The 72,089-nt window shown below is 37.4% G+C and overlaps 1 long non-coding RNA gene across 1 annotated transcript; it reads right to left on the bottom strand.

The window, feature by feature from the left end:
- Positions 1–19,388: 19,388 nt before the first annotated feature.
- Positions 19,389–23,557, bottom strand: LOC113881058. The gene is made up of 3 exons (XR_003507918.1): positions 23,369–23,557; positions 22,897–22,953; positions 19,389–19,611 (listed from the first exon to the last, which is right to left on the bottom strand). It is a non-coding gene; the product is annotated as an uncharacterized LOC113881058 (long non-coding RNA).
- Between the last annotated feature and the right edge of the window lie 48,532 nt (positions 23,558–72,089).

Below are 72,089 nucleotides of genomic sequence, written 5' to 3' on the forward strand. Positions count from 1 at the left end.
GTTTTAGGATATAGCCAAAGACTCTTTATAGAGACAGAGGTCATCCTTCAATGCCTGTAAGTGCCTCTAGAGTAGACTGTATTTCATTTATCCTGGTGGGAAAAATTTCCATTGCCACTGGCCTGGACTATATTCATTCTGCAAATAGTGTTGTTCATTTCTGTTTCTGTCATTCAAAATCTCTTTCATGAGTTCTCTTTTCCATTTTTAAAACATAGGGCACATGAAGGAAGCTATATAAAGTCAAATTCATTTTTATAATCTCTGATGGCAACTTCATCCTGTAACTGCTATTCTGGGATTTTGTAGCCATAACACAAAGGACAGCAATCAACAGCAGAGTGCAAGATGAGATTAGAATTGCTCTTCCTTGATCACCAAACACTACAGCTTCAGTGGAGCACATTTTTTGCCTTATGACCCTCCATTTGTAGAAACTGCAAATAACCTTTTAATGTCAGGGTGCAATCAGTAACTTCATTTTGCTTCTTTTCACTCTAGAGCTTAATCAGAACCCCCAAAAGCCAGTATTTTTGAGATGAAATAGACACTTTTTGCAAAAACTTAAAATGACAGACCTCTTTTTGTGGAGGAACGTTTCAGAATGATAATGCCGGTTCAGTTGTTTAGGAGTGTTTCACATCCGTACCAAATTTACAAATAAAGTCCACGTTTATAACTAATAAATGAAAATGATTTAAAAATAGCTAACCATAATTAACATTTCCATCAGAGTTTCCTTAAACCCTAAAAACTAGCTTTTTGGCACAATTTCCTACAGTATAAAATTACATAGGTGAAAAAGTGAAAGTGTTAGTTGTTCAGTCATGTCCAACTCTTTGCAACCCCATGAACTGTAACCCTCCAGGCTCTTCTGTCCTTGGGATTCTCCAGGCAGGAATACTGGGTGGGTAGCCATTCTCTTCTCCAGGAGATCTTCTCAACCCAGGGATCAAATTGAGTCTCCAACATTACACGTGAATTCTTTACCATCTGAGCCACTGAGGAAGCCCAAAACTACATGAAATGCCTATCAATTTCGTGTACTTTCCCTAGAGGGTTAGCCAGGATTAAGCGATTTTCAGCAGGTCACAAAACAGTATATCAGCACGTCAAAGCATGTAATTCAACACTCTTCATTTGTACAGTTTGATCACCATAATCAGTTCTATTACCTCCCTGAATTAGTTAAGGTTATATCTTTTGCAGTAGTCACATACCCCTTAAGGTCAAAAATATTCCTATTAGAATGGGTTAGGAATATTAAAAGAATTTTTTTATCTCAAATTTTTATCCACAACAATTTTATTCTCCAACTCATTGATTTATTAATTTATTCAGTGAACATTTATTAAAAGATAATATATACCAAACACTGTACATGACTCTATTCAGATTTATATATCTTTATTTCAAAATTCTTATAAATTCAAATTTATTTGTATAGTTCTTATTTGTACTTCTTATAAAAAGGAAAAATAGAATTTTGGTTAACAGTTTTTACATAAGCTCTTTTTGGCTCAAGAATTGGGAGACTTAGTATTCCCCCTCCTGCTTTGTCTTCTCTGTCTGTGAAATATCTCTCTTAGTGCCTAAAACTTCCTATTGCACATCTGAGGGCCATGAACAGACACCACAAATGAGCTATGAGACTTTCGTGCATTTGCTCTGAATGAAGTGATATTATGACTTATGGATGGGAAGGGGGAAGAGAAAGCAATTGTCTGGAAATGCCAGTGAATTATAATTAACTTTTAAAATTAACTAAGTAATAAACCTGCTTTTCTCACCACCTCCCCTTAAAAAATTAGTAACACAACTCATGATAATTTGACTCTGCTCAATGTTGCCATTTGAAGAAGTTAGAGAAATTTGAATGTCAAATGACGAAGTTCATTGCTGACCCTTCAACAGTCAAACAGAATTAATCTCTTCCATTATGCAATTTGGTGTTTCTTTGTTGCTGTTCTGCATAGTCCTACTGCTGTATTTATAATTGAATCATAAACATTTGTTTTGGAATATATGTTAATGTGTCTTTCTTTACTAGACTCGAGCTTTCTGAGAATTATGATTTTGTTTTATTCATCTTTATATTTCTAAGCCCTAGTACAATACCTGCCACATACCAATAACCAAATAAATAATTGTGAATTGAATAAAATGAGTTTATTTCAGCTCTCTTTAACATTTTCCTCTGAGGTAAGAAAACTTCTGATGTAAATAGCATCAGGTAAATTGTGGCAGTTTATCAATTCATCATAGTGCAAAAGCTTTAGAAACTAATTCTACCTTACTCTTGTACATTCTTTATTAATACTACAATGCTACTTATGTCCAGCTTCCCCTTCTCCAATAGATCTTTGGGAATAATAATGTAATGTCTAAGAACTTTGTTTTGAGATAAGTTGAAATCTGAGAGAAAGAACTTCTCTGGATATGGGGGGAATATTACAGATTGTATGGGCTCTTGATGTAAAGATTAGAATCTTCAGAGACTGCACTAGTTAAATTTCATTTTGTGGCTCATCTTTGCCACAGATTTGTGTTCAGCTCAGATTAGCAGAAGCGTATCAAGTAAGAAAACTCAGAATAATATCTTAGTATTTCATGAATCAGCCTTGTCTCTTGCAGCTGCTTTTACATCTGCTGTGACTTTAGTTCTCTTGAGCCCGTGCATGCTGTCACTGCAGTTGTGTCTGACTCTTTGAGACCCTATGGACTGTAGCCCACCAGGCTCCTCTGTCCAAAGGATTCTCCAGGCAAGGATACTGGAGTTGGTTGCCATTTCCTTCTCCAGGGGACCTTCCCAATCTAGGGATCAGACCTGCATCTCTTACGTCTCCTGCATTGGCAAGCTGGCTCTTTACTACTATAGCCACCTGGTTTTGCTTATTCTCTGGTGCTTAAAGCCACAGTTTTCCTTTCTATTTCCCCAGGAATGGGCTTCTAATCTATACTCACGTGCTCAGTTCAGTGGTTTGACTCGCTAATAATTGCCTCAGCTCCTCTGGTTCTTGGGTCTTTCTTATGCTCTTGCAAGGTCAAGTGTTCTTACAGGAATCTCATTTGTACTGATAGAGATCTTCTATTTGGACTAAAAACTCATAATCCTAAACTCTGCTCAGTTTACACTTTTTCTGCCATTACTTTCTGCTCATCTCAAATATGGCTGACTTCCACCTGACTACACCATTTTCTTTCCTAATAGCTGTCCTCCTAAATATATTGCTTCTGCTCTGTTGCTTCAGTTGTCTGCTCTCTGGGTGTCAGCCATTTCCCGAAAGGTTAGCTCTGCTATTGACCACACTTAATGAGGATGACCTGGTCCTGAAGTTGTTCCCGAAAGACAGCAGAGCTCGGTGTTCCCTGAGGGGTTTCAAGACACCTAGCTCCTCACCAGAGTTACCATGCATGCAACCTACAAGTAAAGATTTTAACACCAAAGCTCAGAACTCCATACAGGAAAAGCTCAAGCCCTTATTCTTTGACTTATTCTGACTGGAATTACGTGAACAATAACAATAAATCATAGTCTCTTGGAACTTAGAAATGCTAGATTCAGTGTTCAAAATCATGTTCTTCTAAAGTCTCAGAGAGAATTCATCTTCCAAAATTTCTTCAGAAAACCATTCTGTATTAAGCTGTTTCATTTATGATCCCATATATTTATGATTCGTTTGCCTTGTTGGTGTTTGTGCCTGTCAAGAAATCATAGTGGTTAGTATATACCTTTGCTTGGTTACTATTGGGCTTCATGTTTTAGTTTTACTACATCTATTTATTTTTCCCATAGAAATCTTTGATTATTATTTGTGCTTATCTCTCATTTTTTTTTCTCACTTACTTTGTATTTTCCTCAGAATGAACATCGTTTCCAGCAATGAGTTTATCAGAGTTTTAGAGAGTAGGGAAAAATTCTCTTTTAACCAATTTATTTCAACTGTTATTTACCCAGTTGCTTACTGGAAATCATATGTGTTTTATTTGTCTTGAAATCCATAAAGAGAACATATTAAAGTAGTGAATCATACCCCCCACTGACATTAATGTCCTTCTCTGAAAGCTTGTGAAGCCATTTTGATCATATGCATAAATTCAGATGTTGTGATATAATAGCTTGGGGAATTAGGTTTTTACTCAGTCCTGTAAATAACAAGAAAAAGATAAAATGATTTTTATCATTAAAAAGCACCCTCTGGCTCAAAACGCTTAAAAGAATAGTTCTTTCTCTTGAGTTATAAAGTATTCAATTGATTTCTTCTATAGCGCATTGGTTCCTTATTGAAATTTAGCATTTCAATAATAGTGTACTTTTTGAAATATGCAATCAAAAAAGTTGGAGCATAGAATATATTCTGATTTAATAAATCCTGGGAAACACAAGCAAAGTGAAGTCCTTATTTAACTTTTAAATTAAAATCTAATATTAAGTGTTACTGGACATGATTACATAATGGAAACACACCATTTCAAATCCAAGATCAGTCTATACATATTTTTTTTTCAATTGAGATAAAAATGAGAAGTTTTCTATATGCCAAACCCATATATTGTATCTTTCTTTAATAAGAAGGGAAGAAAGAGTCATTTCAATAATGTTACATAAATAAAAATTATTTCATATAGGATTAAGTCTGTGGTTACTGGGTTAAATCGTTCATTTAATAAAATTATGTTGGCATTCACACAGTAGCTTATGAATAAATGTTTTTATTTGTTAAAACTGATACATGACATCTGAAAACCTAGAAACCACTATTTTAGAGAATTATAGGAAAAGTGAGCAAAACATCATCCATTAGAAAGCAAGCTTACAGTTATTTATAGTGTTCTTATTTCTCCCAAGTAAAGCTCCAGCAAAATAGAGGTTTCCTAGCAAAAAATTTAAATTGAAAGCATGCTGGCAGATTACATTTGCATTTGAATGATTTTATTCCCTTTATACTCTCAAAAAGCATTACATTAAGTATTAATGCTACATTTTGCTCCTGTTATTGTTCACCTTCACTTCTGCTAAACATTAACTTCTCAGCTTATTCAAGAACAGATGTAGATGAGACATAGTGTTTGGTGATACAATGTAGCCAATCTCAAGTTATCACTTTAGTTCCAAAACACTGTTTATCCTATAATGCAAAGAACTGACACCATGCACATGAAGTTATCACCAAAAAGCTTCTCTGTTTACCATAGAATGTTTTTTTTCTATTATTTCTTTCAAAGATACAATTGCTGGAATGGATGTAATTGTAATACAAAATGGAAAACATCAGTAGAGAAGCACTATTTTATTTCTTCTTCTGGTGAAAACAAAAAGCATAATAGAAATAGGTTTTCTAATCAAGATTTACTTTCCCTTTCCCTACAGAACAGAGCATGAGTTATGTAAGCTATTTTAATAATAAGAGACTACTGTGCAAAGCTTAGCAGAATAGTAACAAGAGAAATAATTATGACAGCTAGGAGTTTTAGAATACTAAAATACAAATTTTCATTTGCCGGTCAGTTTTAAATGCAGTTCTTCACTTGACTCCCAGATTGGCTAAAAAATCAACACTGCATTTCACCAACCTACAGTAGGTAGAAGCTCCTTTGTGGTCTTGGCTCGTTTAATGAAAAGAATCTGTCAGATGATTTGTCTCTGTTATCAGCCCTTCATTAGCAGTATTACTTTCAAGATATTTGTGTTTTTATCAACCTCTTTTAAATATCAGTTCATCCATGGATGTGAAGCAGTAACATGACAGTTTCCCAACCCAGGGCACGGTAGTAGGATTTCTACTAATGGAAACTGAATATTAATCAATTCACGCCTGCCCCCCCATCATCTATTCTTTATCCAGGAATGAGATAATGTAGGAGTTGCCATTTCAAACTTCAGTAACAAATATCTATTGCCTATTTTGTGACAATCAGTGGTCTGGTCACTAAGTCAGATACATTCTCTTTGCTGTACACATGGAACTAACACAACATTATAAATCAGTTATATTTCAAAAAGTTTTTTCAGAAAACACATAAAATACAGTTCAGTTCAGTTGCTCAGTCGTGTCCGACTCTTTGCGACCCCATGAATCGCAGCACACCAGGCCTCCCTGTCCATCATCAACTCCCGGAGTTCACTCAGACTCAAATCCATTGAGTCAGTGATGCCATCCAGCCATCTCATCCTCTGTCCTGCCCCCAATCCCTCCCAGCATCAGAGTCTTTTCCAATGAGTCAATCTTACCATACTAAAATAATATGTATGGATTTTTATACTTTGAAATGAAAGAGAGTTCTTTGACTATAAGTACTGTATTTTACCTATAGAAAGAATTCTCTTTCATTTCAGAGTATAAAAATCCATACATATTATTTTAGTATGGTAAGATATCTCATGCATTTCCTAGAGCCTTCGTTTTAAAATATGCACGTGCTCAATGAAGAGAAAATAGCTTAGAATGTGATACTGGATACTTTTTTAATGATATACTGTAACACGTTTAAAAGGCTTATTTCCTTTAGCAGCATCTTGTCGGGAAGTTGACTCACCAGTCTTTTTTTCCGTGTGAAGAATTATCCCTGAAACAACTTGTTGCATTTGAAGACCTAATTAAAGACTTAATTAGTTGGCAAGCTTGTTAAATTAGACTTTGTAAAAGTGCATGATGCTCGAATGGAACTAACTTACAGCAGTTTTGGACAGTGCTACATTTATCTACCATATGCTATTCTCTGGGTAATTGACTTTGCTCTCCACTTGACCTGGAGTGCAAAGGGAAACTATAACAGACAGGTCTATAACCTCTGAAGAACTAGAAATGCTGACATAGCCAATCCACATATTTGCATTATACATACTAAACTAACAGATGATAGTATTTACAAGGCTTCACTAAATGCTTAAATCTATTTTGTGGACAAAAGGATTTTTAAGTTAATTCATTTTGTGGAGAGAATAATTTAACCAAGTTAGCATTTAGTTGACAGAATTATGATGAAATTCATTTTGTCTACCTAATTGATTGGACAGCTAGCAGAATGCATTTCTCCCTAGAATGAAGAATATGCAGAGCCTGTCAAATGGCATTTCCTCCTTGGTCTCAAATCATTCTGTCAACAAAATAAATACAACATCCTTTCGTCTACAGTATCGATGTGGGTGTTAATTATGGCGGAAGAGAATGCAAAGTCAAAATCTTCTCTGTTAAGTATTGATAAAAAATATTTATACCATCCATTAACCAGATATCCATCTTGTAAAAGGATTTTTCTGGGAAAAGCTTATATGTAAACTGTGTAACAGGGTAGGTGTGTGGTTGGTGTTCTTCACATTCAGTGTTATAGACATGAAATAAACACATTGGCTAAAAATGTAAATTCAGTGACTAGAGTGATAACATCAGGAAACCAATGAACAAAGCCAATCTACTAATAACTGGTTGTGGTGAAAAACGTGCATTGTTGATTGCAAGTTTCCCAATGGGGGCCAAGCAAAGAAAATGAAGAGATCATGCTCAAAAGACTAGAACTACCTGAAGGCTTTAAGAGAACTTTTTTAGAGAGGGATGAGGGAAAGTGTCACAGGGTATGTGATCTGCTCATGGACATTCTTTTGATTGGCTGGTGATAAGGTAACTATAGTATATGGAGAATCAACATCACTAACCTTCTGGTTCCAATGGATCTAGGATCTATGTGCTGGTGGTCAGCACATAATGTGTTCCATCTGGTAGAAGTTTGTGTGTGTGTGTGTGCGCTCAGTTGCTCAATTGTGTCTAGCTCTTTGCGATCCCATGAACTGTAACCCACCAGGCTCCTCTGTCCATGGAATTTTCTGGGCAAGAATACTGGAATGGGGTGCCATTTCCCTCTCCAGGGGATCTTCCTGCCACAGGGATTGAACTCACGTCTTTTGCGTCTCCTGCACTGGCAGGTGGATTCTGTACCATTAGCATCACCCGGGAAGCCTGGTGGAAGTTTTAGTACCTGTAAAACAACTCAAGGATGTATCTTAGGGGATTTATCTATGGCCCTTGAGGATGAGCTAAAGGTCCTTGACTTTGTCTTATGGCTAAACCATTTTTAATTTGTCTTGTTTTCCTTTGTTTCTGTATTTTCTCACTTCTCTAATTAAATTTTCTCTTGGGATATCAGAAAGGCCTAATATGCTAAAGTTTTCCTACAAACAAGATGTGGGGGACCCAAGGGTCGGTCCCTGGGAAGGCTCCACAGGGTCCTACTGGGTTTCAGTCTTAGAATTTTACATTTCTTGTATTCTTTCTCAAGACAAGCTCTGCTTAATAACGGAGTTCTGCTGTATGCTGTGCTGTGCTGCGCTTAGTTGTTCAGTCGTGTCTGACTTTGTGACCCCATGGCCTGTAGCCCACCAAGCTCCTCTGTCCATGGGATTCTCCAGCTAAGAATACTGGAGTGGATTGCCATGCCCTCCTCCAGGGGGTCTTCCCAACCCAGGGATTGAACCGAGGTCTCCTACATTCCAGGCAGATTCTTTAACATCTAAACCACAAGGGAAGCCCTAATAGTGGAGTGATTCAAGAAAAAATAAGTCGAGAGTTAGAGAAAGCATGAGACCTAAACCCAGGAATTTGGTGAAGGGGAATTTCTAACTGTATAATAGGAACAGGGGACAACCCATTCAGATTGAGGCAGGTCAGAAAATTCTGGGAGAGAAGCTTTCAGGAAGATGAATACCTGACACATTTGGATGTTTTGAAAGAATATGTCAAGTGACTGAAGGCTTGGAAGTAGAATTAAAAGTAAATATATAGCTGAAGTAATGAAAAAATAAGATAATTACTAGTCTCGCTCTCGGGAGAGAGAGCAAAAAAATTGTTCAGGGAAGAAAAAGTAATCATATCTTATCACCTTACCCAGTTGTGATTAGAAGTACCATAGGATAATGTAAACTCAGAAAATGATCCACACCAAGTGACAATGTTAGGATATTATATAAAAGGGAAGTATGGAAAGGAAGTTCAGGCCCTGGGGTTAAATAAGGGAAAGAAAGAATAGATTTCTCACTTCCATAATGGATATCAATTCCACTCTATTTGAAAACATTGATGTAACTACCAAAATTACCATCTATAAGAAATCAAAATGGTTGTTTGTTGAGGAATGGGTAATCATAGTGAGAAGTTAGGCACTATTATTTTTGGCTTAAAACAAACAAGCAAGCAAGCAAAAAAACACCTTTACAAGGTGTTAAAAAAAAAAAAATCTTCTATATCTTAAATTATGCACTGTCCTGTGTCAAGTCACTTCAGTCACATCTCATTCTTTGCAATCCTAGGGACCATGGCCTGCTGGGCTCCTCTGTCCATGGGGTTATTATATCTCTTAACTCGTTAAGCACTGAATATATTTATTTATCTATATCCACATACACATACACACATGCCATGCCGTGTTTAGTTGCTCAGTTGTGTCTGACTCTTTGTGACCTTGTGGACTATAGCCTGCCAGGCTCCTCTGTCCACTGGGATTCTCCAGGCAAGAGTACTAGACTGGGTTGCCATTTCCTTCTTCAGGGGATCTTCCCAACCCAGAAATTGAAACCAGATCTTCCACATCCAGGAAGATTCTTTACTGTCTGAGCCACCAGGGAAGCCCACACATACACACATATGCATTATAAAATCTATTGGAAAACTGAAAGCAATTAATGAATTTTTGTGTATTCTAAGTTTCTTTGAAATGTCCCACATCTTGTGAAATTCCTTATAAACTATATATTCCTATTTAAATATATTGCCCAAATAACTGCTTTCTGAATAGCAAAGTGAGATTACATTTAAAGATATGTCTTTATGGATGACCAAAATTAATAATATATGAATCTCATTTGGTGTTTATAAGTAGATGCATTTTTAGATCTCAAGAGTTTCGAAAAGTAGTAGTTTGGAACTCAGTAGTTCCAAATGCAAATACATACTTTTTGTGTTTATTTCATGCTAACATGCTGAAGTAATATGCTGGGCATGAAATGTTTGCCTGATGTCTAAACTTATTTAAATTTTCAATATTGTATATAGCTTATAATCACCAGGTGCTCCTTGGTTGGATTTTTTAACATGCTTAACCAAATAATAATAATTAGAAATGGAGTAGAAAATGTTTGAGGAATTTTATGCAAGATAGTAATTTAAAAGAGCAAAATACCTTTCATTTTTAAAACAAAATTAGGAAATAACCAGAAGGTTACAATTATAAAATGGATGTTGAGAATTTAGCTCCTTTATTGGATTTTATAATTGTTAGAAAAGTTTAGATACTATAGAGAATGTCTGCAGGTATTATTTCTGATAGACTTTCTTGTCACAAAGCTTAAGAAGTGACACAGACAGGAGTAGATTCAACACAAAGAAGTTTGTTTCTTTTAAAGATGCTCCTCAGTTACAAGTACACCATTGTCTCTAAAGACAAAGGCACAAACTTTTAGTATCTGTACCTATGAAGAATATTGCATTTCAAAAAACCCTACAGAAATGACCCTGAAAAAATGTCTAACGTGGAAACTGACCAATGCAAGCCACTTGTTTAAGTAAAGACAGTTCCATCCTAAAGTGGACAAATGAGAAAGAATGAACAAAAACAAAGTCCTCATTAATCCCCATGACATAACAGATACAGCTTACAAAATAAGTGCTGAATAGATTTTCTATTAAATGTATTGTTTTTAGCAGAAGAAATGTATTGTATATTAGATTTACCCTTTGTTTCTAATCTAAAGAATACTGCCATCCTCATCTTTTCTGTCATAATTACTCTCCTTGTTAACACTCCACAATGAGGAAAAGGCAAATCAGTTGTGTCATTATACCTTGCTGCTAAACAGAAGCAGCACAGCCATTAATGACTTTAACATATGTTCATGTTTTCCTGGCCACTGGGAACTTCATTCATCTGGTTCTCCTTGATGAGGCAAGACACGTCTGTTAACATCATGATGCTGAATTTTTTTTCTCTGGGAGCTGATATTCAGAACAAAAATTTCAGGTTCAATATTAGAGGTGAGAGAGAAAGTGTGCGTGAGGGATAAATGTTCTAGAAGCATCTGCTCTCACCTTTTCCTCCCTAAACCCTATGCTGGACTTCATTACAAATCTGTCCACTAGGTGGTGATATCAATATGTAACTTCAAAAAGAGTCAAAATCTTTAAATACATAGGGCTCATAATTTCAATAAACCTATAGCATTAAGCAATACACTGAGTATTTTAACATTGACTTGAGGAGCATGAGTTTTAATCTTAGAACAGAGAGTTAAAGTGATTATCAGATAATTTGCTTAATAATTTAAACTCCTCCCATCCTTTCCTTCCAAAGATGTGCTTTTAATTTTACTAGAACCATTTAGCTAATTGTATCAGCCTCAATATTTTCTTGTCAGTTCAGTTTAGTCTTGGTCAAGTTACTTAACCTCTTCATGTCTCATTTTTTTTTTTTTTTTTTTTTGCCTGGTGATCTAATGTGAAGAAGCACTAATAAAAATGATTATAAAACACTTTGCAAATTTTAGTGCCAAAGACAACTACACTGCTTTGAAGTCACCAGAAGTGTGACAAGTGTTCAGACAAGTACATAATTAAACTGTCCAAACTGCATTAGCTATTGATGGCATTTAACTAGGGCTGACTGTTCCTATCAAGCTATGAGTTTAAATTATAGTGGCCTCTGTAACTCTCCCAGACTTCAGCAGACTAGAACTGGCAATGGGCACTGAAGTCTGAAAGTTTATATGTATTTTAATGACAGTGATGGAAACATGAACAGATTGAAATCTCTTCAGTTTCCTCTTTTGTTACCCATAGAAGAAATGGTAACTCTGTTAATTGGTTTTTTAGGGAAAATGTTGAATATCGTTAGTGTAAAGACAGATAATGAAAGATCAATAGTGTTACAGTTCAGAATGGTTACTTTTTGTAACCTAAGTGTCCCAGCTTTCACCACGCCTTGAGTACAGTTGAAGTCACATTCATTTCTGTGCCTGTGTCTGATACCAAGCTCCCATCTACTCACGAGAAAGTAATTACTCCTCAAGTGTTTCTGAGAATCCTTGTGATGTGACATAAATGCATCCTTTACTAAACCAGGTTATTGATCATTATCCCTGATAACTGAGTTGAATCTTTGGAGCTGCTAGCAGCCCACATAACACCTCAAAGGGGCCCCTAATCAGAACAGCTTTGTTTCCTCTTGTATGACCCTTCTCTACTAGAAAAGAAGAAATCACTTCAATTACTTAAAACAGAGGGGACTGAAGGCAGAAGGGTAGTTTCTCAAGTGACATTAGAGCTTAGAATCCAAATAAGGGATCAAAAGCCACTCCATGATTAACAACAGGAAGTCAGGTTATCCCTAATATGAAGGGACAAGAAAGAAGTGTGGTGCCAAGAAGGTAAGAGGTGGAAGCTACAACCACAGAAGGAGAATCTGTCATGAACAGGATCCATAGAAGAGGCACACTGCTCATTTAAGACACTGCCAGAAGCCAAATGGCAATAGGCCAATACCCAGGCTTTTCCCCTTCTTCCCAGTCTCTCCATAGTACCTTTTATTGTCCTAACTCAGGCAGAAGGCAGCTGACATGGAAGACAGCAGAAGGAAACACACAATGCTGAAATACAGAGCACAGCAGATCAAGGGTGAAAAGGGGGCAGGAAGGCAGCTAGGTACTGGATCAGCACAAGATTGGCTGGATTTTATTTTATTGGAAGGTAATTGCTTTAAAATGTTGGGTTAGTTTCTTGTGTACAATAAAGCGAATCAGCTATATGTCTACATATATCTCCTCCGTCTTGAACCTCACTCCCACCCCCCTAACCCAACCCCTGTAGGTCATCAGAGAGCACCAAGCTGAGCTCCCTGGGCTATAGAGCAGGTTCCCACTAACTGGGCTTCCCTAGTGGCTCAGACAGTAAAGAATCTGCCTGAAATGCAGGGGACCCAGGCTCAATCCTTTGGTTGAGAAAATCCCCTGGAGAAGGGAATGTCAACCCACTCCAGAATTCTTGCCTGGAGAATTCCATGGACAGAAGAGCCCAGGGGGCTACAGTCCATGGGGCCAAAGAGTTGGGCACAATTGAGTGACTAACACCTGCATCTACTTTATGCATGGTAGTGTATGAACGTCAATCCTAATCTCCCTATTCGTCTCGCCCTCCCAGCTCTGCACCCACATGTCCGTTCTCTAGGTCTGTCTCTCAATTCCTGCCCTGCAAACAGACTCATCTTGTGGCTGGATTTTTATGCCAACTGTATTGAGTGATATGCCTTGCCACTAGAACAAGAGCTGGTAAAGTTAGTTTTTTGGAAAAACCCTTGTAGTAAATAATTTTGGACTCAGTAGGCCATACTGTACTGTAACAACTATTCGAATGATACTGCACAAAAGTATCCATAGGTAATATGTAAACAACTGTGCAAGGATGTGTTACAATAAAACTTCATTTACAGAAACAAGCCTTTCATGAATTTAAGCTATTCCATGGTATTGTTGCTTCGGCATCTGTTTGTTTGACCAGTCTTCAGAAGCTTAAACTGACAGAATTCTCCTGCAATGCAGGAGATGCAGGAGATGCCAGTTCGGTCCCTGACTGGGGAAGATCCCGGGGTGGAGGGGAGGGCATGGTAACCAACTCCAGTATTCTTGCCAGGAAAATCCCATGGACAGAGGAGCCTGGCAGGCTACACTCCATGGGTCACAAAGACCTGGACAAGATCAAAGCAACTGAACAGCACAGTAGCAAACGGACACAAGCCACCTGAGCTCAGCACAAATTCTAGATGATAACCCAGATAGTTACAAGCAAATGTGAGTTCCTGATATGACTCCCCCTAAAGCACTTGTGATCAACAGTCTCCCCCATCTGTTTGGTTCTTCCCCTCATGTATCAAATAAAACCCCCACTCAAGTGGGCCTTAGGAAGCATCACTAAGAACAAAGCTAGTGGAGGTGATGGAATTCCAGTTGAGCTATTTCAAATCCTGAAAGATGATGCTGTGAAACTGCTGTACTCAATATGCCAGCAAATTTGGAAAACTCAGCAGTGGCCACAGGACTGGAAAGGTCAGTTTTCATTCCAATCCCAAAGGAAGGCAATGCCAAAGAATGCTCAAACTACCACACAATTGCACTTATCTCGCATTCTAGTAAAGTAATGCTTAAAATTCTCCAAGCCAGGCTTCAGCAATACATGAACCTTGAACTTCCATATGTTCAAGCTGGTTTTAGAAAAGGCAGAGGAACCAGAGATCAAATTGCCAACATACACTGGATCATTGAAAAAGCAAGTGTTCAAGAAAAATATCTATTTCTGCTTTATTGACTACGCCAAAGCCTTTGACTGCGTGGATGACAACAAACTGTGGAAAATTCTTCAAGAGATGGGACTACCAGACCACCTGCCCTGCCTCCTGAGAAATCTTTATGTAGGTCAGGAGGCAACAGTTGGAACTGGAAATGGAACCAAAGACTGGTTGCAAATAGGAAAAGGAATACATCAAGGTTGTATATTGTCACCCTGCTTATTTAACTTATATGCAGAGTACATCATGAGAAACACTGGACTGGATGAAGCACAAGCTGGAATCAAGATCGCCAGGAGAAATATCAATAAGCTCAGACATGCAGATGAAACCACCCTTATGGCAGAAAGCGAAGAAGAACTAAAGAGCCTCTTGATGAAAGTGAAAAAGGAGAGTGAAACAGTTGGCTTAAAGCTCAACATTCAGAAATCTAAGATCATGGCATCTGGTCCCATCACTTCATGGCAAATAGATGGGGAAACAGTGGAAACAGTGACAGACTTTATTTTCTTGGGCTCCAGAATCACTGCAGATGGTGACTGCAGCCATGAAATTAAAAGACGCTTACTCCTTGGAAGGAAAGTTATATCCAACCTAGACAGCATATTAAAAACCAGAGACATTACTTTGACAACAAAGGTCCATCTAGTCAAAGCTATGGTTTTTCCAGTGGTCATGTATGGATGTGAAAGTTGGACTATAAAGAAAGCTGAGCTCCAGGGAATTAATGCTTTTGAACTGTGGTGTTGGAGAAGACTCTTGAGAGTCCCTTGGACTGCAAGGAGTTCCAACCAGTCAATCCTAAAGGAAATCAGTCCTGAATATTCACTGGAAGGACTGATGCTGAAGCTGAAACTCCAATACTTTGACTACCTAATGCAAAGAACTAACTCATTTGGAAAGACCCTGATGCTGGGAAAGATTGAAGGTGGGAGGAGAAAGGGACAACAGAAGATTAGAGTGTTGGATGGCATCACCGACTCGACAGACATGAGTTTGAGTAAACTCCGAGAGTTGGTGATGGACAGGGAAGCCTGGCATGCTGTAGTCCATGGGGTTGCAAAGAGTCGGACACGACTGAGCTACTGAACTGAACTGAGGCTTACAAAACTGTGCCATTTTTGGCTTGAATTGACCAGTTAGTCTTAGTTCAGGAATCCTAAAGCACTACACTCACAGACCCTTGTAAAGGCATGTACCTCATGTCCTGGCTCTCTCTCTGTACACTCTGCCTTGACCTTCCTATGTGGTCCCTTAAGGCATATCTGTATTTCTTTTAGGACCTATGGGTAATAAACTTCTCTATTTCACTTTCTTTTGCCATTGTCTGTTGAGTGGAGCCTCACCATCTGGAACCCTGTACTCTACTTAATGAGTGCTAATTTAACAAAGTCATAACGAGAGGGTGGGCTGGATTTGGCCTGAAGGCCATTGTCTGCTCACCTGTTTTCTAAAGTTATTTTCAGCACTACTTGCTGAGGGCTCAGGATATTTCAATGCAAATTCAAGAATATAATACTTCCTTCCACGGTGCTACATGGATAAGATTTTTTTTCATGAAGATTTCTTGATTTTAAACTACAGTAAGTGCCCGACATAATAAATCTTCAAATTGAGAACTTCCAAAGATGTGAATATATGTACGCATGTCCAACCATGTGTGCTATTTCATGTGTTGGTGTATATTGTCATGTGAATGCATTCTCTACAAGTGATTATGCTTTTGTGTGCTTAACTGTATAGTACTGCATGCATGCCTGGATAGAGCACAGTAGAAAAATGTCTGTATTCCAAGCCAAGGGTGTCTGGAAACAAGTATAGAAGCGGCAGTGATGTAGCTGATACTACTCTATTTTTTAAGGTACTGTAAGATTTAAAATTGTTTTGCTATTTTCTGTTTACCTTTTATGTATTATTTGTGTAAAAAGTATTATAAACCTCTTACAGTGCAGTTCTATTTAGCTGATTGTGTTAGTTGGGTACCTAGGCTAACTTTGTTGGAGTTATGAACAAATAGGATTTAGAAATGCACTCTTGGAAAGGAACTCATTCGTGTGTAGGGGACTTACTGTATTGGAAACATAATAGACATAATCTTATTTTTTAACCTTACAATTTCAATAAATGTCCCATTTGTTTATTTTTTATATTAAATTATGTCAGACTTTGGATCATGTCAACAGGTTGGGAAGAGCCTCAATGAGGCCCTATTTTAGGAACCACCAATTTGCTCCAAAATATAAATGTATATAGTATGTGGAGAAAATGAGATAAATGCCTCTAATCTTTAGACCATCATGGTCACCAAAAGACCCCCATTGTTCTGGCGACAGGCACCATCAAAGGAAAACTCCACACAAGACAAAAGAGGGCCAAGTGAGGAACTCTTTTACATTCTACTCCTGATTCCACAAAACACACTGCACTCCAGCCAGTATGCCTTCCTGCTGAGAGTGATTCCTTATTGTGTGATCCTTTCTCCCTGGAGCAAACTCTTTCTTGAGGACTTCCCTGATTAGTATACCAAACAGAATTCTATTGCCAGAGCCCCAAGCTGATAGAAAGCCCAGGTTACTCTTTTGTTGGGAGAGGTCTTTGCTTTTTGTTTTGTTTCAATCCACATGTGAATCAGTGAACATAAACTGACCTGAGAGAAGGGATCAGCTCTTAATTCCATATATCCGACTAAGTCATAGTTTAAGCCCAACTGGGATGCCTGATGTTATACTTTATTTGCTTTTATAACCCTCTGGCAACATCCCCAAAGAGACTAGAAGTAACTGATATCCTATACTTTGTTTTCAAGATAAGTTTTTAAATCATCTTAGTGGCGCAGTGGTAAAGAACCTGCCTGCCAATGCAGGAGACTTGTAGGAGATGCAGATTCGATCCTTGGGTCAGGAAGATCCCCTGGAGTAGGAAATGGCAAGCCGTTCCAGTATTCTTGACTGGAAAATCCTGTGGACAGAGGAGCCTGGCTATAGTACATGGTGTTGCAAAGAGTTGGACACGACGGAATGGCTGAGTATAGCATGTCCATATTTGTAGGGCTTCCCAGGTAGCACAGTGATAAAGAATCTGCCTGCCAATGCAGGGGATGCAGGTACAGTTCCTGGGTCAGGAAGATCCCCAGGAGGAGGAAATGGCAACCCACTCCAGTATTCTTGGCTTTAAAATTCCATGGACAGAGGAACCTGGAGGGCTACAGTCCGTGAAAGTCATAAAGAATTGGACACAACTAAGCACGCACACTCGCGCGCACACACACACGCACACATCTGTAATCCTAGTTTGAAAGCAGATCACTCTGATTCTAGAGAACTTGTTCTGGAGATGGAGAAGTCAGGTTCTGGATGAACAAGTTGTTGGGGTAAGGTGAAGATATTCGGTTATTTCCATCTGTTGCTGTGTGGGCTGTGCTGTCCTTTCAGCAAAACCAAAGATGTTTAGACTTAGATACTCTACAAAGAGCCCTGCAATCAGTCAAATTCAACACAGGATGTTGGAGAAACAGTAAAACACCTGGAGAAAAAAAAGGAAAAGAACACAAGATGTAGAGATCCATAAAATGGGCTGAATGTATTCATTAGAAATTTGTGATAGATATGTTACAGATTTTTTGGTAGATTCTATCAAGAAAAATCAACAAATAAGCAAAAGCTCCTGGTGTTAGGTAATTTTTCCCTTTAGGAAATCTACAGGGAACAGAATAGAATGGTCTGACCTGTTAATAAGGATTTAGGTTACAACCATGAATGACACTCTAAATACAGTCACGTTAGAGTGTGTGTGCTTCTCACCCAAGGGCAGTCAGTGTGGCTTAGTTTCACTATTCAGATAGGTGTATCCTGACAACACAGTTTTCTGGGGAAAGGCATGTCCACCTGTGGGCACACTCAGCTGTCTTCAGCTTGGTGGTTTTTCCCCACACTGAACAGAATCAAGTTTCCACTGGAATATGGAAAGTTAAGATCTGAATGTGTAACAGTCTGTGTTCAATGAGGCAGCTTCTAAGAGCAAATCTGATGAAGACATTTGTGTTGTGTGACTGGTAAACACAAGAAAGTAGGAACTAAAGGCATGGAGATGGGGAAAGAGTATATAAAAATATAAAACAGGACAGAAGACAGAAAGGTAAGATTTATAAGAGCTCAATTCATGTGCTATATTGTATGAAATGAAATAGGAAAACTGTGAATGAGGCTGTAAATGCATGTCAGGATTTGGAAGAATTTTTATTACCCACTAGAGTTAGACTCTTCTATATTTTGATATTACTAGGTCCTTTGCAGAGTAATACACGCTTTAAATTTTTCCCCAACCACATCAAGACAGTATTCTGAACAATAGTTGCCACTATATCAGGAGTTATTGCTTTTACTTTTATTTTTATTTTAGTGAAGTCAGCAGTTTCTATAGAGTAACCTGAAGCTATTTTTAAAAATCCATCTTCAATCATGTATTTTTTAACACTTTAGCACTAAGCATGGGTTAAAAGAGGGAAAAAAAATGAATTCATATTTGAGTATAAAACAGAGTGGTAGCATTGATAGTAGAAAAGGAAACATTGACCTTGGCTTCTTGCTTTCCTTTAAGAAATGGCAAATATATAGCGTTCATAGTAAGGCCTTGCTTTCTTATATAGAATGGATAGTGTTTTATATATTATCATGCCACAGAATCTTTGAATCTGAGGTTGGAGACGATGGTTTCTCTCATTTTACATTTATCATCCGAGCAGGAATCCACTCATCATCACCCCTAAAAGAAGCATGGACAACCTCTGCTTCAAAAGCCCACAGAGATAATGACCTCACAGTTTCACAAGATCACTCTCTACTGAAGAGTCTAGACAGCTAGAAAGTTTCATCTTATATTCATCCTAAATCTGGTTACTCACAAGTGATGTGCATCTTTCCCAGTTGTGTTTGTGGAACTACCTAGAATAACTCCACTTTTACTCTCAAGACCTCCAAATATAAGGGTAGTGCAACTGTATAGGAAGAAGAGGCTGAAAGAATATTCCAGAAACCTTTCAAAATAAATAACCTGGAGAAACACTCCAAAACTGTGTCTCAACCAATTCAGTCTTTATAAAGAAGCACATGTTGGGTTTCAATCATATTTACTATTTAAATAAAAGCTGACATTTATTTAAAGCATGTAATTTAAATAGCACTATAGTTTTTGTTCATCATGCACTTTCCTTAATTTAGCTCACAGCTTCCTTACACAGCTCTGCAGTCTGATGTGAGGCAATCTTGCTTCACAGTTAATATCACTGGAAGAACACTGGTGGAGAGAGAAAGAAGAAATGATATATTTAGTACTATATTTTATTGGATTTAGCATCCTATTAGTTACAAGATACACCTTTATTTTATGGACCACTATGGCTAGGTGAATTATGGTATTTATTAGTTTGAGAAATTAGGAGACTAAACGGATGCTGAAGCAGATAATTTCCTGTCTCCCTGTTCTGTTCTGAGGCTAGGCATGACTGAGGACAGGAGCGGGAACACAAGGTGACTGTTCCTCTCTATATTCATGTTGTGTGCTTAGTGGCTCAGTTGTGTCCAACTCTTTGTGACCCCAAGGACTGTACAGGCTCCTCTGTCCATGCGGATTCTCCAGGCAAGAATACTGGAGTGGGCTGCCATGCCCTCCTCCAGGGGATCTTCCCAACCCAGGGATTGAACACAGATCTCCCGCACTGCAGGTGGATTCTTTACTGTATGAGTCACCAGAGAAGCCCATACTCATGTTCAGTTCAGTCGGTTCAGTCATTCAATCACGTCCAATTCTTTGCAACCCCATGGACTATAGCACGCCAGGCTTCCCTGTCCATCACCAACTCCCAGAGTTTACTCAAGCTCATGTCTTTCGAGTCAGTGATGCCATCCAACCATCTCATCCTCTGTCATCCCCTTTTTCTCTTGCCCTCAGTCTTTCCCAGCATCAGAGTCTTTTCCAATGAGTTGGCTCTTTGCATCAGGTGACCAAAATATTGGAGCTTCAGCTTCGGCATCAGTCCCTCCAATGAATATTCAGGATTGATTTCCTTTAGGAATGGCTGGTTTGATCTCCTTGCTGTCCAAAGGACTCTCAAGAGTCTTCTCCAACACCACATTTCAAAAGCATCACTTTTTCAGTGCTCAGCTTTCTTTATGATTCAACTCTTACATGCATACGTGACTACTGGAAAAATCATAGCTTTGACTAGATGGACCTTTGTCCGTAATGTCTCTGCTTTTTAACATGCTGTCTAGGTGCGTCATAGCTTTTCTTCCCAGGAGTAAGTGTCTTTTAATTTCATGGCTGAAGTCACCATCTGCAGTGATTTGGGAGCCCAAGAAAATAAAGTCTGTCACTGTTTCCATTGTTTCCCCATCTATTTGCCATGAAATGATGGGACCAAATGCAATGATCTTTATTTTTTGAATTGAATTTTAAGCCAGCTTTTTCATTTTCCTCTTTTACTCTCATCAAGAGGCTCTTTAGTTTTTCTTTGCTTTCTGCCATAAGGGTGGTGTCATCTGCATATCTGAGATTATTGATATTTCTCCCTGTAATCTTGATTCCAGCTTATGCCAAATACTCAAAGCAAGTATTGAGAATGATTGGAAATGTGTGGTGCGAGTCAACATAAATATGCTTCATATTTTTTTTTTAAGTAGCATTATTTGAAGGTGGCGAACAGCCTTGTGAGTGGCTTCCCAGGTGGTAACAGTGGTAAAGAACCCACCTGCCAGTGAAAGAGATGTGGGTTTGATCCCTGGGCAGAAAAGATCCCTTGAAGGAGGAAATGGCAACCCACTCTAGTATTCTTGCCTGAAAAATCTAATGGACAGAGCAACCCAGTGGGTTACAGTCCATGAGGTCACAAAGAATTGGACATGACAGAGCAACCAAGCATGCAACAACAGCCTAGTGAAGCCCCTTGGATTGACAGTATTTTACAGTAAGATTTTCTGAGCTTCTGACACATAAACATCAAGTGTAGATGTCATTTATTAAATCTTATCCATTGCATGCCATTTTGTGTGAAGACTTTTTCTTTTTCCCCTGATTAGATCTTCTGTAAGTCAATAATGGCATGATGAAGGATGGACTGAGAACTTTGGAGTGGGCTGGAAGAGTCTGGAGATAGAATGAAGTGGTGCAAATAGAAGAACTGGAAATATAATTTGCATTACCTGCCTCTTTACATGCTTCTTTAATATGTTTAATTTAGCAAATTAAAATAGCATTCTCAACTATCTTCACCAAATCACTTAAATTTCCTTTTGTTCATCTGGCTTATTTGCTCAAGAGACTGCAAATAATATTAAAGGCCAATCTGCCATGTAAATGAAAAATCACAATCTTGGGCAAAATCACAGGTTTCCTTTCCATTACTCTTGAAAAGTGTTCACTCTTACCCTCTTTTTAACTTTTCTCTTCTCTTCTTTTTACCTTTTTTAGCCTTTGTATTTATGTAGGACAATAAGGTTTGCCCCTTCTTTTAACATAAAATGTAGGAGGAAGAAAACAAAGCAAAACTCATTCTCTTCTCTTAGATACTGATAAGGAACTCTGTGGATATCAAGACCCTAATATGAATTACTGGCAAAGAATGGTATTTGTAGCTATTGTCAACTTGACACCGAAGTCTGTGTGAAGCGTGATGCATTTCCTTTCCCTAGATATTTAGAGGGTTTGGAGTACTATTACCCAGTTCTCTATCATCTCTTTACTAACTGCACAAGAAAATAATTTTACTAAATTATGGCCACACAGATGGAAAAATAATTTTTCTAGATTACTGGGAGTGAAATACAACATAAAGAGCCAAGAAAGACTGTAGCATTGACAGAACATTCTTTCTCCTGCTAGAATGTAATACCATCTGGTCCCAATTCTTTTCTCCCGTATCTGTGTCTTTCATGACATCTTTACAACCTCTCTCATCTAAAGAACTATTCTTTGCTCCTGACTTTGAAATGGTCTTTTAGCTGGATTTGACCAAAACACATGATGGAAGAGGAGGCGCTCCACTTCTAAGCAAAGACCTCAAAAGTACTTGTGAACCCTCAATGTCTCAGACAGCCACCTCAAACAGAAGATAAACTCCAGCTTGCCTAGTGGGAGATGAGACATCATGTTAAAGCAGAACCCAGAGAGCTGAGAAGGGAATGGCAACCCACTCCAGTATTCTTGCCTGGAAAATTCCATGGACAGAGGAACCTGACAGGCTACAGTCCACAGGGTTGCAAAGAGTTAGACATGACTGAAGGACTACAACTCAGAAAGCTGAAACTAACCTAGACTCTCAGACCCTGAGAAACTCACCAGCTGACCTGGACATATAATAAACCTGGCTGGTCAAGACCTGTTGAGTCTGATTTTAATTAGTGAGACCTCTCAGCTGATCCATAGATCTGTGAGCTAAAATAAGAGTATATATCAATAAAGAGGTTTTATTATTGTAAATAAAATGACAGAAGTTTTTTGATAGTAGGATGAGGTATCTAGTTCCTTCCTTGAAGCTAGTTCAAAATTTCTAGAAGTTCCCAAGGGAAATATGCTGTTACTTACATTTTTTTCCCCTACTTCTCCTGCTACTAGTTGTCCAACTTCTTTTTCCTCACTTTACTGAAAGAAAAAAAAAAGTTAAAAAAATCAAGTCTGTGTTTAGAATTCTGAGCTTCTTTTACATTTATTTTCCTACCAAGTAAGGTCCCATGATCTTGGGACATGACCGCTCATGACCTCTCATTATAGTCATCTGTCAACTTGCTCTAAGGTCCTTGACACACTTCATTCACATGAATAAATAAATGAATGAAAAAGCATAAGATATTAGGGAAGGAGCTGAATTTTAATATAGTAGCAGTTTATACTCATAGCCTTAATTGTTTTCTCTTAAATTGTAATCTTTGGTCACTTGTATGAGAATCATCCAAGAGAAACCTCTAGAATACATATCCTTAGGTCCTACCCAGACTTATTGCATCAGGAACAGAAGTTGAGCAGAAGTTAATAAATTACATTGTGCTGATATTTTTACCTGTTTGTTGTTTAGTGTTGCTTTCCACTGCTGAAATTATAAAAGTCAGATCGGCAGTCAACTCCTTCATTTCACTGAAAAAGAAGTTTGGTTTGCAGTCAGAGATCCATCAAGAAAAATAAGCCACTCCATGTATTCGAGTCACACAAGTTTATGTTTGGATACAAAATTAGAAAAACGTTAAAAATTGCCCAAATGCTATGTGCTAAGGAAACAAAGTTCAGAGAAACTCTTGCTAGCATCTAAGCAATTAATTATTAAAAAGTTAACATGAAGTTTGTTTCAGCTGTTACATCTCACACCAGCTCACATATCTGTCCAGAACTTTCTCTGGAGATGAGTGGTCTATTCTTGTCTTTCACTCTCCAGATTTCTTGCAAATGTCTCTCCTTAGCTGATTTTTAAATTGAAACCAGATGGATAAGGGGGTTTTGTGAAATGTATTGATATTTCCCAGCTTCTCCTCTGTGATGCAGACATATCATAGATGAGGCTGGTGATGGGGTTCAGTTGACCAGAGAGAACACAGTACGTATCCAATCTTTGAGGTAATGACACTAAAATTTTAATGGAAAAACACTCTACCTTTTGGTAGAAGGCTGGAGTATCAGTATTATATAAATATTATTTACATTTAAGTTTTGATAATTAAACCAGGTAAAGATAGAGCTGATATTGCTCTCATATGCAACAGGTATCAACAATTCAGCTTTCACAAGTGGCTTGAGCAATTTCTTTCTTTCATTATATGTTTAAAATTTTCTCCTAAAACTTTGGTAAACTTTAGATCTTATTTTCTGATTGGGCACTTTGTTAGATCCTTTCTTCCTGAGTTTCACTGGACAATATGCAGCAGCATTTGACTTTCTCTTATCATGGAAAATATTTCTAATTTTATTTCCACAATTACGGCCTTCTTCTATACCACTTCTGGCAGTAACACTGTTCTTATACTCATGGAACATGATGGAATTGATACTTTTTGTAGAGTCTTCCCAAAATAAGACTAAATGCAACAATACACTAAACATAGAAAACAATAAAATTGACACATGTAATTGTTAATAACATCTGGTGGAGTTGGGTAGATTGCACAGGTTTTTAAACTCCTATTTTCTTGTTAGAGTTGGGCAGTCCAAAGTTCATGAACAAAGGGCAGTCTCTATGTATATATATGAATTTCCATCTCAAGCAAAGGTCAGATGTGTTTTGGAGAATGAGAACAGCTTACATGTGTCAAGAATTTTGATTGCATAATTTTATTAATTGCTCACAACAAGTCCATGAGCATTATTCCCATCTTGTGTATGTTGTAGCTGAAAGACAGAGAGGGTGAAAAGTTAATACAAAGTCACACAGTTTGTAAAAGAGCCAGAATTTAAATCTACAGCTTCTATGTAGAACTATGAAAAACTGTGAACTTTTTTCTACTTTATCTCTCTGCCTCTGTCATAGAATTTTCCATCAAATAAAGTCTTCTCTGTTTTGCAGAAAGGAGTATATAGCACTGTTCTCTGCAGCCTCCATGGCTGATTCTCAAATTGGGAAGGAGGAAATGCTTTATAAACAAAGCCTCTACCTTTCCTCTCTGAGGCATCTCTTCTCATTTTTTTTTTTTTTTGTCACCAATGGTAATAAACCAAAGTTGTAAATCATATTGTACCTTTGTTGTGAAAAACATTTTTTTTTTCAGTCCTCTAACAGCCATTCTTTCTTTCTACAGCACAATTTCTTCTCAAATTTCCTGTTTCTTTCTGTGTGTAGTCTTAATGGGGTGTTCAAACCAGTCTCCTACTATGGAGGCTGAAGTGGCACTCCCTAGCCTAGCACTTCTGAGGACATATGATTCATGATTGACTAATCAAATGCTTTCCTCTAGAGTTTTGAATTTGAAGCAATGGATGAAGTCACAGGGACAATTTGGAGATGATGTAATTCAAAGACAGTTTCTGTTATAACATTTATTTCTGTAGTCCCTCTTTCACCACAGCTTTAGTTTCTGTCAGTTTCCAAGGAACAAACTTCCCTTACTTTGTGTGAGTGTAAACTGGCACTTTACTTACTTTTTATTATTGAGGTTAGTAAGATTCAATTTCCATGGAATAAAAGACTCCAAATTAATATATTGATAATAATCTATTAATAAATTCACCTATCTCAACTCATTAAACAAGGAAACCGTGAGTTTTAATGAGAAAACTGGAAAGCAAATCACTTTATATTAGGATATTGACATGTATTTAGTGTGTAGTGTGTATAATAATCAGGGTTACTTTCAGTTGCAAGTAGAAAAAATAAGTCCCATTGTATTTGAAAATCTTGGGGGAAAATGAAAGAAGAAATGAGATTAAAAAAGATAAGGTGGAGAGGGGAACAGTTACTGCCCAACATTAATGCCTTTATAAATTCACTAAAATTATGCCTCTACAGTGAGAGTTTTCCAGAAGCCTAAGCAAGAAGAAAACACTGTCAGTTGCACATGTCTGAAAATGTCTCCAGTAAAACTTGATCACTTGCTCAGAAGAAAAATTACACCTCACACTGAGACCAGAGGGGGGTGGGAAATGTTTTTATTTTATTTTATTTTTTAGTGTATGTGTTCTCATGTGAGAACTATCCAAAGTACAATAAATAGTGTCAACAAGCACACCTTAGAGGAAACAGTATGTGGTTCATATACTGTTTTTAAAACTGTTGCTCAGTATAAGTTAATAGCATCATGCCAAACTGAAATCCACTGAAAAGAGTTCTGAGGGGACAAAAATGAAATGACCCAGGTGTGCAACTCTCTGTAGATCAGTTGTTTCATCTACAGAGAGATCTTACAGTGTTTAGAGGTATGAGTAGGCAACTAGCATTCCAGAATTCCTCCAAAACTATTGTTTTCCTAAAGCATTGCTGAGAAATGAGCTTAAGGTTACATTCTCTAGCAATTAACTGCTGGGCAGCTATTCTATGTTGACTGTGGAGCAGATGGTTAATTTGGCCGTTGTTAAATTGGAGGAATTGAAGACAGAAACATAAATAGAAAACAAAAAAACAAAAAAACTGCTTTTCTGCTTGGAAAAAGGGAGAGGCATATACTGAGAAGAGATAAAATTATGCTTGAGAAAGTATCAGATGATTTTAAATGAAGGAATAAAGACAGCATTACAAGTAATCCCTTAGGGGGGAAATGGTGTTAACAGTAAGAAGTTAATTAAATGACTTCCTCTTTGGATTGAATACACACTTAGTTATATGACCCATTATCTAACCAAAACAAGAAAGTTATAAGAAATCTCAAACAAACTAATTAGTTCATATTTTTAATGGACAAATACACATTTAAATACAGAGAAAATTAAAGGACATTTAAGAATGTATATGACTCATCTACGTAAAATTTGAACTATAAAAATCTTGATTAAAATTATAATTTTATAATAATATAGTTTTTCAAATCTGATCATAGAGAAATAGAAACAGAACAGCTACTAGGAAGTTGCTATGGACTAAATATTGTTTCCCCTGGGAATTCACATGTTGAAGCCTAAATCATCAATGTGATGGTATTTTCAGGTAGAGCCTTTAGAGGAGAATTAGGTCATAAGAATGGACCCCTCATGACTAGAATTAGTGATCTTTATAAAATAGGTGATAGAAAGATGATCTCACTTTCTTTGCTCTCTGCCATGAGCTTATAATAAAAAGATAGCCATCCTTGCACCAGAAAATGGGTTCTCACCAGATCACAGCCAAGTGGTCACTCTGGTCTTAAATTTTACACCCTCTAGAACAAAATAAATGTTTGTCATTTAACTCACCCAGTTCATGGTTTATTTGATACAGCAGTCCAAACTAAGATAGAAATTGAATAAAGAAATATCAAAATAATTGACTTAAACTCACGTATCAATAACTACCTAAAATGTAAATCGATACTCTGTGGTAGATAGACTTAGAACCCCAGAAATGTTCATGTCTAATCTCTGAAACTTGTGTGTATGTTGCTTTCCTTAGCAAAAGGGATTTGGTAGATGTGATTGATTATGGACCCTGAGTTGTGAAAATTACTTTGGATTATGTGAATGAGGCCAATCATTCACATAATGAGCCTTTAAAAGTGGAGAAACTTTTCCAGCTGGAATCGAATACTGTTAAATTTAAGAATGGAGAAATAACACTATTAGGCAAGGAATGTAGGTGAATTCTAGAACCTGGAAAAGACAAGGAGATAGCTTCTTCCTTGGATTCTCAGGAAACAAACACAGGACTCCTGGCATTTTGATTTTAGCTCAGTGGGAGACCTGTATAGGACTTCTAACCCACAGAATAGTAAAATAGTAAATTTGAGTTGCTTAAGCCTCTAACCTGGTGGCAGTTTGTTACAGTAGCAATAGAAATCACATAGATACTCCAAGTACAGGAAGAAATGTTCAGTCTGCATTAAAAACAATGTGTTGTTAGAATAAAAACTCATATAAATATAAGAATACTGACGAATGAAAATACAAAAAGAGATGCACCATGCAATAAAGGAAGCTGGTGTGGCTATATTAATAGCAGACAAAGTTTACTTTAATTCAAGATAATTTAGTTTAATTACCAATTATGGAGCATAGCATTATATAGTGAAAAAAAGTCAGTTTTTTAAAAAATATAATCTTAAATGTGTATATAGGCGATAACATAGCTTTAAGTATTGTTATCTATGGCAACATGATAGAACTCAAAGGATAAATAGACTCATCTACAATCATAGTTGGGAATTTAAACACATCTTTCTTAGAAATTAAATGAATAAACAGACAAAAATATCATATTTGAAAAAACCTACTAATCAGGTTGACCAATTTCACATTTATAATATATAAAGCAATAATACTATGTGAGTTGTTTTTTAGTACCTATAAATCATTCACAAAGTAGACAGTATGCTGGGTTACAAAACAAATCTCAATAAATGTTACAGGGCTGACATTATATGGAGTGTGTTCTCCAAATGCCAAGAATTACAGGAGATGATCAGAAAAATACTGGCATGTTTGAAAATTAGGCAATACATGTCTAGATAATTTATCTTACAAAGATGAAATCACAAGAGAAAGAGAATGTTTTGAATGAAACAATAAGAAAAACACATATACCAGTGTTTGTAGAATGTAATTAATGCAGTAGTATTTGGCGGGGATTCTTTTTTAGCTTTAAATACATATATTATAAGAAAAATATGGTTTTCAAAATTAATTAAGTAGGCTTTAATATCAAGAAACTAAAAATCAACAGTAGGGATATCCAAGTAAACCAAAGGCAGAAATAATAAATGTAAGAACAGAGATAAATGAAAAGGAGACACTTAACAGAGAATATCAACAAAGCCCAAAATGTTCCTTTGTAAAGATTTATGAAAAATAATAAAAACTTATTGGAAGGCATCAAGATAAAAGAGTGAAAAATAGCAATATCAGAAATAAGAAGCAAAATCTCACCATAGATCCTATAGGCATAAAAGGATAATAAGATGATATAACGAATTAATTATGTCAATAAACTTGACAATAAATTTGAAATGTGAAAATTCCTTGAAAATGCAACACACTAACGCTCATGCAAGAAAACCCAGAATACTTTATATATGCTATATTTATTTATATATACCAACATTAGTTCCAAAAATTCACCTCTCAAACAAAACTTTATGCCCAGATGAATTCACTGGTGAGTTCTATAAAATATTTAGTGAAAAAGAAAAAAAAATTCTATCACAAACTCAGGATAAAAAGAAAGGACAAATATTTCCCAACTGCTTTTAAATGTCAAGTAGATTATTAATACCTGTACCTGCAAAGATACAACATGGAAAGAAAATTACAGGTCTACACCCCATTTCAACATGTGCAAAATATTATCAAAGTACTAGCAATTTGAATTTCCTGGTGTATCAAATGCATACATTTTTAAGACCAAACAGAGTTTATTTCAGAATTATGTTTGGTTTGACATTAGAAAAATAATGTAATTCACCTCAGTGACATAAAAAAGGAAGAAAACAATTGATTTTCTTAGTTGTGTAGAAAGTATTAATAAAACAACAACAACTTTTATAAAAAGTATCTCAGCAAACTAGAAATAGAAAGAAACTTCTTCAGTTTGATAGAGAGTACTTACAAAAAGCCTACGGGTAACATCAGACTTAACTCTGAAATATTGAACGTTTTTCCCCTACGGTGAAGGAAAAAAACAAAGATGTTCATGATCACCATTTTTATTTGACATTGTATTAGAAGTCCTAGCTCATGGAATAATGTAAAAGAAAAAAAGAGCCAGAGATACAGAGACAGAGAAAAAAAAATCTGAAGTGAAAAGTAAGAAGCATAACTGTCATTATACACAGACAACATGAATGCAAATTTAGAAAAAGCAAATAAATCTACAAGCTACAAGAACTAACAAGTGAATTTAGCAAGTTCATGGGTACACAGTCAATTATTTTTTATAAACTAGCAACAAATAACTGGATAATAAAATTTTTTAAATGACATTTATAATTTTATCAAAAATAAAATATCTAGGAATAATATTAACAAACTACATGCAAGGCTTTTCTGAAAATTATAAATGAATAATTCTTTAAATATTCAAAGATCTAAATAAATAGAAAGATATTGCATGTTTATGGATTGAAAGTCTCTAAACTGCCAGATATATGTTCTATCTAAATAAAGTTGTTATCTCAATCAAAATCTCACCAGAATTTTGTACAAGTATGAGATTTATATGAAAATTTAAAAACACAGAAAGGCTAAGACCAATCCTAAAGCTATAGGAACAAATAGAGGGTCATATTTGAAAAGCATAGGCAAATACTCGACATAAATAGCAGAGAGTTCACAGAAGGACCCACATATATACAACGTCTTGATTTACAACAAAAAAACACCAACACAAGTTAATAGGAAAATTATTAAGTCAAAATTTTAGTAAGGCAAGAACATACTTTGAGAATAGCAACAAATTTGTTGTCTTTAAAAAGGTATAGACTACTCCCTCAATTCAATCGAATATGACCACATTTGTAAATCAATTGCTAAGAAAAAGTGCTAGTTTTATAGCTATTGTTTCTTAGTCCAAGTTTATGTTTCTATACTCTTTTCTGAGATACAAGGATTTAGAGTCTCCAAATTCATATTCCCTAATCTTTCTTGCAGGCTGGCTTTCTTTTAGGTTCTGCCAATAAGAGGCACTCAGAGCATGCTGAAGAGCTGGGTAAAGGAAAAAGGGATCTACTTCTGTTTCCAAGCTCTGTCAGCTTCCCTCTGACATTGAAGGGCTGCTGCCAGCTTCTTCTGTGTTGTCCTCCTTAGAATTTCCAAGCCTAGCTCTGTATGGGTCCCTCCTTTAAGCTTCAGCATTTTGGTAACTCCATCTCTTCCCTCTTGTTCTTCCAACCTCAGGTGTTGGGGTTGCTTCCTGCCATTAATAATATTGAGGTTCCCTTGGCATCCATTTTATTCTTTCAATGTTCAAACATCTTTTCTAACCAATTTCTTGTATCAGATCATCATTTTACAAATGCCTGATGTTTTCTGCTTTCATGGCTGGACCTTGAATGATATAGAGCCCATAACTCACTGGAAATGTTTCTCTTGAGGCAACTGCATGAAAGTTTAAGATATTCTTTTTGAGTATAAATTATCTAATTGAATTTTTAAAACCCTCAGGCCACCTTACCCTTCTCAGCAACTAACCTTCCCAGTCTGGTAATGAGTGCTAATGAATTCCAGGGCAGTTAATGCAGGAATAGAAGTAAGCAAAAGTGATTGCCTTCTACAATATCCAAAATATCTTTCTTAGTGGTAGCAATAAACACCAGGTTGATGGACTACTAATCTGTTATGTTATTATTCAGGATGAAAATGTCAATGTGGACCCAGAATTTTTCATACTTGCTTGAATTTCTCACCACTGGTTTCTGTTTATAGGTAATTTTGGTAGCAAAATTTTCCTTTTAGGTTATGACAATTGTCCTCAGGGCCAATAGCAACTGAAATGATCATTATACAACAGCTGCAGAGGGCATTCTGCCATACCTGTAACCAATCCCAGTATTCAGGTCCCCAGAGGTGGTTGGCTTTGTAATGAACAAGCTAAAGTTAATGTCAATATAACAAATGTCCAAGTAGAAAGAATCTATTTTGCCAGAAGAAGGTAAGGGTTACAATAAGCATGTTCAGATTTACTGGAGAAGAAAGCAGAAAGAAAGGAACTGCCTTAAGAGACAGTTCTTGCCCAAATTCCTTTTCTTGACAACCAATAGACAAGAAACAAAATCAGGCATATTGGAGAAGTGTGTTCTAAATTTCATATATTTTATAGGAAGCAAATATTAAAATTTATCCTCAAATCTCATCAGAATCTGATTATTAAAATCTTTCCTCATGTTCTAGGACTGCAATCTTAGTCATTGAAGGAGCCCTCTGGGGCATCTACCAATCAACAAACTATCCACTTAATGTGAATAGTACTTATAATAAGTGTTAGTCATTCAGCTGTGTCTTACTCTTTGTGACCCCATGGACTGAAGCATGCCAGGCTTCTCTGTCCATGGGATTCTCCAGGTAAGAATACTGAAGTGGGTAGCCATTCCCTTCTCCATGGGATCTGGGATCTTCCTAACCTAGGGATCGAACCCAGGTCTCCTGCATTGAAGGCATATTATTTGCCATCTGAGCCACTAGGGGAGTGATAATAATAGTAGTGGTAATGATAGCTGTACATGAGTCCTTATTTTGTACTTATAATTCTAAATGATTTAAGTGTGCAATCTCTTTATATTTCCAAAAAGACAAGAAGCCATTCCTACTTTGATTAAAGGCAGTGTCTTGATTTGCTTTTTGATTTCTCTTTCTGTAGAAGAGTTCGAGCTTGAAGGAGCTATTAATTAAGGGACTCTGTCCTCAGAGAACTATAAGATGGGCACATGACCCAAACTAAGTCAACTGAATTCCTTCTTTCAGAAATTTGAATCTTGGTATGACTCATTAGCAGCAATACTCTGACAAGATTCTCATATTTACTAGGCTAGTAAATAAATATTAATTCCTATTGTGAGATTCAATCACCAACCTTTCCTTTGATTCTCTAAGCCACTCAATATCTACACCCCAAAATTATTTTCTGCTTAAAATTTCATAGAATCCATTACTGTTGTTTGCAACAACATTTTATAAAAGATAAGTTTTATCTATGAGAAAATTGACGCTCAATGTGGTTAAGTCAATTGTGTCATGTCAAACTCAAATCAGAAAGTGAAGTCAAAGTGTTAGTCACTCAGTCGTGTCCAACACTTTGAGACCTCATGGACTGTAGCCCACCAGGCTGCTCTGTCCATGGGATTTTCCAGGCAAGAATACTGGAGTGGGTTGCCATTTCCTTCTCCAGGGGATCTTCCTGACCCAGGGATTGAACCCAGGTCTCCTGCATTGCAGGTGGATTCTTTACCGTCTGAGCCACCAGGGAAGACTGTCAAATCACAGCTAGGATTTTAATCCAGGAATCTCTGGTTTCATGAGGCCAGAGCTCTAGATGAAATGGCTTTGTTGTTGGTGTTGTTCAGTCACTCAGTCATGTCTGAGACCACCAAGGAAACAACACGCCAGGTTTCCTTGTCCTTCACCATTTCCTGGAACTTGATCAAATTCATGTCCATTGAGTCGGTGACACCATCCAACCATCTCATCCTCTGTCATCCCCTTCACCTCCTGTCTTTAATATTTCCCCAAATCAGGGTCTTTTCTAATGAGTTGGCCCTTTGTTTCAGGTGGCCAAAGTACTGGAGATTCAGCATCAGTCTTTCCAATGAATATTCAAGGTTGATTTCCTTTAGTATTGAATGGTTTGATCTCCTTGCAGTCCAAGGGACTTTCAAAAGTCTCCAACACCACAGTTCAAAAGCATCAATTCTTCAGCACTCAACCTTCTTTATAGTCCAACTCTCACATCCATACATGACTACTGGAAAAACCATGGCTTTGACTATATGGATCTTTGTCACCAAAGTAATGTCTCTACTTTTTAATATGCTCTCTAGTTTTGTTATCGGAGAAGGCAATGGCACCCCACTCCAGTACTTTTGCCTAGAAAATCCCATGGACAGAGGAGCCTGGTAGGCTGCAGTCCATAGGGTCGCTAGGAGTCGGACACGACTGAGCGACTTCACTTTCACTTTTCACTTTCATGCATTGGAGAAGGAAATGGCACCCCACTCCAGTGTTCTTTCCTGGAGAATCCCAGGGATGGGGGAGCATGGTGGGCTGCCATCTATGGGGTCGCACAGAGTCAGACATGACTGAAGCGACTTAGCAGCAGCAGCAGCAGCAGGTTTGTCATAGCTTTTCTTCCAAGGAACAAGCGTCTTTTAATTTCATGGCTGCAGTCATGATCTGCAGTGATATTGGAGCTCAAATGGCTTTGTAATAGATGCAAAAAGTAAATTTAATTTTATTCAATGTGGAGTGTTTCTGAACAGTTTTTAGAAACCTGAGACACTGCAAGCATTGGTCCTGGTCATTCATATTGTAATGGATTTTATTGGTGGCTCACCTAAACAAATAAGTGAGATTCTCAAAGCAAGAGAAAAGCTTTAATATGAATAAATCAAAAAGGCCTCATGACCAGATTCTTCTTATGGTTGGGAGAAGGAAATGATTACAATTTAAAAGAGCAGTTTGGGAAAACAGTTTGGTGGTTCTTCAAAAAGGTAAACACAGAATATGTTCTAATACTTTGTTTTTCTGTTGTTTAGTGGTGTCCCACTCTGCAACCCCATTGGCTGCAGCATGCCAGGCTTCCTTGTCCTTTACCATCTCTCGGAGCTTGCTCAAACTCCTGTCCATTGAGTCAGCGATGCTGTCTGACCATTTTGTCCTTTGTCATCCCCTTCTCCTGCATTCAGTCATTCCCATCAACCGGGTCTTAGATATACACCCTAAAGAATCGAAAACAGAGACAGAAACAGATTTTTGTACATGCATGTTCATAGAAGTATTAGTTCAAATAGTCAAAAGGTGGAAACAACTCAAATGTCAATCAACAGGTGAACAGATGTATGAGTGATGTATATATAGAATGGAATATTATTCAGGCATAAAAAAGAATCAAGTACTAATACATCCTATAATGTGGATACCTTAAAATATTTTAAGTGAAAGAAGTTAGACACAATAGGCCACATTAGTCATGTGACACAAGTCATATGACTCCATTTATATTAAATATATAGAATAGATAAATTTTTGGAGACAGAAAGATTGATGGTTTTCAGAGGCTGGGGCAAAGTAAAAATAGTGAGTGGTTGCTTAATGGGTATAGGGTTTTATTATGGGGTGATGAGACTATTTTGGGACAAGATAGAGGTGGTATTTGCACAAAATGTAAATGCCACCAAATTGTATACTTTAAAATAATTGAGTTTATTTTGTGTGAATTTACCTCAGTATTTTTACAAGTGCCTAAACTCTTTAAGTACAAAGCATATTAAGTCTCTAAAACTACCTTATGAAATAAGTTATTATTACCCAGCCCATCTTAAAGACAACGAAGATAATGCATAAGAAAATTGATACTTGCTTGTGATCACAAAGCTGATAAAGTAGTGGATTTGGAATTCAAACTGAAAAGTTCAAGCTATAGCTCCCAAGTCTGTATGTTTCTACATTATACTCTTACACTTTTCAAAAGCTTGGAATTGTGTAATTATACTATAGGCCAGTATTATCCAATAGAACTTTCTGATAATGAAAATGTTATTTATCTATATTGCTTAATACAGTAGCTGTTAGTCACCTGTGAAGACTGTGCATTTGAAATAATGCTAGGACAGCTGAATATCTGAATTTTTAATACTGTATAATTTTAAATTATTTAAGTGGTCTTATGTGGCTATGCGGAGAAGGCAATGGCACCCCACTCCAGTACTTTTGCCTGGAAAATCCTATGGATGGAGAAGCCTGGTAGGCTGCAGTCCATGGGGTCACTAAGAGTTGGATACGACTGAGTGACTTCACTTTCACTTTTCACTTTCATGCATTGGAGAAGGAAATGGCAACCCACTCCAGTGTTCTTGCCTGGAGAATCCCAGGGACGGGGGAGCCTTGTGGGCTGCCGTCTATGGGGTCGCACAGAGTCGGACACAACTGAAGTGACTTAGCAGCAGCAGCAGCATGTGGCTATGGGGTACCATATTAGTTGTTGCAAGTCTAAACTTGATGTATTTTTTTGTAATATATTCTTTAGGGCAAATTTTTTTTTTCCAAAATGCATATTCTTCCTTCTGGGTAATATGAAGAAATAGGAAAAGAATTGGAGTAGTTCAATCTCAACTACCTCTGTACCCTCTGAGAACTTTTCAAGTGTGAGAAGGAGATTATCAATCCCAACCACTGTGAGGTGTGTTAACCTTGACTTTTTGTCATAACATCATTTTAAAGGTCAGAAATCTCTTAATACTCACTACAGGGACATAATTGGATCAGACTGAAAAACATTATTCAGGATAACCCCAAATGCAATTCAGACAAAGAAAGCTAGTCAGTGGTAAAATACATACTAGCATCTAACCATCAGCCCTAGGAACTGTTATCACAAGAATCTTTGAGGTGACATCTTTGCTACAAGTATTTCTGCCACAAACAGTTCCATTGCATGACTAATTGGCCATAAGATAATTTTTCAAAAACAGATGAAATGGCACAAAATAAAAAGGGGACATTAAAAAGGAGATAAAGAAACATGAGAAACAAATAACAAAATTAAAACATTTTATTGAAAAATACAAAATATTTTAATACATTTAAAATGGATGTAGATTCTTGGCAATACTGAACAAATAACTGATTTTACCTTGTGGGTCATACCTAAGCTTTTATCTTCCAAGCGTTTAGTTAATAGTATTTTTTTTTTAATTTTTGTTTATTTTTGACTGTGCCACATGGCTTGTAGGATCTTAGTTCCCCAACCAGGGATCAAGGATCAAACCTGTGCCCCATGAAGTGGAAGCATGGAGTCCTGACCACTGGATCACCATGAAAGTCCCTGTGGTTTTGTGGTTTTTTTCTTGGCTTGTAGATTTGTACCCTTATTCAGCAACCCCCTTTTTCTTTTTTGATAAAATTTCTTCCCTCATTAAGATAGGTATCAGTTTCCAAACACTAGAACACATATCTTTCTTGTAAACTAAGCTTTGTAGTGCATTGTGAAAGACTTAACGCGTTCTTGTTTGTTCTTGGCATATTATCACATATCTATTGACAGACATTCTGAAGTTCCACAGGAAATGTGAGTTCAACAATGTGCCTTCAAATCCATGAAGGATTTACAAGCTGATACATTATAATTTTCTGGAAGAGTAGGCAATCTGACTTTACATTCTTATTTCATATTTCCAGTAATTTTTGTCACCGTATTTTCTATCAGGTTGATATAACTAAGTGTTATCATCCACTATCTTAAGGCCATGTCTACTCTTCACTCTATACACCATCATCTGGAGTGGGGTGCCATTGCCTTCTCTGAGTCTAAGGTTTACATAATTTTAAAATAAAAGTACTGTCTTAATGGAGAAGTAAAACAAAACTATCAACCAGTTGAAAGTAAATTGTCAAACGAAACTGTCAACTGGTAATTTTATAATTTATGACAAAATTAACTTGCAACCTATTAATTATGCGGTAAAGATGTCTATGGCAAAGATGTTTATGGTGAAAATAACTGGACACACCTATTGTCACTTTGATGAGATACAAGATGTAATGAACTTTGAATAAGTATATTCGACATTTGGTATAAAAGAAATGCCATAAATGTAGTAGCAGGTCACCTCCTGTATTTCATCCTACAAATATCTTTTCCAAGGTTTTCTTTCACTTGTTTCTTCCCCAAAGTTAAATTTGCTTTTGCTTCAGGCCTCAGATTGTCATGTTTTATTTTTCTTCTTCTTACACTTGTTTGTAATGTCTACATGTTTAATACAAACAACCAAGGTACCAAGTTAGAATAAACATTTTTTTCAGCCCAAAGTATCTCACACATGTACCAGCATGCAATTTATACTCATAATTAAAATTATTCTCAAAAAATAAAAAAGATATTAACATTACCCTAAGGTGTAATCACTTGTGATAATTTACCACAAATTAACCTTGCACCTTGTATGTGCAAGAAGCAAATAGATGACTTTCATTTGTACAAAAAATATTTGAGTTAACATGCTGGATATTACATTAAACATTGAAATATAACAGTAACCAAGACAGACAAAAAATTATTCTCTTATAAAGCTAGAGAAACAAAAATAAGTATAGCAATTAACAGTTAACATTTATATAGAATTTAATATGCTCAGGCATAGTGTCTGGGGGCCAACTGGAGGAGGAGTGATATTTGTAGATGAAGATCAGAAGTTCCATTTGGATTATGATAATCCTAAAGAGGAGCTTCCCAGGTGACTCTAGTGATAAAGTATCCACCCGCCAATTGCAGGAGACAAAGGAGATGCAAGTTTGATCCCTGGATCAGATAGATCTCCTGGAGAAGGAAATGCAACCCACTCCAGTATTCTTGCCTGAAAAATCCCATAGACAGAGGAGTCTGGTAGTCTACAGTCCACGGAGTTTCAAAGAGTAGGGCATGACTAAGCAACTGAGCAGGCACACACACAAGCTGAAGGAGACTAAGCTTAAAGGAGACTAACTTAAACATAAGTTAGAAGTAGCATGGATAGTGTTATTGGGAAGAGAATGACCAACGTGCAAGACCAAAGTTCAAGTTTCAAGGGGAAAGATCTCTGCTGGTGTTACATATTTAGCAGTGATGGCCATGTAGAAGATACCTAGAGCTATGAGATAGAGTGACATTACTCAGTGAATAAGTATAGGTAGAAAAGTGAGAAAGTCCTCGTGCTAAGCCCTGGAGAATAAAACACTGCGAGGCAGAGAGAGAGATTGATTAAGCAAGACCAGAAGAGTATGAAAAATCCAGGTTAAGTATGGCATCCCAGAGGAAAATTTTTCAAGGAAGGGAAAATGATTCACTGTGTCAAATGCATCTGATAAGCCAAGAAAGATGAGGAACTGGCTGTTAGATTTAGCAATATGAAAGATATTCAGTATATGAACATTTTAGTGGGAGTAGTTTAGATAAAACCCCGACTGGAGCAGTTTCAAAAAGAATGAGAGAAAAAAATTGGAGAGAACAAGCTTCTATAAATCAGTCCAGGATAATGAAATGAGTATGTGTATACTGATGATATGAATATCAGGTGACGAAGTCAAGTTTTTGAGAAATAGAACTTTCCTCATACTTCCTATGATTGAATTCAGTACTTTGTTGCATTAATTGCACAAATTTCTTTGCAGTCTTATTTGCAAAAGTAAAGCTTTGGAAAAACTGACTATTAGTTAAACATTATTTTAAAAGCAAATGAAAAAAATAGCACATAATTTGCTAAGTATGGGGCATCTATACTATGGAATATTACAGCGATGGAGAAAAGAGGTAAATCCTTCATGTTTTGTTATTGAAAGATTTCCAAGGTATTTTTGATGAGCAAAACCTATGGCAGTAGAGCACCTATAATGCAGTTTCTTTACTTTGTGTCAACAGTTTGGTTCGATAAACTTGACAGGGTTCAACTAACTGAAAAACTTTGGACAAAAAGCTACTGAGTTATTAGACTAGTCTTTGTTTTGAGGGTTAAAATATTCAGGGTGATTCAAGTCAGAATTTGTATCTCCCGTCTCATTGAAAGTATCTCCTTTTCCTAAGGAGTGCCCAGCTGTTCAAGGAGGCATGGTTTGCCTTTTCTATCTTTTTTCCATTTCTTCCCCACAGCTAGTTGCTGCTTCTGTTCCTCCAAGGTGGGCACCAGATGGAAGAAAGTTAACATCATCCCCCTGGCTAATTTTGTTGTAATTTGATACAAGTGTAACCTAGGCTGGCTTATGTCCAAATGCTGGCTCTTTTTCTCAGCAAATGATTCTGGGGCTTCTTTGAAGACTTCCCCAGCGTGGACATTAAACAGCGCTGCCCTCTGGTAGGAGGGCACACTCATAAATTGGCCTCTGTGACCTCATTCCTGGTGGCTCGAACAGTAAAGGATCTGCAATTCAGGAGACCCAAGTTTGATCTCTGAGTCAGGAAGATCCCCTGGAGAAGGAAATGGTAACCTATTCCAGTATTCTTGCCTGAGAATTCCACGGACAGAGGAACCTGGTGACCTACAGTCCACGGAACTGCAGAGGGTTGGACACATCTGAGCAACTAACACTTTCACTTTTTCCATTTCAACCTCCTCTTTGGCCCCTCCTCTGGCAGAATACCTCATACAGCTTTTCTCTTATATGTTACCTCTCCCTGACAGAAAATCATATTAGGGAACATTGAGAATGGAGTCAAGCCAATGGGATCATATACAATATTTAACTTGGTTTTGGTAAACAATAAAAGGCTTTTGGTAAGATGCCTCTTGAAGAAATCTGCTGCTGCTACTGCTAAGTCACGTCAGTCGTGTCCAATTCTGTGCGACCCCATAGACGGCGGCCCACCAGGCTCCCCTCCCTGGGATTCTCCAGGCAAGAACACTGGAGTGGGTTGCCATTTCCTTCTCCAGTGCATGAAAGTGAGGTTGCTCAGTCGTGTCCAACTCTTCTCGACCCCATGGATTGTAGCCTACCAGGCTCCTCCGTCCATGGGATTTTCCAGGCAAGAGTACTGGAGTGGGTTGCCATGAGGATTAGTTAATTTACTATAGCCTTCCACCAAATTTTATTAAAAACCTCTGCTACATGCAGCTATTTATTATAGAGCTATTCAGAAGTAACACAAAAAAGTTCTTACAAGGTTCTCTGAAAGCTGGATGATGGCCCAGCTCTCTGAACTTTTAAATTTTACCTAAACTACCTTGCTTGAAAGGTTTATTCATAGTAGAGAAGACAGCGTTCAAGAAGTATATTTTTTTTCTTTACCCTGTAGTGAACATAAGATAACAAAAAAATCTACCTAAATTAATGGCTGGATAAAGCACTAGTTAGGAATAAAGCCTTAAGAGCTAGTCATAGAACAAATGAAAATAGTTATCTCATTAGTTATCTGACTATTGAGGCTGTTTCTAAAATAATTTAGCCAATCAACATAATTTGGTTAGTGCTGATTTCATCTATGAAATTCCACTTAAACATTCTCATGTTCCCTAAGGGGCTCCCCTGGTGGCTCACTCAGTAAAGAATCTGCCTGTAATATAGGAGACCTGGGTTCTATCCTTGGGTCGGGAAGATTCCCTGAAGGAAATGGCACCCCAATTCAGTATTTTTGCCTGGGAAATCCCATAGACAGAAGAGCCTAGTGGGCTGTAGTCCATGGAGTCACAAGAGTTGGACACTACTTAGTGGCTAAACAACTACCACCATGCTACCTAAGATGCTGTTAATTTTACCAATTAAAAAAAAAAACAAAACATTTCTCCTCTTCCTTGTGCTAATTATCAAAGTGTTTGGCGTTGAGATGGGAACAGCCCAAGGAATCTACTAGCCAACATTGGCGTGTGGATTGATGCCCTGAAATGGATAGGGCAGCACATGAAGTACATTCTGAAAGGACACATGCCTTCGCCTTCCTAAGCCAGTGGCCCATAGGAAACAGCTGTCACTCAACATCAGCATCTTTTCTGCTTCATGGACAAGGGTTATGACACATAGTGGCCCCCCACTGGCACAATTCTTCCATGCAGTCATCATCCAGATGCACAAGCCCTGTTTTCTCACCAGCTGGCACAAGCCTTTCAGAAAAATCAGTGAGAAGAGCTCGCACTGTTGGAACACCACCCATTTTAAAAAGGGCATGATTGCTATGCAATGAAACCTCTTTAACTTCTTGCTCCTGATGGAATGACGAGGGTTTGCAAGCTCTCCTGGGGAGACACATGCACTGGGACCAGTGGATCAGATGTCCCGCTGCAGTATGGTTGGCATAAGGAGCTCATTCCAGAGCTGAGATCTTTAGCAACAACCTGCAAACGTGGCAGCAGAAGCTTATCCGAGCCCCGCAGGTAGTGTGCCTGGATGCAGGAGCTACAGGAACTGAGGCCTCTCATCAAGGCCATGTTCAACGCTCAGTTTGAAAACATCTCCTGACACCTTCTACAAGTCTGCCTGCTTCTAAGAGCCTCATGCCCTATTCCAACCTCTTCAAGGACTGCCCTGGCTGCTGGCTCAAAGACCTTCTGTCGGCAGCATTAGGTCCCTCAGGACCTGCTAGTTCTGAACAGCCTGCAAGAAGAGGCCCCTCCTCCCACAAATCCCAGACAGGAAAAAATGACCCTAAGCTGAGAGTTTAAAATAATTAATGTGAACATGTCACACAGAGCTTGCCCCAGGGATATAGTTTAAGATGCTTAAAGAATGACTTTAAGTACTTTAAGATGACTCAAACCGGCTCTGTCCCACGTTGTTGACCATGATCCAGACACCTGGGCCACTACAGAAGGAGATTTCTCAGTTTCTTCTTGCTCTTAAGGCAGCTCCAGTCAGGTGCTTTCCTTTAGGGAGTCATGTGAGGTGAGGATCATGGGAGGTAGCCTTTTGGAGTCCCCCAAACTGCAAGGAAAACAGTTCAGACTTGACCAAGAACTTGGCAGGTGCCTCCAGTTCTGTGCTCATGGCCTGACACTTAATAGACATCAAGCCACAAGGCATCTTAAAGAGATGGGAACGCCAGACCACCTGACCTGCCTCTTGAGAAATTTGTTTGCAGGTCAAGAAGCAACAGTTAGAACTGGATGTGGAACAACAGACAGGTTCCAAATCAGAAAAGGAGTACGTCAAGGCTGTATATTGTCACCCTGCTTATTTAACTTATATGCGGATTACATCATGTGAAATACTGAGCTGGTTGAAGCACAAGCTGTAATCAAGATTGCCGGGAGAAATATCAATAACCTCAGATATGCAGATGGCACCATCTTTATGGCAGAAAGTGAAGAAAAACTAAAGAACCTCTTGATGAAAGTGAAAGAAGAGAGTGAAAAACTTGGCTTAAAACTCTACAGTCAGAAAACTAAGATCATGGCATCTGGTCCCATCACTTCATGACAAATAATTGGAGCAACAGTGGAAACAATGAGAGACTTTATTTTTCTGGGCTCCAAGATCACTGCAGATGGTGACTGCAGCCATGAAATTAAAAGACACTTGCTACTTGGAAAAAAAGCTGTGACCAACCTAGACAACATATTAAAAAGCAGAGACATTACTTTGCCAACAAAGGTCCATCTAGTCAAAGCTATGGTTTTTCCTGTGATCATGTACGAATGTGAGAGTTGGACTATAAAGAAAACTGAGCGCTGAAGAATTGATGCTTTTGAATTGTGGTTTTGGAGAAGACTCTTGAGAGTCCCTTGGACTGCAAGGAGATCCAACCAGTCAATCCTAAAAGGAATCAATCCTGAATATTCATTGGAAGAACTGATGCTGAAGCCAAAACTCCAATACTTTGGCAACCTGATGCAAAGAACTGACTCATTTGAAAAGACCCTGATGTTGGGAAAGATTGAAGGTGGGAGGAGAAGGGGATGACAGAGGATGAGATGGTTGGATGACATCACTGACTTGATGGACATGAATTTGAGTAAGCTCTGGGAGCTTGAGATGATGTTGAGGTTTAGGACTATAGAAGGTGTGGTGGTGGGTGGGGGAAAGCTGCTCCATCCTCTTCCAAGGGGATAGGGAGGGGCGATGGTATAGTCCTTCTAAAAAAGACAAAGGGTTCTCTTTTTCCTCCCTACTCCACTTCCAGACATAAATCATGTAGCATCCCTGTATCTCATGGTCCAAATGCCATGCAGAACCTCTCTCAAGAATGTGAATGACTTGTACTATGGGTTTGGAGATGCAGATAATATTCACAATCAAATACAAACTGTCAATTATAATCCAGCAAATGGGATTTCCCTGGTGGTGCAGTGGATAAGAATCTACCTGCCAATGCAGGGAACACGGGTTCGATCTCTTTTCTGGGAAGATTCCACATGCAAAGGAGCAACTAAGTCTGTGTGCCACAAATACTGAGCCCATGAGCTGCAACTACTGAATTCGCTGGACTTAAAGCCTGTGCTTCATGACAAGAGAAACCACCACGATGAGAAGCCCTCACACTGAGCAGAGTAACCCCTGCTCTAGAGACAGCCACACTAACCGCACTGTCACACTAGAGAAAGTCCTCGCACAGCATCAAAGACCCTGTGCAGCCAAGAATAAATAAATACAAAATTTTAAACAAAAAATAAATAGCATAAAGTCCAGAAAATGAACTTTATGTTCATTTAATGAGTATTTATGGAATGCCTTCTTTGTGCCACCCACCGGCCTTAGGATGTATCTAGAAAGATCCAATTCTTCATTCCCCACCACCACTCAATTATCTCTGAGAAGTGGGTGGCTGACTTTTTACCTTTTTCTTCCACATACTTTATACTATGGAATTTTTTTCTTATCTATAAGTTTTATTTTTTAGTTTGTAAATCATTTTCAGAATGAGAGCAAAACTTATTCTGTTTCTCTTCCCATATGCATTTTTAATTTATTTTATTAATATAATAATTCAATTACTGTTTTTGAAAATGCAAGATGCTGGTCATCTTTCCCCTTTGGCTTGTGAGGTTCTAGAATCAATGATTATAAGCTTTAAAGAAAGAAAAAAAAGTCATTGCTGTTCCAGTGACTTATTTTATTTAGTAAGTATAATTGGTCCTCTACAGAGCATTGATTAAACTTTAGGATGTAAAAGGTCAGATGTAGATTTATGCAAGATAAGACCACATCTTACTGCCAACTCATTCAAAAATGGCACACTACTTACCTTATCCTTCTTTGTGTCTCTAAAAGATCTCTTTGGGATTTATAACAACCAATTAGAAATGTATATCCTAGATACAATTAGCCTCCTTTAAAAGTCACAGTCATCGCAGCACTGTTTATAATAGCCAGGACATGGAAGCAACCTAGATGTCCATCAGCAGATGAATGGATAAGAAAGCTGTGGTACATATACACAATGAAGTATTACTCAGCCATTAAAAAGAATACATTTGAATCAGTTCTAATGAGGTGGGTGAAACTGGAGCCTATTATACAGAGTGAAGTAAGCCAGAAGGAAAAACATAAATACAGTATACTAACGCATATATATGGAATTTAGAAAGATAGTAACAATAACCCAGTGTATGAGACAGCAAAAGAGACACTGATGTATAGAACAGTCTTATGGACTCTGTGGGAGAGGGAGAGGGTGGGAAGATTTGGGAGAATGGCATTGAAACATGTAAAATATCATGTAAGAAACGAGTTGCCAGTCCAGGTTCGATGCACGATACTGGATGCTTGGGGCTAGTGCACTGGGACGACCCAGAGGGATGGTATGGGGAGGGAAGAGGGAGGAGGGTTCAGGATGGGGAACACATGTATACCTGTGGCGGATTCATTTTGATATTTGGCAAAACTAATACAATTATGTAAAGTTTAAAAATAAAATAAAATTAGAAAAAAAAAGAAAATGATTCTCCCAGAAAAAAAAAAAAAGTCACAGTCATCTGGAGGAATTAATAGTTCACTGCATACCCCCAAAATCAAATAACGAGAGATGGATCTTTTACTTAAAATCCCTAAGAATAAAAAAATAAATAAATAAAATAAAATAAAATACCTAAGAATTAGCTATCTATTGAAATATAACAAATTACTCCAAAATCCTATTAGCTTAAAAGACTAACTTTGTTTTCTTATATTTTCTGTGGGCCAGGAATCTGAACATGGCATATTTAAGTGTGTCTGTTCCAAGGTCTCTCACAAGGCTGTAGTCAAGCTGTTGCCTAGGATTATAGCCACTCAACACTTAACTGGGGGAGGATCTAATTCCAAGTCACTGACATGATTGTTGGCAGGTTCTCACTGACCACGTCCAGAGTCATTAGTTCTGCTCCATATAGGTCTCTCATTTGGGATATTCACAACATGGCAGCTGACTTCCTTAAGACCAAGAGATTAGAAAGAAAGACAGGGAGACAGAGATCCCTCAAAATGGAAGCCACCATCTTTTCATAATCTAATTTTAAAAGTGACATCTCATTGTTCTACTGTAGACTGTTAGAATGTTTCTAAAACAACATTAACAGGAGGAGATTATAAAAGGATGTGAATATTAGGAGACTGAGGTCTTTGGGGGCCACATTTCAGGCTGCCTTCAACAACCTACTTCACACTCATCTTCTCTACCCCTGCCATCCTCACCATGCAAAGTTCATATTGTTAGCCAGAGCATCTTTTGCATTCTTCTCTTCTCTCTGGGTAGTCTAAAATTCTCTGTTTTTCATCGCAACATTTCTCCTCAGTTAAAACACCCATTTAACAAAAGAAAAACACATTTATTTAGTAGAATATGGATACTATTGTTTCTTAAACAGGTCCCTCGAGAAGTCTTAGTGTAAGCGGAACAATGCAAAACTTACTATAACATTATACTTAAGATTAATTATTTCATATGACTCTATTGCAATTAAAACTTTATTATTATAAAGTACTTGTAATAGCCTCAATAATTAAATCTTTTAGGAAAGAGAAGCTGTGTTCAAATGAATTCTGTGTTATCATTGGTTGTATTTATAGTGAGTCTTCCCAGAAATGAACTGTGATTTTCAAGAGTTTTCTTTTCTTTTTTTTAAGTTAAATTTTATTCAAGCAAAAATGTGTGTTTGTTTCCAAAGTCTCTTTTTTATCCCTCTTTATGTGTCTCAGTACTGGTTCAACTACAGTGAAGAGGAACACAAAGCTTTTGACATTTGGGCCATGAACAATGTTGGTTATTAAACTCAGTCTTACCTTGGAACAAGCTGCTTCCTCAGAACACATCTTGTTATATTTTCCTTGTCTGCAGAGTCAGGAACGAATAATGCCATATAGCCTTGAGTGCTCTGTGAACAAATGATGCAAGCCTTTGAAGAGTTTTCATAGCTTAGTGGTTTCTTTTCCTTCCCTCTTGATATTATGTTTGTTTTGTTTTGCTTTGTACCAGGTTAAATTTAAGCCCTTTCCTGAGCTTATCCAAAAGTTTCAGAGGGAATAAAAGTTTCAGAGGGAATAAACGTAGTAACTCTCAGACACACTTTCAAATTCTAACGTCTGGAAACTGATTTCTTCGGATCTCTGCAAGTGAGACCAGAAATCATCTGGATTCTTTCAGCCAACTGTGTACAATAACATGACTTGACTATCCCAGAATTCTCTTGTACAGGAAAATGAAAATACAAATAACTTTATTTGATTCTTCAAGATCTTTTGGAAAATCCAGTTATCAGAACATTAGAAGACTCATCCAGCCCTCATGAAAGGACTGGGATGATAAGTAGTTAAACCAATTTCATCAAATGACTGTTTACTTCTCAAGACTTAATTCAGACACTTGGGCTTATTGTGTCCACCATCTTATATTATTATATCATGAATTTTGCCCAGTCTCAAATAGATTTTTACAGTAAAAGATCTACATTATCTTTCCCCCTCTTTTTTAAAATTATAGTTGATTTATAAAATTGTGTTGGTTTCCAGTATACATCAAAGCGATTCAGTTATATATATACACATATATTCTTTTTCTAATTCTTTTCTCTTATAGATTATTACAAGATATAAAGGATAGTTTCCTGTGCTATACAGTATGCCCTTGTTGTTTATATATTTTATATATAGTAGTGTGCATATATTGTAAAAGACCTACTTTCAATCAAACTGCAGAAACTCCGTAAATATTTCATCTTTGTTCCCTCCCACCTTCAAACACTATAAAGACTCTACCAGATATCCCTTAATTTAGCAAGCAATAATCTTCTCTACAAGTCAGTCACTTTATTTTCAAGTTGCTTTGGTGATCTTTTGAGGAAATGCATAGTTGAGAGAAGCAACCAAGATATGACTGTTCAGGGAAAAATTTAAACATTAGTGTTAATTACTGTTTATTGATTCTATATGAATCCTACTTCTCTCAGTGAGAAATATAACAATACACTCAAGTTGTATCATCAAAACATGATGAATGAAATTTGTCTAGTAAAAGCAAAACAAATACTTCAGATAAAAATATGTTAAGTTCAGCAGTGATATGTCATATTACCTGAGTTGGAATATGCAACATCTTGGAAGTCAGGCAAGTAGAGAGTTGAGGCATAAGAGGCGAAGTTAGGTTGTGTCCAACATCTTCTGTTATCCAAGCTATGTGGGAAAGAAATAACAGAAAGAACAGATATAAGAAATAGCTTCTACAAACATGTAAATGTCACAGTCTGCAGCTAGGATATTTGCTTGACAGATAAGGCTTCATTGAGAATGATCTTGAGTGACTATAACCTCAAGGAGGCTCACCAATGTTTGTTATCATGAAGTTGAAAACCAGCAAGTACTACTTTGGTTATTTTGATGGATATAAAGGTCAGGGTAGATATAATACATTGTCTCCTTAAGAACTGCTATTGAGCGTAAACTTCCCTTCCGGATATAGATATGCATTTTCATTGTAGCTGCATCTCTAACAACTCTGATGATCAATTAGCTGTCCAATTCAATTAGAAAAGAAAGCTATCACCCTTGTCCCTCTGTTGAAGTTGCCCTTGAACACCAAGCTATAACTCTTCAGAGGTGGTCTTCCTGTCCTTGGACTCCTGCCACCTCAGTAACCAACACCACATACACTCAGCATTACAGAATTTTTTTAAACCTAGTGAATTTCATTTGTCTCCAAAACAAAAGTGCATTTGAAGTCCTTCTTTTTATCAAATATAAGTTCTGGGCTTCCTTGATGAGAAAACAGAGCAATGGCAGATTGAATCCCAGGGAACACGAAATGAAGCTTCAGCAAGGGAAATCAGTTGAGTGGGTACCCCTCTTAAGACTGCATTTAGAGGTAAAATAAGTACATTGTCTTTTTTACTTCCTTTCTTTCATTCTTTGTTTTAATTTAAAAATGCACATGGACAAGGTTACCCACTATTACTTGATGCTATACTATCTGACTGTGTTATCAATTTGACATTTTGTGGATTAAGAAAATGAAGCCACACAATTTGGTAAGTGGGCTACCAATAGTCTAGCAACTGTCTCTAGATCAACAGCACGAATCAATATGAAATTTTTTCTTATAGAATTATTGTAGCCTTCTTATCTTTGCTGTTTATCATTTTTATTTGGAATAAATAATGTAGATTTTTCACTTTTTGATGCTGATTCAGTTTCTAGAAGTGTTTGTCAAGCCTATTTCCAATTCACACAAGCATATCAAAATGTGATACCCAAATTAAAATACTTTCACCTATCCCAAGGTTTAGGGGGATTGAATACATCAAAAGAATATGAGGCATTTATATAATTTTATTTTTTAATTAAAAATATTTCTTTTTCCAATTTATTATTTTTATTTGTTTTGCAAATAACACTAACAGACAATTTCAAAATTCCATGTTAATAAAAAAATCACCTTCAATCCCAACATTCTTTTTTGATATGTACAGAAACTTTTAATTGGTCTTTTTCAGATATTTTCTAGAGAGTTACTAAAAACCCACTTCTAAATGAAACCAACAAAAAAATAAAATAAATGAAACCAACAGAATAATGATTCTTGTCAAAGATATACAAATGAGTTTTCTATTGCTGCATAAACTACCACCCCAAAACTTAGTAGTTAAAAGCCTATTATTGGCACAAAGGGAAAAATTAGGCTAGGCTTAGCTGGGTGGTTTTTAGGCAGAGCTCTCATGGGTTACTTATACAGTTGCAGTTGGGAGACAAGACCACTGAGGGCTGGAGGGTCCTGAAAGTCATCATCCACATGCCTTAGACATCAGCAGAGATGGCTGGAATGGACTGTGGACATAGCAGGAGAAGGAAAGGGTAAGACAAATTGGGAAAGTAGCATTGACATATATACACTACCATGTGTAAAACAGACAGCTAGCAGAAAGCTGCTGTATAACACAGGGAGCTCAGCTCAGTGCTCTGTGATGGCTTAGGGTGTGGAATGGCAGGGAGGGGGAAGCAAAGAGAGAGGGGATATATATATTACATTTATATCTATAAAATGACTGATTATATATATATATTTATATACATAAAATGTTATAGATTTATAAATCACATAACTTCACATTTATCTCACTGTGTTGTTCATTCAAGTCAGTCCAAATTCAAGGGGTAGAGAAATACATTTCATGGCTCAACAGAGAAGATTTCAATCAATTGTGGCCATTTTTTTTTTTTATTCTACCACAGTGTCAGCAATGTTATATGTAACATAATGCTAGAAATTAAGTTGAATATTAATAAAAGTATGTTTATTAAAACTGAATAATCTCCAAAAGGAAGACAGCTTCAATGTTATTACTTTTTTGCTAATATTTAAATCCCAAACCCCCAAAATAGTTATTTATGTTTTAATTGACTTGAAAAACAACTGGTCAAATTCTTAAATATATTTGTCATAGTAAATATTCAGGATCTTTTATTAAAATTGAACCTGAGGGACTTTCCTGGCTGTCCAAGGGTTAAGACTCTGTGCTTCCAATGAAGGGGGCATTAGTTTAATCCCTGGTTGGGGAACTAAGATCCCATATGCCATGGGGTGCAACCAAAAAAAACTAAGCATAAAAATAACAGGTTTACTTCTTTCAAAGTGTTTAATTACAGTGATGAAAAACTATTGACATAGGTAACTTATTTTAACACTTCATGTGACAGTCAAAATGAAATCTGAAAATGAGACATGAGTTTCTCCCTAAATTAAAAAATGGAATACAGAATAAAGATTTTGAAGACAGGATAAGGGAGAGGGTTGGAGGCTGTGTCATCTGTTAATGGATATTCTTTTGATTGGTTGGTGGTGAGGTAACTTTGTGGTATTTGGGAAACCAACATTATCAACCTGGTTCCAACAAGTCCCAGGTCTATATGCTGGTTGTCAGCAATTAATGACTTTCACCTGATGAGGGTTTTAGTATCTATAAAACTACTGAAGGATATGGCTTGGTATCTTATCTTTAGTCCTTGTGAAAGTTGCTCAGTCATGTCTGACTATTTGTGACCCTTGGACTATACAGTCCATGGAATTCTCCAGGCCAGAATACTGGAGTGGGTAGCCTTTCCCTTCACCAGGGGATCTTCCCAACCCAGGGATCAAACCCAGGTCTCCCGCATTGCAGGTGGATTCTTTACCAGCTGAGCCACAAGGAAAGCCCAAGAATACAGCAGTGAATAGCCTATCCCCTCTGCAGCAGATCTTCCCGACCCAAAAATTGAACCGGGATCTCCTGCATTGCAGGCAGATTCTTTACCAACTGAGCTATGAGGGAAGCCCTCTATAGTCCTTGAGAAGGAGCTAAAGGTCTTTAACTTTGTTTTTATAGCTAAACTATTATTATTTTGTCTTGCTTGACTGTTCTCCTTTGTTCTTGCCATTTTCTAACTTTACTGATTAAATTTGTTCTTTGGAATTGGGAGAAGGCCTGAGGCTAAAGCTCTTATACAAAGAAGAGGCGGGGAATGAAAGGATGTGGAGAGAGGCAGGTCTGTCCCCAGAAGATACTGCTCAGTTTCAGTGTCATATCATACATGCATTTATATTTATTTATAAATATGTATTTACATTTATTTACAAATATGTATTTATACATATATATATTTATACACATACATTTATATTTATTTAGAAATATGTATTTATATTCATTTATATATGCACTTTTTTTTACATACAGGATTGTTAAAACTAATCAGTACTCTAACACAAGTGTTCATGCTATTATATGCAAATTATACCTTAATAAAATAATTAGACAAAGCAATAATATCAACAATGAGGTGCATATACTGAGGACTTTTGGGAAGTGATACTCTAAAAGAATGTACTAATAATGATATAGTGTTCCAATTCAGGATGCATATCTGAATCTAATCACGAGGAAATATTCAGTTCAATTCAGTTTCTCAGTGGTGTCCGACTCTTTGTGACCCCATGAATCACAGCATGCCAGGCCTCTCTGTCCATCACCAACTCCCGGAGTTCACTCAGACTCACATCCATTGAGTCAGTGATGCCATCCAGCCATCTCATCCTCTGTCGTCCCCTTCTCCTCCTGCCCCCAATCCCTCCCAGCAGCAGGGTCTTTTCCAATGAGTCAACTCTTCGCATGAGGTGGCCAAAGTATTGGAGTTTCTTTTAGGATTGACTGGTTAGATCTCCTTGCAGTCCAAGGGACTCTCAAGAGTCTTCTACAACACCACAGTTCAAAAGCATCTATTCTTAAGCGCTCAGCTTTCTTCACAGTCCAACTCTCATATCCATACATGACCACTGGAAAAACTACACCATCCTAAACTGAGATATATTTAACAAAAAAATTGCTTATATTTACAAAAAAATGCCAAGCCTAAGAGACAAAGACTGAGGATCTATTCCATATTAAAGGAAAGTGCAAAGAAATGCAACACAAGAAGCTGAATCTCTTTATGCTACAAATGACATATGTGAGTCAATAAGTAATTGGGAAAAGATAGTTTAGATAAAAATGTTGTGTCACTGTAAAAGTTTTTTTAATTTGATAATGGTACTGTTTGTAAGAAAACACAATTTTCTTAGGAAATACACACTAAATTGTTAAGGAGTAAAAAGTTACAATGTATAGAAAAAACTCTCAAATGGTTAAAAGTAATGAGAAAATATGTATTGTGTGTATACACTCACAGAAACCAAAGCAAATGTGGCAAATGTTCAAAACTTGTGACTCTATATAAAGAATATATGATTATGACCAACCTAGACAGCATATTAAAAAGTAGAGACATTATTTTGCCAACAAAGGTCTGTCTAGTTAAGGCTATGGTTTTTCCAGTAGTCATGTATAGATGTGAGAGTTGGACTATAAAGAAAACTGAGCACCAAAGAACTGATGCTTTTGAACTGTGGTGTTGGAGAAGACTCTTGAGAGTCCTTTGGACTGCAAGGAGATCCAACCAATCCATCCTAAAGGAGATGAGTCTTGGGTGTTCATTGGCAGGACTGATGTTGCAGCTGAAACTTGAATACTTTGGCCACCTGATGCACAGAGCTGACTCATTTGAAAAGACCCTCATGCTGGGAAAGATTGAGGGCAGGAGGAGAAGGGGACAACAGAGGATGAGATGGTTGGATGGCATCACGGACTAGTTGGACATGAGTTTGGGTAAACTCCGGGAGTTGGTGATGGACAGGGAGGCCTGGCATGCTGCGGTTCATGGGGTAACAAAGAACTGGACACTAATGAGTGACTTAACTGAACTGCACTGAACTGAATATGGTCTTTCTAGGTAACATTATAGCAAATTTTCTGTAAATTACAAATTATCTCAAAATAGAAAGTTAATTTTTTTTTTTTAAATGTTAGTTTGAACAGTTTGGTCTAACAGATTTTTCTGTAATGTGTTAGTATTCAGTCAAGGTACCTGAGTCATATTGATTTTCTCTAAGTTTCAAGGGAAAATCCATTCTTCAAGATATTTTCTTAAAAATCAATGTGATTTTTGCTTCACATATTGAATTGTTTCCTGTGTTAAAAACAGAATTTAATATGCAGCAACAATTCAACACTGATTATGTTGTAAATATCAAATATACCTTACAAAAAAGAGCCTACTACACTACAGTAGTCATAAGTTAAATAAGTCATAAGTTAAATCAGTGCCAAACCTCCCTCCTAGAGATGAGATAATATTTTTGTAACGTACATAACCATTTTGGATTATTACATCATTACTTAGAAAAGTATTGCTTTATTTTTTGAAAGACAATAACGTGATCTTCCTGAAATACTTCAAGGTTATACCTGGTTTTGGCTTCCCTCCTAGCTGTCGGTAAGGAATCTGCTTGCAGTGCAGGAGCCCTGGGTTCAATCCCTGGGTCGGGAAGATCCCTTGGAGAAGGAAATGGCAAACCAGACCAATATTTCTGCCTGGAGAATCCCATGGACAGAGGAGACTGGTGGGCTACAGTCCACGGGGTCGCAAAGAGTCGGACACAACTGAGCGACTTCACTTTCACTTTTACTTTAAGAGAGAACAACCTCAACAGGAACATTGGTGGTAAACAATGGGAATAAATTACTATTAAACTGAAATGTACAGATTAACTTCACAAATATGAAGGGCAGTGAAAAAAGTCAAAGAGGAAAGTTATGTATACTGTATAATAACATTTTTACAAATTTAAAAAAATGATCAAAATTATCTTGCCAGAACATCGAATGGAGGCTACTTAGCCCTGGTGGACGCAGAAAGTGCATGGATGAGTTTTCAGGGATGGTAGAAATCTTCTATATCTTGATCCAGATTGTATAAAAATGTTTTAAAAAATTCATTGAGATTGCAAGATAAATTTCAAAAAGAGCAAAGGTAAAATAAAGACATTTCAGAAAAACAAAACTGAGAGTTTACAAACACTAGACTTTCACTTAATGAATTCTAAAGGATATACTTTATGAATGAGGAGAATGACCTGCAAAGGAATATTTGATATGTAAGAAGGAACAGTGAACAAAATAATTGTCGACATACATATAGATGCAGGCAAGCAGTAGATGTGCAACTACTAATTATCCTAATAAAGCCTAAATCAAAGGGTCGGAAAGTCAGAGTCAAGACAGCGCAAAGAAGTGAGACCTGAAGCAAAAAAAAAAAAATTAGTTTTTAGTTCTGCTTTTCACTCCTTAACTTGGTGCTCTTGGCAATATTCCTTTAAACATCATGTCTATATATTTAAAATAAAAACATTTATTAGCTCTCCTGCCCTTTTTACAAAAGTAATTATCAGAGGCACTCATAAATATAGAGGATTTCAAAAACTGCAAAATATGAGGATTAAGATAGCATGTCTGTTATTGTTAAATCATAAAATGAAATAACTAGGAAAAATGTTTAATAATCATCCTTTTCCAAGAGAACTAGAGAAAGGATACATGATATGTCCTAGATTATATATCCAGTTAGTAACAATGCTTGTTCTAAAATAAAATAGGTCCCCTGACTCCTAGTCTAGTATATTATTTCCTTAATCTTTTTGACATTGAGATATTTAAAACACTAACAGGAATGACTCTTGGGTACTGAGTAGAAAGAAAACAGTTCCATATATCTTTTTTCCAAACTGTTTCCATGCCTTTGTAAAGAGACTATTATGGACATGTTGAAAATATACTGCAAAGGTCTTATCAAGGCATCACAACTTGTTTCTTTTAGGCTTATTAAATCTTTATAAAATTCAACTTACTGTCATAAAAAATTAGCTGAAATCTAGCACATTCAAACGCATACATACACATGTACACCTCTTTGAAATTACCTTAATTAAAAATATTTGATGAGTTTGTTAAGGCAGTTATGGTAACATCGCCATTCTTTTAACTATCATTACCTTTAAAAAGAAAAGAAAAGACTTAAGCCTTTAACAGAGGCCATAGAGGTTTTTACTAGTGTGATGCAAAGAAAGGAATTTTCTTTCAAGTCAAGTAGCCAAGTGATTGGAAAGAATCCAAAATAGTATTTTTTTTAAAACCTTTTGGTGTTTCATAAAGCTTTGGGTCCTTGCCAAAGAAAATTAACATACACACATATATACATGAACATACACACACACATGTACACAACACACACGCACACACACTCATGCAAAATTTTCAGAGGATTTCAGGAAGCCTTTAGGCCTAAAGAAGGATTTTTGTTCTAAAGGTAGTAGATAGAAATAAAAGAGAAAAAGCAGCCTCTAACATATGATTATTCTAGAAAGTGTGGTTCGTTTTCTGTGTCAGCAAGCACCTAGCTGCAGATAGGAGTTATACTCCTTCAAATGAAGTAAACTCTTTCATTACGCCATTCTCAGAAACTCTCACTTTTGACGTCAAATCTCAAATATTCCTCTTAAACACCCCTCCTCCCAAAGTATAGTCCAATATTAAGATTAAATCATTTTATTCTCTAATAACCTCAATCTTATTCTCTACCAACCTTCCCTTTTCCTTCTTGCATAGTTAATTGATCTATGTATATGCAATTTATTCGTTTTATTTATTTATAACTTATCTCAATGCATTTTGCTTTAGAAAGAACTCCTGAAGTTTCAGTCACCCAAACAAAAACCAATAAAACTTCTGTTTACCTGACAGATCTTGGAATATTTCAAAATTCTCCATGTTACTATGAACCAGAAAATCACAAATGGTTAAATCTTGTGAACTTGTATAAGTTAAACCTATATAAAAATGAGGACATTTGTAGTGACCTTCTTTATTCCTCCAGCACCCTGTCTAGGTATTACACTGGGAGCTATTCATTACAGGAAGAAGCCAATCCTCTATTTTTCCCCCTTAGTTCACAAAGTCTTGCAGGATGTAATCTCAGATTTTCAGTGGAAGCGCTTCAGTGCTTTCTGCTTTCTTTGCTGCTGTGACCAGATGGAAGCACCACCTTCTTTTCCAGAAAGTCTATGAACAGGCAGAGTAAAGGCGACAGCTCACACGGAGTGGTGCCAGATGCTCTTGTTTATTCCAGAGTGTTAAGGGATATTTATTGGCTGAAGTTCAATGGCTTTTTAGAGGATTTTCCAAAGAGATACAATTTGGGGGTGAAAATCTGCTTCTGTGTGCAACACCAATAAAGAAAACATACTTTGCCCAGTAGACTTGGCTATGTGTATCTTGGTTTACATTATTTCCCCAAAATACAGGAAGATTTTCCAACCCCAAGCACTGATGTCAGAGGGATGCAGCACTCTTGCCTACTTGCTGTCTTTAAGAATGTTGCAAATTGGTAGCTGGAGCTGTAAATTTACCCCCTTTTTATATTTCTTTTTATTTTCTAAAACTGAGTCATAATTGTATTGAAGGAAAAGTTATTTTCAAAACTGAATGCATGATAGTACTAAGCATGTTTATTTTAATATAGACTAAAGCTATGTTCACACTGAAAAGACTATGCTAGTGTTATTTACTCAACAAACTTCTAATACTACCATGGAGAAAGCAGGTTGTCAGCACTCAAGAGCCTGGGTATTGGATTCCAGGTTTTGAAGGTTTCTAGCCATTTCACTTTGTCAAAATCACTTAACATCTTTATGCCTCAGTTTCCTCATAGGGACAATCATCATAATCATAGTACCCATCTCGTAGGATATGTTTGAGGACTAAATGAGTTTTTCATAAAGCATGTTTACAAAACTACCTGGCCCATAATAAGTAAGCAAGTAAGAAAGTGAAGTCGCTCAGTCGTGTCCGACTCTTTGTGACCCCATGGACTCTAGCCTACCAGGCTCCTCTGTCCATAGGATTTTCCAGGCAATAGTACTGGAGTGGATTGCCATTTCCTTCTCCAGCACATAATAGTACTCATCAAATGTTAGCCAATACTGCAAGCATTGTCATTATTATTGTTATCCTGCAGTCATTTACTTTTGATGAATTACATTATAAAAGATGTATTCTTTCTTCCTTGGCAACACTTGTTTTAGGGAAAATGAGTCAAAAATATTATATTAGAGAAAATTCAAAACTCCAAACTTTGTCTAACCTCAGTTCAGTTCATTCACTCAGTTGTGTCCGACCCTTTGTGACCCCATGAATTGCAGCACGCCAGGCCTCCCTGTCCATCACCAACTCCTGGAGTTCACTCAGACTCACGTCCATCGAGTCAATGATGCCATCCAGCCATCTCATCCTCTGTCATCCCCTTCTCCTCCTGCCTCCAACCCCTCCCAGCATCAGAGTCTTTTCCAATGAGTCAACTCCTCGCATGAGGTGGCCAAAGTACTGGAGTTTCAGCTTTAGCATCATTCCTTCCAAAGAAATCCCAGGGCTGATCTCCTTCAGAATGGACTGGTTGGATCTCCTTGCAGTCCAAGGGACTCTCAAGAGTCTTCTCCAACACCACAGTTCAAAAGCATCAATTCTTCGGCACTCAGCCTTCTTCACAGTCCAACTCTCACATCCATACATGACCACTGGTAAAACCATAGCCTTGACTAGACAGATCTTTGTTGGAAAAGTAATGTCTCTGCTTTTCGATATGCTATCTAGGTTGGTCATAACTTTCCTTCCAAGGAGTAAGCGTCTTTTAATTTCATGCCTGCAGCCACCATCCACAGTGATATTGGAGCCCAAAAAAATAAAGTCTGACACTGTTTCCACTGTTTCCCCATCTATTTCACATGAAGTGATGGGACCAGATGCCATGATCTTCGTTTTCTGAATGTTCAGCTTTAAGCCAACTTTTTCACTCTCTTCTTTCACTTTCTTCAAGAGGCTTTTGAGTTCCTCTTCACTTTCTGCCATAAGGGTGGTGACATCTGCATATCTAAAGTTATTGATATTTCTCCCAGCAATCTTGATTCCAGCTTGTGCTTCATTCAGCCCAGCATATCTCATGATGTACTCTTTGTATAAGTCAAATAAGCAGGGTGACAATATACAGCCTTGACGTACTCTTTTTCCTATTTGGAACCAGTCTGTTGTTCCATGTCCGGTTCTAATTGTGGCTTCCTGACTTGCACATAGGTTTCTGAAGAGGCAGGTCAGGTGCTCTGGTATTCCCATCTCTTTCAGAATTTTCCACAGTTTATTGTGATCCACACAGTCAAAGGCTTTGGCATAGTCAATAAAGCAGAAATAGATGTTTTTCTGGAACTCTCTTGCTTTTGCCATGATCCAGCGGATGTTGGCAATTTGATCTCTGGTTCCTCTGCTTTTTCTAAAACCAGCTTGAACATCTGGAAGTTCACAGTTCACGTATTGCTGAAGCCTGGCTTGGAGGATTTTGAGTATTACTTTACTAGCGTGTGAGATGAGTGCAATTGTGCGGTAGTTTGAACTTCTTTGGCATTGCCTTTCTTTGACCTCCACAAATAAACCAACAAAGGTGTTCATTCTGTTTGGGATCTTTCCCAAGGAAGTAAAACTAACATTTTCATCATGATTTAAAATAAATAAGCAACAAAAACAATATCTTACTATCTCTCTCTCTATATATGTATATATATATACACATATACACACACACACATACACATATATGTAATAGTACCTTTTGCAAACAAAAATACTCTTTAAAAGTTCTACAACTATTTTAAAAAGGAAAAAGAGAAACTTTATACGTTTTATTAAGTTATGAAAAGGCAAAATGATAGGATACTGAAAGAAGAACTCCCCAGGTCAGTAGGTGCCCAATATGCTACTGGAGATCAGTGGAAAAACAACTCCAGAAAGAATGAAGGGATGGAACCAAAGCAAAAACAATACCCAGCTGTGGATGTGACTGGTGATAGAAGCAAGGTCCAATGCTGTACAGAGTAATATTGCATAGGAACCTGGAATGTCAGGTCCATGGATCAAGGCAAATTGGAAGTGGTCAAACAAGAGATGGCAAGAGTGAATGTCGACATTCTAGGAATCAGTGAACTAAAATGGACTGGAATGGGTGAATTTAACTCAGATGACCATTATATCTACTACTGCAGGCAGGAATCCCTCAGAAGAAAGGAAGTAGCCATGATGGTCAACAAAAGAATCCGAAATGCAGTACTTGGATGCAATCTTAAAAACGACGAATGATCTCTGTTTGTTTCCAAGGCAAACCATTCAATATCACAGTAATCCAAGTCTATGCCCCAACCAGTTACGCTGAAGAAGCTGAAGTGGAACGGTTCTATGAAGACCTACAAGACCTTTTAGAACTAACACCCAAAAAAGATGTCCTTTTCATTATAGGGGACTGGAATGCAAAAGTAGGAAGTCAAGAAACACCTGGGGTAAAAGGCAAATTTGGCCTTGGAATACAGAATGAAGAAGGGCAAAGACTAATAGAGTTTTTCCAAGAAAATGCACTGTCGTAACAAACACCCTCTTCCAACAACACGAGAGAAGACTCTACACATGGACATCAGCAGATGGTAAACACCGAAATCAGACTGATTATATTCTTTGCAGCTAAAGATGGAAAAGCTCTATACAGTCAGCAAAAACAAGACTAGGAGCTGACTGTGGCTCAGACAATGAACTCCTTATTGCCAAATTCAGACTTAAATTGAAGAAAGTAGGGAAAACCACTAGACCATTCAGGTATGACCTAAATCAAATCCCTTATGATTATACAGTGGAAGTGAGAAATAGATTTAAGGGCCTAGATCTGATAGATAGAGTGCCTGATGAACTATGGAATGAGGTTCGTGACATTGTACAGGATGTTGGGATCAAGACCATCCCCATGGAAAAGAAATGCAAGAAAGCAAAATTGCTGTCTGGGGAGGCCTTACAAATAGCTGTGAAAAGAAGAGAAGCAAAAAGCAAAGGAGAAAAGGAAAGATATAAGCATGTGAATGAAGAGTTCCAAAGAACAGCAAGAAGAGATAAGAAAGCCTTCCTCAGCAATCAATGCAAAGAAATAGAGGAAAACAACAGAATGGGAAAGACTAGAGATCTCTTCAAGAAAATTAGAGGTACCAAGGGAACATTTCATGCAAAGATGGGCTCCGTAAGTGCAGAAATGGTATGGACCTAACAGAAGCAGAAGATATTAAGAAGAGGTGGCAAGAATACACAGAAGAACTGTACAAAAAAAGAGCTTAACGACCCAGATAATCACAATGTTGTAATCACTGACCTAGAGCCAGACATCTTGGAATGCGAAGTCAAGTGGGCCTTAGAAAGCATCACTACGAACAAAGCTAGTGGAGGTGATGGAATTCCAGTAGAGCTATTTCAAATCTAGAAAGATGATGCTGTGAAAGTGCTGCACTCAATATGCCAGCAAATCTGAAAAACTCAGCAGTGGCCACAGGGCTGGAAAGGGTCACTTTCATTCCAATCCCAAACAAAGGCAATGCCAAAGAATGCTCAAACTACTGCACAATTGCACTCATCTCACACACTAGTTAAGTAATGCTCAAAATTCTCCAAGCCAGGCTTCAGCAATATGTGAACCGTGAACTTCCTGATGTTCAAGCTGGTTTTAGAAAAGGCAGAGGAACCAGAGATCAAATTGCCAACATCCGTTGGATCATGGCAAAATCAAGAGAGTTCCAGAAAAACATCTATTTCTGCTTTATTGACTATGCCAAAGCCTTTGACTGTGTGGATCACAATAAACTGTGGAAAATTCTGAAAGAGATGGGAATACCAGACCATCTGACCTGCCTCTTGAGAAATCTATATGCAGGTCAGAAAGCAACAGTTAGAATTGGACATGGAACAACAGACTTGTTCCAAATAGGAAAGGGAGTACTTCAGGGCTGTATATTGTCACCCTGCTTATTTAACTTATATGCAGAGTACATCATGAGAAACGCTGGACTGGAAGAAACACGAACTGGAATCAAGATTGCCGGGAGAAATATCAATCACCTCAGATATGCAGATGACACCACCCTTATGGCAGAAAGTGAAGAGGAACTCAAAAGCCTCTTGAAGAAAGTGAAAGAGGAGAGTGAAAAAGTTGGCTTAAAGCTGAACATTCAGAAAACGAAGATCATGGCATCTGGTCCCATCACTTCATGGGAAATAGATGGGGAAATAGTGGAAACAGTGTCAGACTTTATTTTTTTGGGCTCTAAAATCACTGTGGATGGTAACTGCAGCCATGAAATTAAAAGACACTTACTCCTTGGAAGGAAAGTTATGAGTAACCTAGATAGCATATTCAAAAGCAGAGACATTACTTTTCCAACAAAGGTCCGTCTAGTCAAGGCTATGGTTTTTGCTCTGGTCATGTATGGATGTGAGAGTTGGACTGTGAAGAAGGCTGAGCGCCGAAGAATTGATGCTTTTGAACTGTGGTGTTGGAGAAGACTCTTGAGAGTCCCTTGGACTGCAAGGAGATCCAACCAGTCCATGCTGAAGGAGATCAGCCCTGGGATTTCTTTGGAAGGAATGATGCTAAAGCTGAAACTCCAGTACTTTGGCCACCTCATGCGAGGAGTTGACTCATTGGAAAAGACTCTGATGCTGGGAGGGGTTGGGGGCAGGAGGAGAAGGGGACGATAGAGGATGAGATGGCTGGATGGCATCACTGACTCGATGGACGTGAGTCTGAGTGAACTCCGGGAGTTGGTGATGGACAGAGATGCCTGGCGTGCTGCAATTCATGGGGTTGCAAAGAGTCGGACACGACTGAGCAACTGAACTGAACTGAACTGAAGTTAGAAACTCATTTCCTTGTATCACTGTTCTTTCACTTGGGGGGAAAAAACAGTTTAAAACATATACATGTATGCTAATTTGCTTCAGTCATATCTGATTCTTTGCAACCCGATGGACAGTAGCCCGCCAGGCTTCTCTGTCCATGGGATTTTCCAGGCACAAATAGTGGAATGGGTTGCCATCCTCCTCCAATATACATGTATAACCATGTATAAAATAAGATATTTCATCAGAGAAACTGTAATCAAAATATTTCTATGAGTTACCAAGGTTTGGATTTCAAATTCCAGGTAATTGATTCAAATAAGATCAACTCATTTTAATGTTAATTGATACAGTTCATTATAGAGTCATTGTTTATATTTGAATTTGCATATATTGTTGAAGTGAATCAACTTTTGTATTTAGAATATTTTTGTTATTTTAAAAGTATGGATTGATTCAAAAATGGTAAAATAGAGCTATTAAAAATGTGTACTTGGCGGTATAGAAAATAAAATTTTATGATGCCAACTTTGGTTATATATAAATAACTTCTTTGACTATCATTAAACTCTATTCTAAGACAGTAATAAAGACTGCTTGAAATAATATGCTCAAAAGTGGAAAAAATTAGCATGGAATCCACAGATCTCAGCTGTAGTGATTGCAGTTATTGATAGAACCCCGTCCTGCATGACTATCATGTTAAGTCACGCCCACATTTGTTCTCAGCTCTAGCCATATGGCAATTCTTCCTGAATGATTTGGTTTTTCCTTCTTCTTTCTCTATCATTACAGTATTATGCCTTTCTTCCCTTTGAATTTCGCCAGCTGGGTAGCAAAAACAGCATTATTTTTGTCTCACTTATTCTTGATCCTTTTTTGATTATCCTTGGTTACTTTAAACATGAACTTATCCTGCTTGTATCAAAAAATTGAAGGATTCAGTTTGTGGAAGCTATTCTATTAGATGAGTTCAAGTTTCCACATTCTTCTAATACACTTTATTCTTCAATTATCTTTTGATATGGGGGTTGTGGGTTGGAGATTTAAATTCCCTGGTATATAAATTCCTGCAAATAATCTACATATATTGAGAGAAAGGCTTGAAAACTGTCAACATTTTTTAAAGGGAAGTCTCCTGATTATAAATCACATTTGAGTTGGCTGTTCATGATTAAAAGAATATTCATGTTATAGAAAACAAGTTTGTGACTTGGTTTCTTTTAACAATCATATATTCAGTGGTAGTCGTAGTAGTAGTACTACAATGATTGTAGTAGTTCAGTTCCTCAGTCATGTCTGACTTTGTGACACCATAGACAGCATGCCTGGCTTCCCTGTCCATCACTAACTCCCGGAGTTTGCTTAAACTCAGGTCCATCCAGTTGGTGATGCCACCCAGCCATCTCATCTTCCATCCTCCCCTCTCCTCCCACCTTCAATCTTGCCCAGAATCAGGGTCTTTTCCAATGAGTCATTGCTTCGCATCAGGTAGCCAAACTGCTGGAGTTTCAGCTTCAGCATCAGTCCTTTCAATGAATATTCAGGACTGATTTCCTTTAGGATGGACTGGCTGATCTCCTTGCAGTCCAAGGGATTGTCAACAGTCTTTTCCAACACCACGGTTCAAGAGCATTAATTCTTTGGCACTCAACTTTCTTTATGGTCCAACTCTCACATCCATACATGACTACTGGACAGACCATAGCTTGGACTCGATCGACCTTTGTTGACAAAGTAATGTCTCTGCTTTTTAATATGCTGTCTAGATTGGTCATAGCTTTTCTTGCAAGGAGCAAGTGTCTTTTTAAGCAATGTTAGTATATCCAACAAATTGAAGATTATACCCTGCCTTAGGAAAAGTAGTGTAGAATACTTTACTTTGTAAATATGATAGTTTATTTCTTAAAAACATTAACTTAACGCCAGCATCAGTAGGCTGGTGGCTCCTGTTGCAAAATTTGTGAAGCGGTTGCCTTCTGCTTGTTCATCACAACTAAACCAGGCTCACAAGAGTGTCTGCACACCCAGAGAAGGTACCTGATGAATATTTTGCTGTGATGATAGAAATACACATTTACAAATCAAAAGTCTGTGAAATGTTGATTCCTCTAAAGGAATTTTGCAACAAATAACTGTAACCTTAAAACCAGAAAATGATCCATCATTGATTAAAATAAACAACATGATGATAAAATAAAACAAAGCACAATCTTTGTCCTTGGAGAATGCTTGAGATGAATCTGGGGAGAGATTTTAAGTGATATACATATATATATATATATATTACTGATCTTGGTTCACCTGGTTATTATGGATAATTTTATCATACAGGGGTATACCTTTCTGATTCACAATCTCCTCCAATTCCATACAGTCTGCTTTCAAATTTCCAAAATATATTCTTTGAAAATAATAGTTAACTAAAAAGATGACATGCATTCAGGTTTTAAAATTCTTTTGTGTAAGAAGAGAACACTGATTTAGGAAAAAAGGACTTCTTAAGAAATTGCCTTAACTGTCATAAAATAAAAATTATGTCATGCTTTAATTTTCCAAGGATTCAAAAAATTTATCCTTTTCCTAATAATTAACTTTCAGCTATACAGGTATTTATATCATAGTTGACTTAGTGCAATAATCTGCAAAGTTTTACTAAGTTTTTGAACCCACCAATCTACTTCTAAATGGTATACAAGTTAAAAAATGCTTATAGTACAAATGTTGTACTCTTGAGTATATGTCAGATGAATGTTCTGTAGTAAACCATAGCTGGTCAATAAGGATCTAACAGTGTTACAGACAAAAATAGATAATCTTCATCTTAGATTTTCTAATTATCAAAGCATCTTAACCACTTTCAACAGTGATAAGATCAGAGCACTTACATTTAGATAGCTACCGATTCAGCAAAAACATGTTTTATTGACTAGACTGTAACATCATGTGTGTGCATGAATCTCATCCATATTTTCACCTGGGAAATTGCTAGCTCATCATCTGAGATCTCATAACTTTAGTTAATTCAGCTGATTTGGAGTATATGATGCTTTTATTTCTTAGTCCTGAGACTTCAAAAGCATTGATTGTATTTGGAATGTTACTGTGATACTTTAACTTCATAATATGTTCTCTGTATTTTCATTAAAGGATAAATAAGACTTCTATTTAAAATATTGTTTCCTAAATTTCAACATTTTTTCTCTCATTTAGACTTTATACAGAAAAATAAGTTATTTAATTTATTTATTAATAGATAGCTGGGCCTTATGTCTATATCTTCCTCATCTTTAAAATTAATGTAATAACAGCTACAGGTCAGTTTTAAAGATTATATGAATTTTTTATATATCTATAGACCTAAAATTACTATCAGAGTAGCTAGCCAGTGCATAGACGTGGGTGTTATTACTGAAACCACTGATAATGATTGTAGAAAATATTAAGAAAAACTTGATTAAAATTTATTTTTGTATTTACCAGAGTTGTAGAAAACAAAAGGTTCAAGTGTTCTTTAAACCTGGTAGGTTTATTTTTATTTATATAAAATTATAAAAGAAATGGAGAAGGCAATGGCACCCCACTCCAGTACTCTTGCCTGGAAAATCCCATGGATGGAGGAGCTTGGTAGGCTGCAATCCATGGGGTCGCTAAGAGTCAGGCACGACTGAGCGACTTCACTTTCACTTTTCACTTTTTATGCATTGGACTAGGAAATGGCAACCCACTCCAGTGTTCTTGCCTGGAGAATCCCGGGGACAGAGGAGCCTGGTGGGCTGCCGTCTATAGGGTCGCACAGAGTTGGACATGACTGAAGTGACAGCATAAAAGAAATGCTTAAAACATACTTTTAAAAAATCTTAAAATGTTAGAACTATTTTCCTTGCAAAAGACAGAAAAAAATTCACTTAAATGGCTCAAGCAAAAGAGAACTTTATTACTTGTATTACATCAAACTAAAAAGTTCAATGTAAGCACTGGCTTCAGTTATGAGCAGTGGTAGGGGTTTAGATAATGCCACCCAGCCTTTTTCTTTTATTATTTCTTAGTTATGTTCATCTCCATGTTGTCTTCACTCTCAGGTTCCACAGTGTAGCTGCTAGCAACACTAGACCTAATCTGTTAGGTTCAAATGTAAAACAAAACAGCAACAACAACAAAAAAGACTACCTCTCTGTTTGGGTTTCACTGACTATGATTGGCCTAGTTGATCATTCCTTAATCAATCACAAATGTCCCAATGTCCAGGGGAATGAGACTCTTAGCTGGTTAGGCATGCTTACAACTCTAGAAACCTGAGGCAAATGGAATTATAGTAGGGAAAGGCTGGTTTCTCAGGTAAATATTGTGATAGGTTTATCAAAAGAGGAATAATCCATTTGGACCATTGCATCTAACATGTGAATACAATCAGAATATATTTGAAGATGCAGTGTTTTGCCAGTTTTCCTTCTTCTTTTCACTTTTAAAGAAATGGATGCATCCCATGATTTTGTTGTATTTTCACTTTCTTTTCTTTCTCTGGTATTTGTGGCACTCGACTCTACCATCTGAATATGGAGGCTCAGCTCTACTTTGTGTGTAAACTAGCTTTCATTGTGAGCAAACTTCTAACTTTCATGAGTCTGAAGGTTGGTGCTAAGCTGACCCTCTGGTCTTGGTCTTGCATCTCAGTCAGCTGCCTAACTACTTGCACAGAAGTATATTACAGTATCTAATCTAGAAAATTAGAGATACCAAGGGAACACTTCAAGCAAAGATGGGCTTGATAAAGAACAGAAATGTAATGGACCTAACAGAAGCAGAAGATATTAAGAAGAGGTGGCAAGAATACACAGAAGACTACAAAAAAGATCTTCATGACCCAGATAATCACGATGGTATGATCACTCACCTAGAGCCAGGCATCCTGGAATGTGAAGTCAAGTGGGCCTTAGAAAGCGTCACTATGAACAAAGCTAGTGGAGGTGATGGAATTCCAGTGGAGCTATTTCAAATCTTGAAAGATGATGCTGTGAAAGTGCTGCACTCAATATGCCAGCACATTTGGAAAACTCAGCAGTGGCCACAGGACTGGAAAAGGTCAGTTTTCATTCCAATCCCAAAGAAAGGCAATACCAAAGAATGCTCAAACTACCTCACGATTGCACTCATCTCACACGCTAGTAAAGTATTGCTCAAAATTCCCCAAGCCAGGCTTCAGCAATATGTGAACCATGAAATTCCAGATGTTCAAGCTGGTTTTAGAAAAGGCAGAGGAACCAGAGATCAAATTGCCAACATCTGTTGGATCATGGCAAAATCAAGAGAGTTCCAGAAAAACATCTATTTCTGCTTTATTGACTATGCCAAAGCCTTTGACTGTGTGGATCACAATAAACTGTGGAAAATTCTGAAAGAGATGGGGATACCAGACCACCTGACCTGCCTCTTGAGAAACCTATATGCAGGTCAGGAAGCAACAGTTAGAACTGGACATGGAACAACAGACTCATTCCAAATAGGAAAAGGAGTACGTCAAGGCTGTATACTGTCACCCTGCTTATTTAACTTATATGCAGAGTATATCATGAGAAACGCTGGACTGGAAGAAGCACAAGCTGGAATCAAGATTGCTGGGAGAAAAATCAATAACCTCAGATATGCAGATAACACCACCCTTATGGCAGAAAGTGAAGAAGAACTAAAGAGCCTCTTGATGAAAGTGAAAGAGGAGTGAAAAACTTGGCTTAAAGCTCAACATTCAGAAAACTAAGATCATGGCATCCGGTGTCATCACTTCATGGGAAATAGATGGGGAAACAGTGGAAATAGTGTCAGGCTTTATTTTTTGGGGCTCCAAAATCACTGCAGATGGTGATTGCAGCCATGAAATTAAAAGACACTTATTCCTTGGAAGGAAAGTTATGAGCAACCTAGATAGCCTATTAAAAAGCAGAGACATTACTTTGCCAACAAGGATCTGTCTAGTCAAGGCTATAGGTTTTCCAGTGGTCATGTATGGATGTGAGAGTTGGACTATGAAGAAAGCTGAGCGCCGAAGAATTGATGCTTTTGAATTGTGGTGTTGGAGAAGACTCTTGAGAGTCCCTTGGACTGCAAAGAGATTCAGCCAGTCCATTCTAAAGGAGATCAGTCCTGGGTGTTCATTGGAAGGACTGATGCTAAAGCTGAAACTCCAGTACTTTGGCCACCTCATGCAAAGAGTTGACTCATTGGAAAAGACTCTGATGGTGGGAGGGATTATGGGCAGGAGGAGAAGGGGACGACAGAGGATGAGATGGCTGGATGGCATCACCGACTCGATAGACATGCGTTTGAATTAACTCTGGGAGTTGGTGACGGACAGGGAGGCCTGGCATGTTGCGATTCATGGGGTCGCAGAGTCGGACAGGACTGAGCGACTGAACTGAACTGAATCCATATCAGAGGCCAAAAGTTAGTGTCACTAATTATATATGTTTTCCAATTGAGGAGCTCCATTTCTTTTTCTTTGTTGGAGTCTATATCTCTTCATAAAAGTGAAATGCTCTATATGCTTTTCCATAGCATCACCTAATCTATATACTCACATAACACTACAAATAATGGATCTCCATTGCCATAAGTATCCTAATAAATTATGCAATCTATGAATATATTGGGAGAATATCACTGACTATATCTTACCTTTATTTGTATCTCCTCTGAGCTTGCAATGTCTAGTGCATGCTGCTGCTGCTGCTGCTAAGTCGCTTCAGTTGTGTCCAACTCTGTGCAACCCCAGAGATGGCAGCCCACCAGGCACCACCGTCCCTGGGATTCTCCAGGCAAGAACACTGGAGTGGGTTGCCATTTCCTTCTCCAATGGATGAAAGTGAAAAGTGAAAGTGAAATTGCTCAGTCGTGCCCGACTCCCAGCGACCCCATGGACTGCAGCCCACCAGGCTCCTCCATCCATGGGATTTTTCAGGCAAGAGTACTGGAGTGGGGTGCCATTGCCTTCTCTCTAGTGCATAGTAACAGTCAATAAATGCTTACTATGACTGTTGCTGCTTCTGTTGTTGCTCTTGTCCATAAAACCGCATGATAATCATATTAGTATCTCTTTAGCTAATTGTTTTAACCTCAGGGGAGTGTCTAAGTGTGCCCAGGGGATCAATGTTTTAGAAGTCTAAATATCTTTTTTGCAAATAAAAAATTATCTTTTTATATTTCCCATTATGAACTGTTCTTTGTTATCATCTGATCTCACATTTTACCATGTCTCCCATATACTATTTCTTTTCACCCAACATAGATATAAATATAGACATAAGTGTAGATATAGATATATGTGAGTGAGATAAGAAAGAAGTGCTGAATTCAAGGACTTTGAAGAAATTCTGGGGAAAGTGAATCCTGGGTTTATTGTTTCTTCCAGCAAGAAGGATGCTGTTTAATAAATTCATAGGCTAAATGTGGAAGATTATAAGTTATCATATAGATAACATAGCATTTGGTGAAATCAAAATATTCTACTATGCAGTTATTCTTTACCACAGTCATCTTTTTCTACAAAAAAGAACAATAATAAAAATGCTTCTATGACATGAAAATTATAGCCACAAACTTTTATGTGTGTATATTGGGAGATGGAGTGAAGTCATTGAATATAAAAAAGATACTATAATAAATAACTACTATCCTCTACTTACTGGTGCTTTTCCTATGTCCTTGGTTCTTGAGGCTTTCTTTCCTTTCTTTCAGGCATGCCCAAGAGTTCTGTGTCTCACCACATCCTGCCACAGTGGCACCGCCAGCCCTGCCTTATGCAGATAAGCACTCGTGCTTACTGTCCTGCCTTCAGATCCAGCCTGCTGCGAGGAATCTGGGGAACTGGAGTTCCCAGTTCTCAGGAATCTGTATTTACCACCTGAGTTAGGAATAGGCTAGAGAAAGTCAAGTAATGGCTGTTGGTGTTATCTTTCCCTTGGAATAGAATTTTAGGAATAGGAAAAGCAGGACAAGAATGTAAAACACTGGAAAACAGAGGATGGATCCCATACCTATGGCCAGTCCATGGGGAAGTGGGGCTACTGTTAGATAGGGGCACCTTTGTAGATTGACAGATGGCCCAGAGGGAAGGGGGACAATGCATGTCCCAGTCCACAGGGATGCTCCTTGCTCAGAGTAACAGGACCTTCCATTGAAATTTGTGTCCTCATTCTGATTACTTCCTCCCTCCCTGAACTTGCCATCTATCTACCAGATGGGGGACAAGGCCCTGAGTGTTTATGCACATGTTAAAGGCAGATGCAAATAAAATGTGGATTTCCTTTACTAAAAAAGAAAAGCCTGAACATTTTCAACCTGTAGTTTTGATTGTTAGCTGTAAGTGGACTTCTCCTCACTAGTCTACAGTAATGCATTCACATCCTTTCCATTTTCATAGTTGCCACTGGATCTCTGAAATTTAAAGTTGTTATCTGGTATTATCTTGAATCTGATTCTAATATTTTCCCCACATTGAGCAAGAAGTACAAGATCAATGTCTATTGGTTATTCAGAAAAAAATAACCACCTATGATTGAAGAATTGTGTTATGTAAAGATGAATTGTAAATAACTGTTGCTCATAGAAGCGTAGTCCTTGAAAACAAACCTCTACTTTTTATCTGTTTCCCTTACATAAATCTCATAATTCCTAGCAGATAGCAGGTTTTAATTCTTTGTTGAATAAATAAATGAACCAACCAATGAATCAATTAAGTTTTACCAACTATATTTTCTTAGGGAACATAAGTCTACAACAGAATGTCTCCTCTACCATGGACTAAACATATTAAGTTTCCAGTAGAAGGAGTCAACAAGTAGAAAGACCAATGTGAAAAGTGTGTTTGAGGAACATCTAGAAAGCTAATACAGCTGGAAAAAAAGAGACTTAGCTAGTTAAACAGCATCTAGACTATGAAATTGTCTACTAAGCTATTGGAGTTTCTGATCAAAGGAGTTACATGATCTGTTCCATGTGATTCTATGATAGTATGACTGTAGGTAGAAAATAAAAGGAAGGAGGAATAGAATAAAGGGATAAGTTTGGCAGTTCCTCATAGAGTTAAGGGCTTCCCTGGTGGCTCAGAGGTTAAAGCGTCTGCCTCCAATGCAGGAGACCCGGGTTCTATCCCTGGGTTGGGATGATCCCCTGGAGAAGGAAATGGTAACCCACTCCAGTATTCTTGCCTGGAGAATCCCATGGACAGAGGAGCCTGGTGGGCTACAGTCCACGGGGTTGCAAAGACTCGGACACGACTGAGCGACTTCACTTCACTTCACTTCATGGAGTTAAATATGCACATGCCCCATGACCTAGAAACTCCAGTTTAAATATTTATCCAAGACTAATGAAAGCATTATAAGCCACAAAAAGACTTGTGCAAGAAAATTTATAGCAGTTGTATTCACAATAGATTCAAATTAGAAACAGCTCTATTATCCATCAGCATAATAACAAATTGTGATATATTAATTCACTTAAAAAGAAAGTACGTACTATATGACTTATTTTATATGAAATTCAAGGATGAATAAATCAGACAATGGAAATCAGAACAATTGTTACCTATGAGTGGTGAAGATTATCAGGAAGGGGAAAAAAGGGAACTTTTGGAGTGACAAATAATCTATTAATTTGACCACAGTGTTTATTTCCTAGATGTACTCATTTGTGTATTGTGTGTGAAATAAGTGAAATTTATCAACTGTGTATATAAAACCTATGTATTTCACTGTAGGTGAATTTCTTTTTTCTTCTTTTTGGCCACACTATGTGGCATGCAGGATCTGAGTTCCCTGAACAGGGATCAAACCTGTACCCCCTGCAATTGAAGCACAGAATCCTAACCACTAGACCGCCAGGGAAGTTCCCTGTATATGAATTTTGATTCAACACACATTAAAATAACTATATTTTCCAAACTAGACTTTTTTGAAAAAGGAACTTGCAGAAAATGCAAATAAATAAAAATGAAACTAAAAACAAAAAACAAACCAAACAAAAATGAGATAAGTTAAGATGGGGGAAAACATTGCCTAAGAAAGTGATTCTGGTGGCTTAAAACAGAGTGGTTTTTGTGTAGGTGATTTTAAATTGTCAATATGGGAATTTTTAAAAAATTGAATGAACTAGTCTTGATTGTTGGATTGAATGTTGATGTGAGAGAAAAAGGTGAGTCAAAGATGATCAACTAGAATCTTTTTAAAGAGATGGACAGGACAAGAGGGGAGCAGTCAAGAAAAAATTCAATTGTTCAATTTTGAACATATTAAACATGAGACTCCTATGAGTGATTTTTAATACTGAGACTCTAGAATTTGACTGCTCTACTACTTACTAGCTGGATAAGTGCGATAGCATGTTTGTGTCTTATTTATGTATTCTACCAAATGTAATTATAATAAGAAGACTTGCAGCCTAAGGTTATTGTGAGAATTAAATTAGTTA

This window comes from Bos indicus x Bos taurus, chromosome 2, assembly GCF_003369695.1.
Source record: "Bos indicus x Bos taurus breed Angus x Brahman F1 hybrid chromosome 2, Bos_hybrid_MaternalHap_v2.0, whole genome shotgun sequence".
NCBI lineage: Eukaryota > Metazoa > Chordata > Mammalia > Artiodactyla > Bovidae > Bos > Bos indicus x Bos taurus.